Source organism: Apium graveolens, chromosome 3 (genome assembly GCF_009905375.1).
Source record: "Apium graveolens cultivar Ventura chromosome 3, ASM990537v1, whole genome shotgun sequence".
Taxonomy (NCBI): Eukaryota; Viridiplantae; Streptophyta; class Magnoliopsida; order Apiales; family Apiaceae; genus Apium; species Apium graveolens.
Window position 1 is genome coordinate 293,239,929 of NC_133649.1, and position 72,089 is coordinate 293,312,017.

The window sequence follows — 72,089 nt, forward strand, 5'->3', positions numbered from 1 at the left end:
GGTGGTTTCTCAACGATATCAAATATACACAACTCATTATCTATGTGGATTGGGGAGGGACAATAAGGAGGTGTTGAAATTGTTGATCGAAATTGGGAATGGGAATAAATTTGAATCCCATTGGTCTAGTAAGTTATGCATTCATTCCAATCAATCAAATTCTTTAACCAAACATCAATAGACATGAATGAGATTTCCTTTCCCCTGATCTGGATCCACTAACCTTGAGCCATATGCCCTCAATATATAATGTGCTCATTTTCTTTCACGGGATGGAATTTAGCTATAGGTATAAATTGATTAAGGTGTAGTAGGTTAATTTTTATACTATGAGAATTTACTATATGAATTCCGCCAGATGATGGGCCTGGATCACTTCGTGATGGATGCCGCAAAAAGGAACCTCTCTGGATCGTTTTCGAAGTTTCAGGCACGATTGAGCTCTCCTCTTACTTGAATGTATCATCGCATAAGACTATAGATGGTCGCGGCCAAAAGATTAAGCTTACTGGAAAAGGCTTGAGACTGAAGGAATGTGAACATGTAATCATATGCAACTTAGAGTTTGAAGGGGGTAGGGGACACGATGTGGATGGTATTCAAATCAAACCTAATTCAAAACATATATGGATTGACCGCTGTAGCCTTCGTGATTATGATGATGGTCTGATTGATATCACAAGAGGAAGCACAGATATTACTATTTCACGGTGAATTAATATACTCTGTTACAAAGTTGCTCTTTTCTTTCTTTTCCATAGTAATATATACTCATCGTCTATATTTTGTGTTCAGATGTCATTTCTCTCAGCATGACAAGACAATGCTCATTGGAGCAGACCCTTCTCACACTGGTGACAGATGTATTCGTATTACCATACACCACTGCTTTTTCGATGGGACCCGACAGCGGCATCCTCGTGTTAGATTTGGGAAAGTTCATCTGTACAATAACTACACTAGAAACTGGGGAATATATGCTATCTGTGCTAGTGTAGAATCGCAGGTTCTCTATTTTTCAATATCTAAATTGTCTTTTTTGGAACTTTTTAAAAAATAATTATGTCTACCCAGTTTCACTTGAAAAACATACATTTCTTCAGATATACTCGCAATGCAATATTTACGAAGCTGGACAAAAGAAGGTAGCATTCAAATATCTTACTGAGAAGGTATACAATGTGTTCTTACTTCTTTAGCATTCAGTTTTGCTTCATGTGATCATTTTTTTTATTGTAAAGGTTACTAATATAGTAATAGTAAACACAATTTTGTTTAAGATGTTTCTGCAGTCTGGCTTCAATACCTTATTTCCATTTTCATTATCATTTGCTTTCATGCTGAGAATTATCAAAATCTCGTGGTTACTTTTTGTAAATATTCTAACATAAAAGATGGTTTATTGATAGTTCCTTTTTGTTTTAAAAAATCAGTGTCAAACCGTTAGTCTTACCATCTAATGACTTCAAAAGATCAATGATTATTTATTTGTCCCTTGCTCGGTTAAGCGTGATTAAATTATGTCTTTGGTTCAGTTTGTACAACTTTTTCAGTTTTGTTAATTGACTTCAACATATATAATATCAATTTTACGTTTATAATATTTTTTTTAGATTTAGCATCCTACACCTAAGTCCTCCTATTTGCATATTCGTAGAATTTATGTATCCCTGCATTACACACCTTGTAATCTTGCTTCTTAGATTTATATGGTCATTCATCAGAAGATCCTTTAGCTAAGCAGTGTCCTACCTCTATGTTAATTCCTTCCAAAATTGCCAATTTACTGCATGTGAAATTTATAAATGAATGCTTGTATTTTAAGGATGGACCCTGTCTCTCACTCTTATTGTTGGTTGCTTTCTAGGCTGGTGACAAGGAAGAACCAAGTTCTGGCTGCATCATATCGGAAGGAGACTTGTTTGTAACAGGAACCCAAGCAGGCCTACAGAACGCGGCAGCCCAACAGACCACGTTTCATCCTTCAGAATTCTACCCTACCTGGACAACTGAACCTCCAACAGATTCTCTAAAGCAAGTTCTTCAGCACTGTACCGGATGGCAATCTGTACAGCGACCAGCTGATCAGTCAGCGGCTGCTAAGCAACAATAAACGCACAACGATTGACCCTTCAAACTCAGTTGCCTAAAAGTTGTAAAAGCAACTTAAGAATTCAGTTTACAGAATAAAACCCTGTCAAGTTCTATCATTAGTAGTGAAAGAATTACGAGTCAGAAACTTTCTACGTAAATGTTTGTAACTTCAATTTTACGAAGATCTGCATTTATATAAACCCTGTTAAATATCGATGAATTGTATAGTTGATAGTGGTTATGCCAGACTCTGTCCACACAATAAAACGCTTTATTGTGATTACATGTTCTATAATGACTTGAACCTACTACATTTCTAGTTAAATGAGACTGATTTTCACTGTTCTTGAACTGAACTCCATTATGTATTGCACTGTTACATTCCATTTATGAGATTGCAGCTACAGGTTACTCACAAAAAGGAAAATTAAAATTACACTTGCTATATTTTCTGTATGCATAAGAAGTCAAATAGTTTTCAAAAACATTTGCAATTTTCCATCAATCTTTAGAGAGTATACCTGCGATTATAAACATATGTTCTCGCAAAGTACAAGTACACAACAGCTGATATTGTACTGAGGGCCGCAAGTGACCAATAAAAGTAATCCAGATGTCCTCGATTCAAGTTGTCCGAGAACCAACTGTCTTGACCATTAGAACCAGTTGTTTTCTCAATAATGGTAATGAAAAAACTGCTAAGAAAGCTCCCAATACCGAATACACTGAGGTAAAGAGCAAGACCTATACTTTTTAGTTCACCTGGAACTTGATCGTAGAAAAATTCTTGCATACCAACCATTGCGAACACATCTGCAATTCCAAATAACACATACTGTGGAACCAGCCACCAGATGTCCATTGGGATTATAGCATCTGGTTTATCAACCAGTCCATTGTCCCTGGCAATTTGGAGTCGTTTCATTTCGACCAGAGCTGCAACAACCATAGAAATGATGGAGATGACTATACCAACCCCAATCCTTTGAAGCATTGTTATGCCAGAGGGTTTCCCGGTTATAGCTCTTGCACAAGGAACAAGGACACCATCATAGAAGGGAATACTGATGATGATTGAAAGGCCGATAAAAGATTGCAAACCAGCTGGTGGGATCTCAAAGCTCGACCCAACAGATCTGTTCAGAGTCAGTCCTTGCTTGGTGAAGAAAGTTGGTGACTGTGCATACACAATGGCATATACTAAACATGAAGCCCATATAGGAACTAGCCTCAGAACTGCTTTTGCCTCTTCAACATCGTTCATGGTACAGATATTTGTTTCTTCCTTTGAACCAGTGGGTAAGATCAAAGCTTTGTTAAGAAAACTGGAGGGAAAGAAACAGTTGATTAGAATAATTTTCCAACTCGGGGAAAAGAATATATGTTAACTTACTTGAATTGTTGAAAATTCTGATGAGGTAAAGTTCTCCGAGCTTCCTCGACAATGGATAGTCCAGTTGGGTCAATTTTCCAGTTTCTAGTTGCTTTGATAAATACCTGACCAATTCTGATGAAAGGGCCTTTCTCGTTCTCATTAGCAGTAAACCGATAGGTCATTGTCCCGAGCATGTACATGATTAGAGCAATTCCCATGACAATACAAGGAATTCCAAATCCGAGTACCCAGCTAAGGTTGTCCTGTACATAAGACAAGACTATGATAGCCACAACAGTACCAGAACATAAGCCAAAGTACCACCAATTGAAGAATGAGCTTTTAGCTTTGCACTCCTCTGGATTAGAAACATCAAACTGGTCAGCACCAAAAGCCTGAACACAAGGTTTGTGCCCTCCTTGTGCTATTGCTACTAAATATAGAGAAAAAAAGAAGAATATAATCTGGATCCGTGGAGGAGAACATGTTGTCGTATCAGTGATATTGATACAGCCCGTCGAACTCGAAGGAGGAAACACAGCTGAAAGTGTTAACAATCCAAGCCCCTGCAATTCAATCCAATTTTAAGGGAATCAAAGTCAGCAATTTTCTGACAAAAGTATCTGAATTATCAATTAACAGCATGATGCGAAATATTACAGAAAAAACCTTTAATTGATTAGAAGTAACCTTATGGCTTGTCCAATGTTTTTGGTCTTTCATAGGTCTTCTAACAAAAAGATAACTGCTCGAGATTGGGGATTACTAAAAGCGAACTTATAACCACACATGTAGTCATTAAAATTTGTGCAATCCTAAATAGATTAGGTCAATATGTGTTGCACCACTAGAAGTTACTAGTTACAACATTCAGTGAGTGAAGAAGATAGAATACCCATAGTTAATCCGATATGTAATGAAAGGAAAAAAAACTAGAACAGCTACTTCGTTCCTGTGCAATATAAACAAATTAGTCAGTGGAAAAATTTTCCAACTTCCTTTTAGATGAAACCGAAAATGCACAAGGTCTAGATATCCCTGCCATCTGAAAGGCACAAGGTCTGTTCTGCTTTAAAAGAAGTGGTCTACTAAGAAGTCCCTGCACAGGCTGAGGACAGCATGGAACTTTTTGCAGGAACACACTATGCAGGTTGAAACTTAAATTATGGGATCCAAATATCATATACAGGTTCCTGATAATGCTAAACACAGATTTCTTTTTCTTGCTGCTGCAAAGAAGGTCCGTACATGGTATTTAAGTAAAGTCATCCATTTGAAGTATATTAACCTAATTCAGAATCCTTTAAATTGTGTCTGGGGACATGAATTTCATTTCAAATGACATAAATCGAGTTGTCATTTCAAATCCCCAAATTCAATTTTTTTTGGATACCCAAACATGTCATTTACTCATTTGTACCAAATCCAAAATTTCAAATAAATTCTAACTTCCCAAACAAGCCATGAAACAATATGAACCTGCATTACTTGTGTATTTACATTTTTATGGCAATAAATACCACCAATCCACGTACACTTGTAAGAAACTTGCATTTTTGACCTGTGTATCGTGACTCTCAAGTATTTCAGAATCAATGACAGGGCTGTTCGGATTACATTATAGCTCTCTCTTTGATATTCTCATGGAAGACACTTCATGCTCAAACTCTCTGTAACAAGCAAAACATAATATTCGACATAGCGGGGATGTCTAATGCGACCTCAAGTTTGTTACGATTGTTCTCAAATCTTCAAACAGGGGTGTGTCCTGATGAGGTCACTTCAGAATATGAGACTATTAAATCTGGAGAAATTGAACGGAAACTAGTACAACTTAAGAGTTAAATTTGCATTTCGAAATTAGTTACTAGTTACTACCTTCTCCAACCCCTTTCTCTAATAACAGTTTTTGTTTGTTTTGTTTTCTAAACTAGTAACATGTAAGACTGGCACTTCCGTGGACATTTCAACTAATGGTAGTATCTGACTTGTAGATATAGGGCCATGCTCAAGCTAAAACTCGCATAGAAGAAATTCTAGGACAACTAATGGTGTGTAGAACTGAGACCAATGAGTTAGATGCAAATCAGTAATCATGATTTGAATATGATATACGAATCATCACTCGCAAACTAGAGGCACATATTATGTTACAGTCATTGATATTACTGTTAAGTAACTAGTCGCTCTACAACTTTAAGGTATCAGAGGAGGGCCCTACTAATATCTGATACTAATTCAACAATTACTAGTGATTCGCATCTAAATCACCAAAACCAGCTATATATGTTTAAGTTGGTTGTCATTAGAGAAGTGAAGCACGTACCAGAATGTAAATGAAAGAAGAAATGACAATAGTACGGTATCGTCCTAGAGAGGAATCAGCAACCAAAGCACCTAAGAGCGGCAGAAGCGATGCTGTTCCGTACCAAGCATTGACATTAGCTGCGGCACTGGCCGTGGATTGAGCCAATGGACCAGTAAGAAATGTAATTAGATTCGTACTAATTCCGTAATAAGCAAATCTCTCAGCAACTTCAACTCCTGCATATATTAAGTTCATAGATTGTTTTAACATATTTAAGGTGTTGTAAAGTTTTGTTTGTTTAATTTAGTGGTAAAAAAAGGTTTAGGTACCTATGATGAATGATGCTGATCTCCAGCCACCGGATTTGGATCGGTGAGCTGGACGGTTTCTGTGGTCAACAACACCATTGACGATTTCGTCATCGTTAAGGAGCGGAGTGTCTATGGCTGCAGCAGTGATTCCGGTAATAGCAGCCATGTGAAACTTAAATATTTTAAGACTTCAAGTCTTTAACTCTTGATGCTGTGTGTTATCTTGAACCTCCGGATAGGTCCGATGATATTCGGTTTTGGTTTCGATTTTATCCTAAAACCGCAGTACCGCACTGACCATGATCTCTCCTACTTGCGACTGTTTCTCATTTGAGGTGGGTGCGATTGTTTTTTTTCATATGTTCCTAAAAATGCATTCTTTTATTTGCAAAGCACAGCACATAATTATATCCTTGTATGATAACGAAAATAGTGTGTCAATTTGGAACTCTAGAGGAAGGGCACAACAAATTTGGTTGAGAAATCCAACCTTTACCAACTAAATGAAGATTATGATTACAGAAGAAGATCAGTTCTCCAGTATGTAAATGTAGCAAGTAATTACCAAGAAAATGCACCAGAATAAGTAAATACTCGGGAGTTCACTGGATCATATATAGTAGGATCTGATACTGATTTGAATTAAAACCTTATCATTAATGTGAAAGCATATGAATAGAAGACAAACTTTCCTGTCAAAAAAAGAGAATAGAAAATTAGGTTTTATCAATACTGGAACATTAATTATTCAGCTCTGCTCGACTCGTTTGCACCACTAGCTACATAGTAGAGAACACCCTTATGTGATTTCCTAATGAGATGATTATTTACTGTGGCTTTTTTACAATGTGTTAGTATTATCTTTCTTTACATATACATCCACCAACTAAATTACAAATGTTTTGGGAAATGGGAACTGACACAAAAACGACTCTAACAAATGTGACTCCGGAAATTGACACAAAAATGACTAACAAATGTGACTCCGGAAATTGACACAAAAATGACTAACAAATGTGACTCCGGAAATTGACACAAAAACGACTCTCTAACAAATGTGACTCTGTGGCTGTACATGTGATGTGCTGATCTCATATGATCCGGTATTAGTTGGTAAATAGTTATAAATTCAATTCAATTTTCAAATTTAATGTTCATATTTTATTTACTTATACACCTACCAAATACTCCTATCTAATTGTAACATACTAATCAGCAAGACATCAACCCCGATGATTTTAGATTACTACTATTAGCATCAACTAAATTCATCGTGATTATCAACATTCTTCGTATTATAATGCATCAAGCAATTACTATGACATTCTTCCAAACTCGCCTGTTAATGTCTCTGTATTCCATTTTCATATCATTTTCTACAACTAATAATTTTTATTGTAACCAAATTATAACCAAATTAAAAAATTAAATGTATAAACTGAGAATTAGAATATCGGACAGTTCAAACTTGAAATGAAGCTTTAAAATTGAGTTGATTAACATGTATAATAAAGAAATAGATAAATAATCTCGGCCTGAAAGTTTACCTGAAGGTGGATCGAATTTGAGATGTTGAGTTCGGTGGTGTATGCAAGAGCCGTGCAGGAGTCTCGAGCAGACGAGCAGTGGAGTAGGGAAGTGTGCAATTCAACTGGAGAGTGCGTGGTGAGAAGTGTTTTAGGAATTTAGGATGAGTGATCGTAGCTGAGGGGTTCTAAAATACCGAAATTCACGGTAATTAATCGGATTGATTAATTGAAATAATATAAATTTAATATAGGATATTATATAATTTTTTTAAAATTATACTAAGATTTCATAATATTTATAAAAATATAGTGCATAGTGTTAATTAATAATTGATATGGGGTGAAAAACCAAAATATCAATCATTTGGGGATAAATGTCCAAAATTCTGGTAGCCGGGATATTTCATCCAAAATACTGTGCATCTGGAAAATGTGTTAACAAAGCATACGTATTCTGGGAATACGCATTTTCCATTTTTCGAATGCGTATTTCTTTAGAAAAAAAATAAAGGGATACGCATTCTCAGAATGCGTGTTCTTTGTTTTTTGTAAAGAGTTTAATACGTATGTGTCGAATGCGTATTCAGTGTGCACGTTGTGCGGAACGTATGTTCAATCAGCATTTTGGACAATTGGAGTTGAAAAATAGTATATTTTGGGCATTTTTTCATTGATATTTAAAAGATTTATAAATAATATTTTTGGGAGGTGATATATGCACAACGTGTATTTATGTGTGCACATCCTATATTACTAATCTGGCCAAAATGTCCTCATTACAAAATTACAAAATTACAGAATTCCTTGTTATGCTCCCTTCAAAAAAATTCTTGTTGTGCCCTCGTATTTGGGAGGTGATTTACATTTGATATGCTGTTTTTTTATAAATGTGTCATGTATTTAATAAAAATAAATATTTTCAAGTATTTAATGAGCATTAAAATTAGTTGCACGTTATCTATAAGATTATATTAGATTTATAAAAAAAAATTGACAAAAAGTTGGATTTCAATATCATATCAATTTTTTTCTTAATACAATTTCTCAACTCAATAGGAACAGACCTCCAATCAAAACTCGATCCCGGTATTTATAAGCCGCCCTAGCAAAACTATGAGCAATCTTATTTGCAGACTGTCTTATAAAATACAAACTAATGTTGTTTTGTTGTTTGATGGACTGACGACACCCATTGACAATTACCCCAAACTGTGACCTTATTTGCATGCGACTTCTCACCCCTGAACCACTGCCATGCTGTGTGTCTCAATGACCACCTGATGTCACTGTTTGTGCTGGATCCAGCTTAATGTCTCTTTAACTGCCATTACTTCTACTATCTCCGGATCTACATGTCCAATATGTAGGCATGTTTTAGCTTCTATCAACTCGCTGTTAGAATCTCTGGCAACCAAACCAAAACCATACTCCATTCTGTCTCTGAATATTGCCGCGTCGATTGTTACCTTAATTGATTCAGTATGTGGTTTTACCCAAGTATAAGCTCCGTCGCCTTCCATTATTAGTTGGGACTGAGCATTGTAGGTCCCATCTTGAGCGTATCTCTATTGTGTAAGGTACTTTTTTACTATAACAACTATACGATTGACTGGGGTGTTTTTCTGGTTCCAAAATTTCTCGTTCTGAGCCTTCCACACTGACCAACATAGTGTTACTACTTCTGCCAATTTGACATTGCTGCAACTATCCACCATCTGCCTAAATTATTCCCCGAAATTACTTGAGGCTCCTACTCTGTTCTCCGACATTATGATTTTCCAACACTAAGCTGCTACATTACAATTAACTAGAGCATATAAAATTATTTCTTCACCACCCGAGCTTACTGGGCAAGTCGATGAAATAGATACATGTTTTTGCTGAAGTTGCGACAACGTTGGTAAACACTGAGATAAAGCACGCCATAGATGATTCAAGACTTTCGGTGAAGCTTTAATTTTCCATAACTTAAACCACATCTCTCCTTATTGAGTGGATCTCCATTGACCTTTTTGCTCATGTAACATATTATAAGCACTCTTGAATGTGTAATTTCCCGTAATCTCCCTGCTCTAGTATAAGATATCTTCGTCACATATGTCATTCAGTTGTACATTAAGAATGCAATCCTGATCCCTCTCGTTAAAAATATCCCTTATGATATCAATTTTCCATTCTTTTAAAGTCAGTACACATGAGGGCTTTCACTTGCATGTTATCGATTTCTTTGGATTCAATTGTGATATATGAATTATTCTTATCCATCAACCAAGATTGGTCAATAATTTTCACCATTTCTCGCGAACCAATTCTTCATCTGCTACCAGCCAAAACAACTTGCTTTGCCTCCCAAATACTCCGCCATATGAAACTCAGATCGTTCCTCATTTCAGCCTCCAAAAAGCTACTCCCTTCAAAATATCTAGCTTTGTATATTCTCGATGATAAACTTTCTGGTCTGGTAACTAACCTCCACCCTAGTTTTCTAAGCATAGCCAAGTTGAAGTCCCGAAAATTTCAAAAACTCATTCCTCCCACAACCTTACTGTTTGCCAGCCTTTCCTATGATATTAGTGAATAGCCTTATCTCTATTCTGGGTATGTTAGATATTGAATGTACAGAAAAGTAACACGAAGGGGGGAGAATATGTTTCTTGAATTTTTCTTTATTTTTAAGCTATTTGGATTATGGTGAACAAAGCAGATAATATTTGTAGAGATATTATGTTTCACAAAAATCACAAAGAACACACAATATCAAAAACTCATTTAATTGTATTTGTGACGCCCTCCAAACCCGGGGTCTAGATTTGGGGGTCACTATACGATAAACAAAACTAAAATAGGCACAGCGGAATATTGTAATAAATATGACTCCTTGCATGCATCTGGATCGATCACATATTATAATATGAAACAAATACTAATACAAACCAAATGTTATTACAACCCATAAGTCTAATTAGTTTTACAATTTATTTAAATTTTATTACAAACCTCTAGACTAGTCAAGCATCCCAAAACAGTCTACCTGAAAACACACCAAACTATCTACAAGCACTCGACTTCTGATCAAACCTGGAACTCAAGCCTGCTCTGGCTTAGCTGAAAGATTAGAATAATAGACAAGTATGAGCGAAGAAATGCTCAGCAAGCAGTATAAAGTGTGCTTGAAATGATAAACCATATTTTGATAATAATTGAATAACATGATAAAATCAGTGATATTTGATCAATTAATAAAAGCTTCACAAGCTATCAACAATAAACGATAATTTTTAGATTGGAATCTATCTCCGACGGACGTACTATCATATGCTGATCAGCCCGTGTGATAGCACTGGATCATGCTTCGTAGAAACATGTCCCAAAATATGAGTACTCAGATAAAAAGGCAATATATCTGCATGTGGCATAAGTTATATCATAATATTTCATATGATGTATAGCCCTCCACTGGACCGTCCGTCCTGGTCACTTACGCATTCATCCAATCCATAAAATATTTTGATCAGAGGAGCCGAATCAAACGACATCCTTAATAATATAACTCCCCATTTCTCATGGTCCGAAGTTATCTCAAGAACTGATGGCGAAATAACTAGAACAATTAGTTATTCGCTAATCTCAATTCAACGTTCCACTGTATAGAGTAATTTGTAGCAAAATATAAAACGTTTAATTATTCTGAACTTAAAATAGTATAGAAACTTGTATAATAGAGTTCAGAGTAATTATCACTTGAACAATAAGTGAATGTATAGGTATTTGCAATTATACCACAAGAAAACTGAGGAATATTTGCACAATATGATTCATGATAATATCACTTGAACGATAAGCGAAGGTAAGGATACTTGCCTGGTATGCTCAATAAGTTCTTATTATAACTCTGCCTTATAGCTGCTGGCTACTAACTTCATCTAACACTTGAGCGCACTCTTTGCTACTTGATTCTATAAACAAAATGACTATTTTAATTGACAGAACCAAACTCAATTGACGTAACTATACATCTTGACATCTACCCGATCGTTTATAACTAACCATAGCATTCTAAAACTGTAAACAAATAGCATGCATATCACCTAGCATATAATCATGGTATTCATATAACACGTAATCATATATTTTACGTAACACATAAATCAGATAGCCAAAAGATAAATCTCAGTACGTTCAGAACTGAAATCAGGTCAATGATAGTGTTTACCGATCAGATACCGACCCAGAAGGACTAATAAATCAAATGACATTGCAATATAAAAGAAATTGGGTCTCAAAAGTATTTCTATTGAAAGCATAGTATTTTTCTGAGTCTGTACGTGTTCGTTTCGTATTAAACGGACGAACGATTTATTTATTACGAATAAAATATGAATTAAATTGAATTAAATCAATTAATAATAATATTATTTGATTTTAAAATACCAAAATATAATTTTAAAAGCTTAAAAATAATTTTTAAGAATTATTTGAATTAATTATAAATAATTTACATTTATTTTACTATTTATAAATAAAATTAATTGATTAAATAAATTAATCAATTAATTAAATTCATAATAATTAACTAAAACAATTTTAAATAATCAAATCAAATTGGATTTTTGAAAATAAAAAAAAATAGAAATTTAAAATAATTAAGTAAATAAATTTTAGTATTTAAAATAATTATTAAATGATTTTTTGAAATAACTAAATTGATTTTTGAAAATAGGAAAAAGGATTTTTAATTAAAAGTAAAAAGAATTGCCAAAAACATTTTTCAGAATGGGGAAATGGACTGGGAAGGATCAAACCCGGATTTTTTTACTTAAACCCACGGGTCAGACATCCGGGTCAGACCAAGAACAGGTCCGCCGGAATCTGGGAAACCCAGAAACCGGTGGTCGTTCCGGTCACCAGACAAAACTCCAGTGGAGCTCTGATTAGCCCCAAAACGGTGCAGAATCGACTGGTTTTCAATCCCAATCAATCCCGTATCATCCCACACCTCTGTTCATCCATCCACGCTGGTAAACGATCCAGAAATCACAGATTCTGGCCAAAACTCAAACATAAGCTGGCGACTTCACCGGAAAAACCCAAATTATACAATCCTAAACGAAATCTAATGTTCTATATACAAAAATAATGCGGATAACACGTACAATATACTCCTATTAACCTGTATATCAGATAATCAACAACAAGAACAAAACTTCGATTTCAAAAAACGGGGCTTTTTTTATTTTTTTTCCAAAAACACAACCAAACTCTACAAATCACCCATCAACTTGATGCTCGAGACGAATACAATCCAAAAAAATCATCTAAACTTACAAACAATCAATCGTTAATTCAGAAATCCAAAAATTAAGAATGAAGAACTATTATTTCGATTTTACAAAATACTCGATCTCAAATCAAGATAATTATACTGTAAGATCGGCCGTGAATCAAGCTTCAAATCGACTATTTGAGCGTCCGATTTGGTTCCCCAAATCGATCAAAAACAGTGATCAAATTTTTTTCAGAGATTTTCACCCCAAAAGTTGTTCTTGGACTTTTTGATTTATTTTCTGAATTTTTGATAAAATGAAATTAATAAAGAAATTAGTTTTCAACTATTTATAATTACAGAAAATTATACCCCAAAAATTAATTAAGGGTATTTTTATCTTTTAACTAAAATAATTAAGCCCCCAAAATAATAATTACGGGGAATAATTTTAAAAGTGATAAAATATAAAATTTGTATCAAAATTCCCCAAAAATTGCGAATAATGCAAAATACCGGGTATTTGAAATACGAATGATTTTATAAAAATAAAAACACGAATTTTGTTGTCTTTGACGTCCCGGTGAAGCCCGGTCCGTTTGTTTTCGAAAAACAAAAACGATACTTAAATTAATAGAAAAACCCGAACACGCATAAAATACATTCAAATGCACATAAACGAGATAAAACGAATACATCTATAAAGACGCAATGTAAGTCATATGTCATAGCCTATTTGTATATTCGAGGATTCAACTCAACTCAAATAAGAATGTAATAAGTAAATAGTGGATCGACCGTCAGAGAGATCTCGCAAAGTAATATCTGTCAAAGGATTCAGAAATAAGGTTCATCTACAGACTTGAGGAGTTAATTCACTGGAAGAAGTTCAAGAAGTTGATCATGCCTCAGTGATATAAATCAAGATCGTGGATTTAATCAAGTGACAGAGATCTCGTCAGGGTATCAATTAATTACAAGGATTTAATCTGAAGAAAATCAAAGCGTCAAAGTCAAGACATGAAGAAACGTCACGGAAGTTAGTCAATCATGAACCAGACAGTACATCGAGTGTCAACATTGAAGTGGTGGAATTGATTCATAATTTCAATGATTTTCAGAAGATATTCAGAAGATTGGTTGTTGCTCAGGATTAGTATTAATTCTCTATTAATTAATTAAGTCATATAATTTAATTAAGAAAATAAATTATATCTGCAAAGATTAATTTATTGATTAATTAAATTAATTGATTAATTAATTCTGAATTAATATTTAGAATTTTCAGAATTTTTAATTGGTTAAAATATGTTTTAATTCCAAAAAGACAACTGATTGTATTAGTATGACAATCGGTATGACAATCAATAGTCATACCGAAAGTCATGCTAATTCAGTTGATTGTCTTACCAGAATTATTATTAGATTAAAATCACTTATTAATTCAGCAAAAACAATCTGCTTGAACTACTATGACAATCGGTATGACAATTGATTGTCATACCGAAAGTCTTGCTAGTTCATTTTGATTGTCTTGCTAGTTCTAAGGATAGTCCTACCGATTGTCTTGCTGAGCTCAGGATTGTCTTGCCAGGTCAATTCTATTCTGTTGATTAAAAAGAAGCAGACAAGCAGCAGTTAAAAAAAACAACTCAATAATCTCAATCATACAGAACACATTCAAGAACAAAGAAAAGAAAGCAGCCGCCTTGAAACATTTTATTTTCTTCTCTGCTTACATCAAGATCAAAATTCTAGTTTGTTAATGTTAAATCCAAACCACTAGAATTATTTATCTTGTTCTTGTGTAACAATCTAGCGGATCAAAATCCCTAGAACTTAATCTCAAATCGCGTTTAGCATTTGATTCTAATTATTGCAAAAATAGAAAAAGTTCATGTCGAATTTATTCTAGATTTGTGATAATTGATTTGAGATTAATACCTTGTAATCGATACAGTTGTTGTAACACCTTTCAAGTTTAATAATATTTTTATTTAACTTGAATTTTGTTTCACATTTTTTATTCCGCATTTATTCGATTATTTGGTACTGTTTGTATTCAACCCCCCCTTCTACAAACACATTGGGACCTAACAATTGGTATCAGAGCCTTCTGATTAACGAACAAATCAAGATCCTAGACTTTTGTGATTTTTCAACTCCTTGAATTTTTATTTATTCAAAAATTCATAATGACTTCACATAAAGTTGGAACCGTTAAAATTCCACAATTTGATAAAGAGAATTATATCATGTGGAAGAAGAAGATGCTATTATTTTTACAAGTTGCAAATCCCAAATATTCAAACTTGTTAAAGAAGGGTATAAAAACTCCGATGATTATTGAACCGGAGGTAATAATAGATGGTGTGGTGACTACTGAAGCTAGAACCTATCCAAAAGAGCCTGAAGATTTTACTCCTGCTGAGAAGGAAGAAGCCTCCTTGGATGCCAGCCTTCAATTAATATTAATTGATTCCCTTGATCCCTTGATGAACAGACATGTGATGAACTGTAAAAATTCTAAACACATGTGGGAAACTATTGAGGTAATTAATGAAGGCACAGAGGAAGTTAGGGAGAACAAGTTGGAAATCCTAACATCTGAATATGAACATTTCAAATCAAATCTAGGAGAAGGAATTACTGAAGTGTTTGAGAGGTACAATGCGTTGATCAACAACCTGAACATCAATGGAAAGTATTATTCAATCAGGGAGGTCAACAAAAAGTTCCTTTTAACACTGCCAGCTCATCTTGAACATAGAATCACTGCCATTAGAGAAGCTAGAGATCTGAGTGAGATTTCTTTGGACAGGCTCTATGGAGTGTTAAAAACTTATGAGTTGGAGCAGATTCAACAGAAGGAAGTCTACGGGAAGGATAGAATGGTCAGCACATCTAATGCACTTATAGCTAAAGGTCAACAACAACAACAATCTCAACAGTTAGAAAGAATGGTACAGTTTTCCAAGGGTGAGGAAAATGAGTTAGTAGCAGAATATGATCCTCCGACTACAAATCAATCAAGTGATGATTTTTATTCCTTGGAAGAGCTGGAGCAATTGGAAGATGAACCAATGGCCCAAATTGTCAAGAGATTCTCCCATGTCAGATTCAGGAGGAATCCCAAGCTTAAGTACAAGTCCAACTACAACAAATTCCAGAAAGGTGGATCTTCATCCTCTAACACCAGCAGTGGTGGGTACAAAACAGGGATGGTTGATCGAAGCACCATTAGATGCTATAACTGCAATGAGTTGGGACACTTTGCCACAGAATGTAGGAAGCCAAAGCAAGTAAGAAAGAACTCTGAAAGGGCTTATCTGGCAAAGGGAAGAAGCTGGGATGATACTGACAGTGAAGATGAAGATGAAGGAAATCTTGCTCTTATGGCTATTGATGGAAAAGCTTCATCGTCAAGAATAGAGGTAAAACTTTCTGATGCTGAAATGGTTTATCAACTAAGAGGTAACTTAGATTGTGCACGTCGTGATAATGAACTGTTAAGTTTACAGATCACAGACCTTGAGAAAGAGGTCAATGAATTAAGACTTGTGCACATTAATCAAGACAAATTAAAAGAACAGGTATCTTTTCTAGAGAATAGAGTTGATTGTTATAGAAAACTCGAAACTATTCTCAAAGACAAGATCACCGGTCTTGAGACTAAGGTTAGAGCCTACTTCAATTCTTGTTCGAAGGCTAAAGAGTTCTACAGTAAGCAAGCTGTTAATCAAACATCTGGAATAGGTTATGATTACAATGCTGCTATTGGAGAATTAGGCATAAACTCCCCTCCTCATGTCTGTGCTAAAGGGAGGGAAGTACCACATGTGCTTAAGGGTGTTGATGAACCCCTCTATAAAGCATCAATTGCTGAACCATTTGATGCGACCTCTTCTGTTATTCAAGAAGAAATACGTGCTGAGGATCATGCTTATGAGAAGATTGTTTCCAAGTCAAGTGAGTCGAAAGTTCCAGTCAAAGTTGTGAAAGCAACTGAGACTAACTCAGACACACATGAGTTGGATAACAATAATGCCATGTCTACAATGCATAAATTACCTGCTGTTAATCACTCTCATAAAGCATGTGGTGTTGCTAATTGTATGTCTTGTGCTTTTAATATGATGTATGCTTATTTTAATGGTAAGCATGTTTCTAATGATAAGACTATTCCTCGTCAGCATGTGAATAACAAGAAGCATGATAGGTCTAAGACTGCTAGTCCTTCTAAGGCTAGAAAGGAGACATTTGTGCCTAAGCTTAAACAGAAATTTGTTAAGGCTGTTTACAAGGTCAAATATTCAGTCATTGAGGATGTTGAGATCGTTAAAATTAAAAATGTTGTTTTGCCTGACAAAAGACAATTCTACAAGTATGCCGGGCCCAACCAAGTTTGGGTTCCGAAGAAGGTCTAATCCATTTGAAGTGCAGGGCAGTATACAGGTGTAACCGGTAGTGTGGATTCTTGACAGTGGATCATCAAGACATATGACCGGAGATAGAGCCCTGCTATCAAATGTGGATTGAGAAAGCTGGCCCCCTGGTTACCTTTGGAGATAGCAGCAAAGGTTTATCTGAGGGATATGGCTGTTTGCAAGCTGGGAATGTTATCATTGTAATTTTGTATATTGTGCTAGGTTATTATCAGGAAGCAGTATCTAACATATAGCACCAGTGATGAGACTTGAGAATATTACGACATATCAGGCACCTGCTGCACATTACACTTGGAATTGTACTCTAGTAAGATGTGTACAAGTGTACTCCTGATTGGTGAGTTAAAAGAAGAAGTCAGTGCACCACAGTTCATGGACTTTGCAGCTGTAGATCTATTGGACTATGCAATCTCTTCTTCACAATCTCACTTCAGGTTGGTATGAACTAGTATACTGCTCAAGCAATCGTCAAGGACATGGTATGGCACTCTAACTGCAGTTACAGTTTTATATGAATAAGTAGAGTCGTCATATTTATAACTATCTTATCACTAAGCACAATCATATTGTTTTATATGTGCAGTGGTATATTGATTATGCAACATAACAATTAGTATCTAAAGTACTTGACAAGTATCGGTCAATGATATGTTGTTAACATTATGTTGCAGATATTTGTAAGCTTTTGACATGAATGAGAATTACTTAGACTTTACCCTAAGTGAACAATGTTTTATCAAAAACTCATTCATTTTGAAAAACAAAAATTAAACTTCTTTATACATTAGTGATTTCTTATTTCATGTAAAATCTTTTGAAATCACTATTGTAAATCATTTTCTCTCTATTACCATATGTTCTATGATACAGGTTCAGTCTCCAATGACTTTCTTTCATTGACAGTCATGAGGTTGAAAACCCACAACGTCTATCCCAGACTGTAAAGACAAACACAAAAATAGAACCAACCAACACTCTTTTACCACTAAAAGTAGTATGAATGAGCGTGAGGGAGATAGTGCCTAGTGCACCACATAAGGAAGGTTCTGTAGTCAACCCAGTAGCTCTGTCTCCTACATAGATGAGTAGTATTTAAACCGAGACAACTGCTAGCCCCCATACATCTTCTCAAAAAGATGTAATGGCTGAAAAGGCACAAAAACAGTTACTAGATTCATTCTCTCAACAGGGTGAGTCTATTGAATTTTGCCTGTCGGCCAAGGTATCCGATGTAGTGTCACCACTTCAAACATAAACAATTCTTGATGCACAAGGAGAGGTTACACACACACAAAGGATGAGTTGACGGAAACAAGAGTTTCGACCATTTTAAGGTCAGATTCGATTGTTCAAGGTTCGTTAGTGGACCAATTGCCTTTACAGGTGTTAGGAGAGGATACTGATCCAAAAGCCATATGTCAGTGGTCAGTGTCTACCTCCCCAGGCTTAAATCCCCTGGATGCATCTGCGGATAGTGGATCTGACATAGGTGCAGATCGGCAACTTGTTGACAATGATTCAGATATTACCTGATGAGTCACAAGGAAGTGTCTTCACAGACATTAGAAGGGAACTTTGATCTTTATGCTAAAGTCGTTGGATCATTGTTTACCTTCCCAGAATTCAAATCTGGAACCCTAAAAGGGAAACTAGCAACTTGTAGATTATGACTCAGATTTATCTGACAAGTTTAACAAGGATGGGGATTTGTGAACTCCCATTGCACCACCTGTGACCTCCTTAAGGATGGCTAAGGTGATTTTCCTTGCAGGTACAGCTGGATTATGGAGCTATGAGAGAAGAGTGATACACTTGTGAGAATGAGTGTAAACACGAGTGGAGAGAAGAGTGAAACTCATGTGAGGTACACTAAACACAATCACACACTCACAGTGAGGAAGAAAGAGAAACTACTTGTTATTTCTTTTCCAACCAAGTGAAATATGAGAACTCCTTCAGACGACGGCATACATTCCTTCTTTAAGGGGGAGATAAAAGCTTAAGTAATAGTTTGGAGGATTCCTCAACTAAGGGGGAGAAATAGCAGGGAAGAAGAAAAAGATCCTAAAAATGTACATTATACCACACCATTGTTGTTTGTAACTACGGATCCTATTGTACGGGAGAGGTGGTAAACACAAGGTGATTTCCTAGTAAGGGAAGAAGCTGTTAGGGGAGTACCATTGGTTTTTATCTGCGGATCCTATTGTACGGGAGAGGTGGTAAAACGAAGGTGATCTTCTTTAATCAGTTGATTCTCATAGGGGGAGAAGCAAGAGATATGGGCTTCTCAACAGGAAATGTGGTTGTACAAATGAAGATGGAACTACTTGAAGATATGTTCAGTCTAGAGGAACATCTACTTTGAATCTGGAAAATGTTAAATCTCATCCAGAACTTTTCTGCTATTTACTTTGCATGTATGTTTATATCTTTTTCTTATTTGTTAGTTGAGTTATCCTCTAGGTATTTGTGTGTTATTGTCTAACAAACAAATAGGGGGAGATTGTAAGTCATATGTCATAGCCTATTTGTATATTCGAGGATTCAACTCAACTCAAATAAGAATGTAATAAGTAAATAGTGGATCGACCGTCAGAGAGATCTCGCAAAGTAATATCTGTCAAAGGATTCAGAAACAAGGTTCATCTACAGACTTGAGGAGTTAATTCACTGGAAGAAGTTCAAGAAGTTGATCATGCCTCAGTGATATAAATCAAGATCGTGGATTTAATCAAGTGACAGAGATCTCGTCAGGGTATCAATTAATTACAAGGATTTAATCTGAAGAAAATCAAAGCGTCAAAGTCAAGACATGAAGAAACGTCACGGAAGTTAGTCACTCATGAACCAGACAGTACATCGAGTGTCAACATTGAAGTGGTGGAATTGATTCATAATTTCAATGATTTTCAGAAGATATTCAGAAGATTGGTTGCTGCTCAGGATTAGTATTAATTCTCTATTAATTAATTAAGTCATATAATTTAATTAAGAAAATAAATTATATCTGCAAAGATTAATTTATTGATTAATTAAATTAATTGATTAATTAATTCTGAATTAATATTTAGAATTTTCAGAATTTTTAATTGGTTAAAATATGTTTTAATTCCAAAAAGACAACTGATTGTATTAGTATGACAATCGGTATGACAATCAATAGTCATACCGAAAGTCATGCTAATTCAGTTGATTGTCTTACCAGAATTATTATTAGATTAAAATCACTTATTAATTCAGCAAAAACAATCTGCTTGAACTACTATGACAATCGGTATGACAATTGATTGTCATACCGAAAGTCTTGCTAGTTCATTTTGATTGTCTTGCTAGTTCTAAGGATAGTCCTACCGATTGTCTTGCTGAGCTCAGGATTGTCTTGCCAGGTCAATTCTATTCTGTTGATTAAAAAGAAGCAGACAAGCAGCAGTTAAAAAAAACAACTCAATAATCTCAATCATACATAACACATTCAAGAACAAAGAAAAGAAAGCAGCCGCCTTGAAACATTTTATTTTCTTCTCTGCTTACATCAAGATCAAAATTCTAGTTTGTTAATGTTAAATCCAAACCACTAGAATTATTTATCTTGTTCTTGTGTAACAATCTAGCGGATCAAAATCCCTAGAACTTAATCTCAAATCGCGTTTAGCATTTGATTCTAATTATTGCAAAAATAGAAAAAGTTCATGTCGAATTTATTCTAGATTTGTGATAATTGATTTGAGATTAATACCTTGTAATCGATACAGTTGTTGTAACACCTTTCAAGTTTAATAATATTTTTATTTAACTTGAATTTTGTTTCACATTTTTTATTCCGCATTTATTCGATTATTTGGTACTGTTTGTATTCAACCCCCCCTTCTACAAACACATTGGGACCTAACACGCAAGTAAATACAAGTCCAGATTGCAGATCGATTCATATAATTACAGTTTAAACACCTATTAATGACTCGAAAAATTTTCTGATCCGCACGGAAATATAAATAGCATTTAAAACACGTAATATCATGACAATGAATATTTAAACTTATATAAACACATAATATTTAGTTATTTAACATAAAATATTCACATAATTTTCCCGGATATTACAATAGTAATTAAGTTTGTCTTGCTACAAATATGTGTTCTTAAGAAAATAAAAACTCAGCTTCTATCTTGAGAGAATACAAGAAAATCTAGATCTCTTTGTTACTTCTAAGCTAAGGACCCGTGCATGTTTTATAGATTAACAACACGGTTTTACAGAACTTGCACTAAAATATACTAAACCAATTTCTAAAGCAACCTTGTCTATTTCCTTTTCTAGTGTTAGTAAATTTGTGCAGAATCTTGCAGGTCTGTGATGCAGGTATGTGATCATCCTTTGTTCAGTGAATTTTGGCCCTTGATCTTGTATTAGTCAAGCTGCTTTTGTAGACTTTCCAATTCAGTGAATAAATTGGTTGTTGACTGGTAATCTTTAATCTTGGATTTGACTGTATTTTGAATTTGAGATAGTATGTCGAGATGTCTTTTTGGTTATGTAGAGAAGTGATATCTCGATAAATAAAATGACTTATCGATATGTCTGAGTTCCCAACATATGTAAATGACTTATCGATATGTATGAGTTCTCGATATATGTAAATGACTTATCAGTGTCTCTAGTTCTCGACATGTAGAATGACTTGTCGACATTTTCAGTTCTCGATATAAGCTTTTGACTTGTCGATATCTCGAGTGTAATATCCCATATTTTTAAAAATTATTTTTATAATTATTTGGAATTATTTATGTGAATTTTAGTGAATTATATGATAAGTAGAATTGATGTTTGGATGTTTATATGGGACATTATTTGAATATTTGAATTTTTATATGTCCAGAATAAAATATAGATAATTATGATATTTTTCTGGTAATTTTTGGACTGTTATATGATTTTATAATGATTTATGTATTATTAATTATTTTCTGAATAATTACCAAAATTATTTTATAAAGCCGGGAATCATCCGACTTCAACCGTTTTTGCGTTTTTACAACCCGAAACTCTTTTGAAAACTCCTTCCTAAACTAATCTGGTAATTCCGGACATTTTCCGTGTTTTGACTTTTTCGATCCGGATTACGGTTTGACCCGTGCGTGGCCCGCCGCAATATTTTCGATACGATAGTTATTTCGGTAATCAATAAAACCCGTAATCTCGATAGACGGGATATTTTTACGTTATTTTCGTATATGGTGTTTTATAAAAAGCCCGGTTTTGATAATTATCCAATTCTGGTATTGAATTGTATCGTTATTGTAGTTACTTAACGACTAAGCAACTAATTTAACGATCCAAAATGATCCAGAACGATCCAATATTCCGTAAATATAAATAGCTGTATTATTTTTATTTTATTCATTAAATTCATAAAAAAAAAATCAGAAAACAAAAAGAATATTCAAGAATATTTGTGGGGGTAAAATTTTTTCAAGAACAAAGATTTGATGATTCTGGGAGTTCTAGGAAACCAAATCAAACGTTCTGCATACCATATTGATCCTTGTTTCAAGGCCGTTCTATTGGTACCAAAATCACGATATGAGAGTAAGTATTGTGAAAAATCAATTTTGTGTTCTTGAACTTGGAATTCGTTTTTGATTCTTGGGTATTTGTTTGTTGTTTTTGATGATTGATAAATGTACCTGGTCTCATAAGGAATGATTTAGCACTTTATTTTGTTGATTTTGATCAAGGATTGATTAAGTTCGAGTTTAACATTTTAACAGTTTTTTTAAATCGAATTTGTGAATTTTTCTTGTGTTTTTGATGTTTCTAGATCATATGAACAGATTATAAATAATCTAAGCTTTAATTTGGTAGTTAAATCATTGAATTTGGTGTTGAAATGATCAAAAACGGGGTATGGCCGAATTTTGACTTGAGCTCGCCGGGAAAGATGGTGTTTTGGCCGGAGATCACAACTCCGGTAGTGTTTGCGGTTTCTGGGTTGATGGAAATGCTACAGGTGAATCATGGGATTGTTACAGGCTTTAAAACTCATCGAACCGAGCTGTTTCGATCCAGAAAAGGGGGTGGCCGGAATCGGGACAACCCGCCGGAATTCTGGGTTCTTCCCCAGTTTCCGGTGAGTTCTTCACCGACCCGGTTAGTTTGTTGATGACCCGTTTGGGGTCCAAGATTCAACCCGGGTTTGATCCTATTCTTCCCTAAAACAAAACCTGTAACATGTTTTTGGGTTTTACTTTTTATTAATAATTCAAAAATCCATTATTTAATCTCTAAATTCATTTTTAATTCCTAAAATTATTATTTTAATTCCAAAATTCATTTTTAATTCAAAAATAAATCTGATTTATTTTATTAATTAATTTTAGTTAGTTTTTAATTATTTTAATTAATCAATTAATTTAATATTAATTGATTAATTAACTTAATTAATTATTAATTCATTTTAAATTGATTTAATAAATAGATTTAATTATTTATTCTTGATTTAAAAATTCCGAAAAATAGTTTCGAGCTTTAAATTATTTTCCAGGCTCGATAATTTTTATAAAATTATTTTCGGGTGTTCGAGCCCTATTATTTGATTATTAAATGATTCGGAAGCCCGTTTTAATTTCGAAAAATATTTAAAAATTCATATTAAATAAACCCTACGTCCGTTTAATACGAAACGAACGCCTCCAGACTCAGAAAAATATTCTGCTTTCATTAAAAATACTTTCGAGACCCAAATCCTTTTGTTTCGAAAGGTCGTTTGTTTTACGAATCATTCCAAGTCGATTATTGATCGATAAATCATATTTTTGACCCGATTTCAGTTTTAAACGTATCGAGTCGAACCTTTTGACGAACTGAGTCATATGTGATATGAATTATGTGATACGTGGATTATGTGCTTACGTGCTATGTGAATTATGTGCATATGTGGGTCAAGATTCCTGTGTTTGGCTGATATAATTATGTGTGGGCTATCGTATGGGTAGACGATAGGATTTTGACGCGCAGTTCGTCGAGTGATTATCGATTAGACGATTAAAGTTATATCTTTTAATTATAGATGCGGTTCTTTCAAGACGATCAGAACCAGAGGGCATGGATGAGGACTAGAGTTGAACAGTGTGGAATATTAGGTTGCAGCACTGCATGAGCAGCAGACCAAAGAATTAGTAGAAGAAAGACGGTGATGCTTTGAGACAGAATGTCAGAATAGATGCGTGTTTGCGAGTGTGACTAACTGCTAAATCTCAAAGGCAAGTATCCCTGACTTCACTTATCGTTCAAGTGACGTTTATTTCAAATCATATTATGCAAGTATCCCTATCATCACTTATTGTTCAAGTGATATTTATTTTAAATCTTTTGATGCAAGTATTGTTTTCCCTATTCTCAGTTTATAATCGATAAATGTTTTACATATCGCTGAATTAAATAATTCTGTTATGCAAATACTCGTCTGCTGTTCTACGTTAAGAATAGTCAAGTGATTTTACTTATCCAATTATCGGATTTATAAATGTTTTGGATTTTGAGAAAAGTGATTTGGTTGCGAATATTCCTACCCAAGAATTGGAGGAATAAAATTATTTCGGGTGTCAATTATTATGACCCCATTTCAATAAAAGGTTTTAAGATTGGATCATAATTACGTAAGTGACCGGGACGGACGGTCCAGCGGAGGGCTATTTCTAAGTGCCATATGAAATATTATGACACCATTTTGCCACAGGCTAGTTATGCCTTTTTATTTGAGTACTCGTGTTTTTGGGGTCACGTTTCTAAGAATCACGACCTTGTGCTATCACACGGGCTGATCAGCATGTGATAGTACGTCCGTCGGAGAATGATCCTAATCTAAATTATCATATCATTTCTGATATTCATAAAATAATGATTTATCAACGGATTCTGTTTTGGATTAAAAGTATTGATTCTGTTTTGGATTAAAAGTATTGATTCTGTTTTGGATTAAAAGTATTGATTCTGTTTTGGATTAAAAGTATTGATTCTGTTTTGGATTAAAAGTGAATTGTGGCTTTGATTCAGTTTCTGATTTTGAGAATACTTAGTTTGTTGTTAAATATCAAAGGTGGTATTAGTATAGATGACTGATGTTGACTTTAGTATGGGTGTTGTGAGCATCAGAGTTCGTATTTATATCTAATTTGATATGATAGCAAAGTAAGTATTAATTTGAAGAGTTCGGTTTTGACTGGGTTTATGATCCACTCTATAATCATTGTTTCATGTTAGCATTGTTTACGATATTTCCGTAACCACTGTTTTACGATTTTGATTCTTATCAAGATTCAAAGTATTGCTGAAGCCTTTCGCTTGAAAATATTAAGAAGAGTTTTCTGGTTCAACAATTATGATTTTAAATGTTCTGCTCTAATGCAGATGTCGGTTTTATATCAAACGACCCTATATTTACTATAATGAACTTGCTGAGCATTTCTTCCGCTCATACTTGCCTGTTTTTAAATTTAACCTCCAGTGAGGATTAGCTTGCGCTGTTTAGCTGCGTAATTCGAGGAAGCAAAGAAGAAGCTTTTGGAAGGTGGTTGGTCCAGGGTTTGCGGGCTAGTGTAAGTTCTATTGTATAAAGTTGTTTATATTATATTATATTATAGTTGTGTATTTTATTTGGGCCTAGTATACTTCATTTCGAAGTTATACTAGTGGGTTTAATTGTGCGTTGGAATTTATTGAAAAGAGTGTCAAAAGAAAGTGAAAAAAATTATTTGTGGAATTTGGAATTCTTGTTTCTAGAACTGTAACCTTAAAAGATCTTGGATTAGTTGGGGTCATTTATGTTAAATATCTTCCGCTGGCATTTATTTATTGATTAAACAGGTTGATTTGGATTGAAATTTTATAGTGACGACTAAATCCTCTGACCCCGGATTTGGGGGTGTTACAGGTTGGTATCAGAGCTGAGGTTATAGTAAACTAGAAACGAGTGTGTGTAGGAGTGTGTATAGCTATGTGAGGACGTTTGAGCTCATATCGAGTTTCTGTTGGACTATTGGATATAGTACCAACGAATAAGTTAAGATAGGCGCATTTGTTTGAGATGGTTGTGCTGAGCTGGATGGAACTCCTGGCAGTTGCAAAACATCTATTGTGGAATCTTTCGAGACTACGATTCGACGACGATGAAGATTATCGATATCCCTGGAATATGAAGAAATGTCTAGAATCAGAGGGCGAGTCAACTGAAGAGTTTAAATTGAAGATAAATATTAAGACTTTGGCAATACCTTCTATTTTTTTATAATTTCTTTTATCATCTTTCAAAAAGAAATAATTGTTAGAGGATATTCCCTAACACCCGTTTATTCATTTTGTGCCAGAATTTTGTTCTCTGGATTTCATTTCCTTTAGAAATATCAGCTTTGAAATCTTTTCAGCTTTATTCATTTGATTTTCAATTTCTTTCATATTCTTTTATTCTGACTGATATGAACAACCCTAACTATAGGGGACACAAGGTATCCCTGTCTGTGTGATAGGAGTTGGATGGGACGCCATCACTTGTGTGTATTGTGAATACATGAAGGTTAACAACCTTTAGTAGTGTCTTAATTTGGACACGCAATACAAAGTTCGTTTGGTCATATTGATCTCTCAGTTATTCTTTTATTTCAATAATATCTTTCTCAAATTCAGATTTTGGTTCCGTTATGGTATCAAATTCTTTTCTTTTAAAATTCCATGATTTTATCATTCCAAATAATCGAAGGTATGCCAATTAAGTTAAGCTGAGTATCCTGGCCAAGTCAAAGTAAGGAGATCTGATGGAATTATGAAGGACGATAGTGGAGTGCAATGCGATTAAACTATCACTGGCATATAGCGAAGTCAATCTGTTCTTTTATTTCTCCCTATCTTTCTTTCTTTTCTTCTCTCTATCTTTCTCTCTATTCTTCTTTCTCGCGATCAGTAAAAGTGATTCTATTGAGGAATTGGTCAAAGAATGTAGACGTAACAGTGGTACACAGTAAAGCTCCTGTAAAAGTTTTATTATACAAGGAATACAAGATTTATTTGAGATTATGGAAAATTGAGGTTATTTGGAAATGGAAAATTTGTGATAAGATCCTTAGTGCTCTCTTCTGCTGATTCCGAGGACGGAATCCTTATAAGGAGGGTAGATTGTAATATCCCATATTTTTAGAAATTATTTTTATAATTATTTGGAATTATTTATGTGATTTTATGTGAATTTTAGTGAATTATATGATAAGTAGAATTGATGTTTGGATGTTTATATGTGACATTATTTGAATATTTGAATTTTTATATGTCCAGAATAAAATATAGATAATTATGATATTTTTCTGGTAATTTTTGGACTGTTATATGATTTTATAATGATTTATGTATTATTAATTATTTTCTGAATAATTACCAAAATTATTTTATAAAGTCGGGAATCATCCGACTTCAACCGTTTTTGCGTTTTTACAACCCGAAACTCTTCTGAAAACTCCTTCCTAACCTAATCTGGTAATTCCGGACATTTTCCGTGTTTTGACTTTTTCGATCCGGATTACGGTTTGACCCGTGCGTGGCCCGGCGCAATATTTTCGATACGATAGTTATTTCGGTAATCAATAAAACCCGTAATCTCGAAAGACGGGATATTTTTACGTTATTTTCGTATATGGTGTTTTATAAAAAGCCCGGTTTTGATAATTATCCAATTCTGGTATTGAATTGTATCGTTATTGTAGTTACTTAGCGGCTAAGCAACTAATTTAACGATCCAAAATGATCTAGAACGATCCAATATTCCGTAAATATAAATAGTTGTATTATTTTTATTTTATTCATTAAATTCATAAAAGAAAAATCAGAAAACAAAAAGAATATTCAAGAATATTTGTGGGGGTAAAATTTCTTCAAGAACAAAGATTTGATGATTCTGGGAGTTCTAGGAAACCAAATCAAACGTTCTGCATACCATATTGATCCTTGTTTCAAGGCCGTTCTATTGGTACCAAAATCACGATATGAGAGTAAGTATTGTGAAAAATCAATTTTGTGTTCTTGAACTTGGAATTCGTTTTTGATTCTTGGGTACTTGTTTTTTGTTTTTGATGATTGATAAATGTACCTGGTCTCATAAGGAATGATTTAGCACTTTATTTTGTTGATTTTGATCAAGGATTGATTAAGTTCGAGTTTAACATTTTAACAGTTTTTTTAAATCGAATTTGTGAATTTTTCTTGTGTTTTTGATGTTTCTAGATCATATGAACAGATTATAAATAATCTAAGCTTTAATTTGGTAGTTAAATCATTGAATTTGGTGTTGAAATGATCAAAAACGGGGTATGGCCGGATTTTGACTTGAGCTCGCCGGGAAAGATGGTGTTTTGGCCGGAGATCACAACTCCGGTAGTGTTTGCGGTTTCTGGGTTGATGGAAATGCTACAGGTGAATCATGGGATTGTTACAGGCTTTAAAACTCATCGAACCGAGCTGTTTCGATCCAGAAAAGGGGGTGGCCGGAATCGGGACAACCCACCGGAATTCTGGGTTCTTCCCCAGTTTCCGGTGAGTTCTTCACCGACCCGGTTAGTTTCTTGATGACCCGTTTGGGGTCCAAGATTCAACCCGGGTTTGATCCTATTCTTCCCTAAAACAAAACCTGTAACATGTTTTTGGGTTTTACTTTTTATTAATAATTCAAAAATCCATTATTTAATCTCTAAATTCATTTTTAATTCCTAAAATTATTATTTTAATTCCAAAATTCATTTTTAATTCAAAAATAAATCTGATTTATTTTATTAATTAATTTTAGTTAGTTTTTAATTATTTTAATTAATCAATTAATTTAATATTAATTGATTAATTAACTTAATTAATTATTAATTGATTTTAAATTGATTTAATAAATAGATTTAATTATTTATTCTTGATTTAAAAATTCCGAAAAATAGTTTCGAGCTTTAAATTATTTTCCAGGCTCGATAATTTTTATAAAATTATTTTCGGGTGTTCGAGCCCTATTATTTGATTATTAAATGATTCGGAAGCCCGTTTTAATTTCAAAAAATATTCAAAAATTCATATTAAATAAACCGTACGTCCGTTTAATACGAAACGAACGCCTCCAGACTCAGAAAAATATTCTGCTTTCATTAAAAATACTTTCGAGACCCAAATCCTTTTGTTTCGAAAGGTCGTTTGTTTTACGAATCATTCCAAGTCGATTATTGATCGATAAATCATATTTTTGACCCGATTTCAGTTTTAAACGTATTGAGTCGAACCTTTTGACGAACTGAGTCATATGTGATATGAATTATGTGATACGTGGATTATGTGCTTACGTGCTATGTGAATTATGTGCATATGTGGGTCAAGATTCCTGTGTTTGGCTGATATAATTATGTGTGGGCTATCGTATGGGTAGACGATAGGATTTTGATGCGCAGTTCGTCGAGTGATTATCGATTAGACGATTAAAGTTATATCTTTTAATTATAGATGCGGGTCTTTCAAGACGATCAGAACCAGAGGGCATGGATGAGGACTAGAGTTAAACAGTGTGGAATATTAGGTTGCAGTACTGCATGAGCAGCAGACCAAAGAATTAGTAGAAGAAAGACGGTGATGCTTTGAGACAGAATGTCAGAATAGATGCGTGTTTGCGAGTGTGACTAACTGCTAAATCTCAAAGGCATGTATCCCTGACTTCACTTATCGTTCAAGTGACGTTTATTTCAAATCATATTATGCAAGTATCCCTATCATCACTTATTGTTCAAGTGATATTTATTTTAAATCTTTTGATGCAAGTATTGTTTTCCCTATTCTCAGTTTAGAATCGATAAATGTTTTACATATCGCTGAATTAAATAATTCTGTTATGCAAATACTCGTCTGCTGTTCTATGTTAAGAATAGTCAAGTAATTTTACTTATCCAATTATCGGATTTATAAATATTTTGGATTTTGAGAAAAGTGATTTGGTTGCGAATATTCCTACCCAATAATTGGAGGAATAAAATTATTTCGGGTGTCAATTATTATGACCCCATTTCAATAAAAGGTTTTAAGATTGGATCATAATTGCGTAAGTGACCGGGACGGACGGTCCAGCGGAGGGCTATTTCTAAGTGCCATATGAAATATTATGACACCATTTTGCCACAGGCTAGTTATGCCTCTTTATTTGAGTACTCGTGTTTTTTGGGTCACGTTTCTAAGAATCATGACCTTGTGCTATCACACGGGCTGATCAACATGTGATAGTACGTCCGTCGGAGAATGATCCTAATCTAAATTATCATATCATTTCTGATATTCATAAAATAATGATTTATCAACGGATTCTGTTTTGGATTAAAAGTATTGATTCTGTTTTGGATTAAAAGTATTGATTCTGTTTTGGATTAAAAGTATTGATTCTGTTTTGGATTAAAAGTGAATTGTGGCTTTGATTCAGTTTCTGATTTTGAGAATACTTAGTTTGTTGTTAAATATCAAAGGTGGTATTAGTATAGATGACTGATGTTGACTTTAGTATGGGTGTTGTGAGCATCAGAGTTCATATTGATATCTAATTTAATATGATAGCAAAGTAAGTATTAATTTGAAGAGTTCGATTTTGACTGGGTTTATGATCCACTCTATAATCATTGTTTCATGTTAGCATTGTTTACGATATTTCCGTAACCACTGTTTTACGATTTTGATTCTTATCAAGATTCAAAGTATTGCTGAAGCCATTCGCTTGAAAATATTAAGAAGAGTTTTCTGGTTCAGCAATTATGATTTTAAATGTTCTGCTCTAATGCAGATGTCGGTTTTATATCAAACGACCCTATATTTACTATAATGAACTTGCTGAGCATTTTTTCCGCTCATACTTGCCTGTTTTTAAATTTAACCTCCAGTGAGGATTAGCTTGCGCTGTTTAGCTGCGTAATTCGAGGAAGCAAAGAAGAAGCTTTTGGAAGGTGGTTGGTCCAGGGTTTGCGGGCTAGTGTAAGTTCTATTGTATAAAGTTGTTTATATTATATTATATTATAGTTGTGTATTTTATTTGGGCCTAGTATACTTCATTTTGAAGTTATACTAGTGGGTTTAATTGTGCGTTGGAATTTATTGAAAAGAGTGTCAAAAGAAAGTGAAAAAAAATATTTGTGGAATTTGGAATTCTTGTTTCTAGAACTGTAACCTTAAAAGATCTTGGATTAGTTGGGGTCATTTATGTTAAATATCTTCCGCTGGCATTTATTTATTGATTAAACAGGTTGATTTGGATTGAAATTTTATAGTGACGACCAAATCCTCTGACCCCGGATTTGGGGGCGTTACATCGAGTTCTCTACATGAAGAATTTGACTTGTCGATATCTCTAAGATCTGTAAAATTGACTTGTCGATATCTCCTATTCTCTACATCTTTATATGACTTGTCGATATCGCTGAGATCTCTACATGCAGAATTAACTTGTCGATATCTCAAGTTCTCTACATCTTCATTTGACTTGGCAATATCTCTGAGACTTCTCTATAAGACATTTTGGACTTCTCTACAAGTCATTTTAGACTTCTCGAATGACTTTTCGATATACCTTGATATGTGACTTGTCGATATCTGGACTGAGAACATTTTTAAAAGAACAACATATTTCAACTCCAAGCTTCTACATCTTTTCTCTGAGACATGATCATGACTTGATTTTCTTCCAGAGTTTATTCCTTAGTTTGAAATTGTTCACAGAAAAATCCCTCAGTCTAATCTACTAAATATTTTTACAAACTCAAGGAATATAATTATAGAATACAAATATTGATTATCATACAACTTAATCTTAGGGATGTCGATATGACTTAGTCTTGTTACTATACAGGCATATCTTGTAAAACAATCTCCCCCAATTTGTGAGAAGATTGCTTATCACAAATTCATGCCTGATAACAAGACTAATCCTAAGCTAAAATCAAATAAAATAAATTGACAAATTAAACAAGACTTACACTGCTTATACATTGATCAATTACATCAGTTTAAAATCACAAGCATCGGGTGAATTTCTCATAACCATGTTCTTTTCTAATGAGGTCCTTAAGATTTACTAGCACTTGGAGTTCTTCAATAATTTATGTCCCGCTTCCACCAGTTTGAGCCATTTTTCCAATGAGTAATTGTTGAGATAATTAACCCTGAACCTTGACAATAGGCCAACTTTAATGTTCAAAAAATGTCCATCTTTTAAAATTCTCCTCAACACTCTTGCCTTGAGTTCATTAGATCTTTGTTCAAACATCTCAATCTCCTTGGCATATTGCCTTCTCTTTCTTCCCTCTCAGCCTTTATCATAGCATGTCTTTCATCCCTTTCTCTCAACCTTTCAGACATCACAGCCTTCCACATTTTTTGCACTAGTATCATTATCCTTCATCAAACTTATTTTTAGAAGTTTAGTACATCTTATTTCATGTTGTGTAAACCCATGTATACTAATCTATAAAGTAAATACTGGTCCTTTATTTTTAGAATTACAAACAGATCTAAATTTTCTTGTATTTCTCTCAAGGAAGAAGTTGATTTCTTATATTTTTTAGAACGCAGAATTTGTAGCAAGACAAACTTAATTAATACAAATTAAGTTAGTTTTGAAATATTGTGCTTGTTGTTTTATTTAAGTTTAACACAATATATCTGCAAATTAGAAACTGCTTTGTTCACCTATTATCCAAATTGTTTAAAAGGCTAAAAATCCAGAAAACACATTCACCCCCTTCAGTGTTGCACTCAATAGCTTACAATTATGGTTTGCAAAGTCTTTTGACAGTCGTAACTCATTTACACTGAGGAGTCACCCAACCTTTATGCCGAGATTGTAAAATCTGATGGCGGTCGTAACTCACTTACACTGAGGAACCACCCAACCGTAGACCGAGCATATTAAAAAAATCATATATAATTATATAGTAGTATTGTATCAGTAAAGAAGATATAAAAATTCTTTGTTAACCTTGAATGATGACTAGTGCTAAGTAATGAAGTGTTTAAAATCTATTCTAGTACTCAACTTGGGGGCTACTCAGTCGCATGACTTTGCATGTTGAAACTTGTATGTCTTTGTTCTTGGTTCAGTAGAGAGCATTTTTTAAGTTAAGCACACACACACACACGTGTACTTGTGTTAGCTATGTGATGATCATATGGTGTGAACTTGGTGAGTCCAAACTTGTTACATAGTTTGAAGGTTATATCTGACTTGGCATACACTATTATGTTTGAGATCTTTTGTAATTGTCAATCATTTAGGTGCATTCATGTAGTTGCATAATATAGGTGTGAGATGGATTTTGTGGGTACATTCACTATAGGCCCCACGAGACATTTCTCGTTCACTAGGGCTACCTTGAGGTTTAAATGGCTTGTTGCATATGTCAAATGCAACCGTAATCACCTTATGAGAGTGGTATTAGATAGTATTATGTAGTAGTCATATTACTCGAGGACGAGCAAAGGTTAAGTTGGGGGGTATTTGATGCATGACTAATTTGTAGCTATTTTATATCATGTTATGCTTCTTTTAACCTTATTTTTGTGATACTTTAGTCCTTAATAATTAGTACTAGTTGTTATTTAACTTAAATGGATGCTAAGTCTTAATTTTCTATATTTACAGGAATTTATAAAATAACAAGGTGCAAGAGAGAAGAGTACATGATAAAAGGAGAATTTAAGGGAGTTCAGAACCTGAGCTTGGAGGCTCGGGGCCCGTAGAAAGCTCAGGCTCTAAGAAAAACAGATTCTAACAAAATAAGAAGCTCAGGACCTGAGCTCTTGTGAAGAGGCCCCGAGGACATCATTCAGGATCTGATGCTGAGGTTCAGGACTTGAACCCGACGAAAATTGCAATTCAGATAGATTTCTCCTTTGTTTTAAAATCTTTTTTAGTTATCTTGTATGATTGATGAAAGTACCATTCGAGTATATAAACAATTAGTTATGATTTTATAGAGATGAGATTGTATTGAGAGAGGCTAGAGAGAACTTGAGCAATGATTGAAGGGATTCACCCCAAGTTTGAGAGATTTTATCAAGCTGTATCCTATATTTTTTTATTTAATTAAATAATTAAATTTGTATTATTTTTCAATTTTATACGAAAACACGACACGAAATGAAAGTACACAAACACCACTTTACACGAATCCTAAACGAGTCGGTTTTGAGTTTGGCATCCAAATACACGAAATACGAAAATACATTACACGAAAGTACATACACAAGTTATTTGCTAGGTCTAACTTTACGTGAGGGAAGTGACAAAAATATTAAGAAAAAGTATAATTTAGTGATAAAAATAAGAAAAGTAAGTAAAATGATAAAAACAGTTAATATTTTATATATAAAATGAATGTATTGAAAAAAGGAGGGGACCTACCACATCATTTCAAGTTAAATGAGACCGCAGATTTTCAGTGTTCCTAAACTGAACTCCATTACGTATTGTACTGTTTTACACGAGCATTGCTCATTGCAGGAGTCACTAGTCCTAGGCTAAAATCTTAAATACTGATCAGTATGATCCAGCAGGGAGAGGTATTTTGGTTTACAAGGAATAGCTGTCATTAATAAATGCCAATAGGCTTAATAATGCGAAGTTATATCGGTACAGTTGTATATTCTTTGTTTAGGAAACAATATAGATCATTCAATCAAACGGTAGGTGCCGATACCAAATGTATGGAGAGAGACAAGTGGATACATGTTGACCATTAGAATCTTATACGCTGAAGTTGCCATCTGGGAGGAGAATCAGTGTCTTTCAGCAATTGTTGCTCCACCAGGCAAAAAATTGATAGATATGTTTCATCTGCACCCTCCCAATCCCACTCTCCCAACTTGGATCTTGCTCAGCATCTCAAGGCCCTAGGAATAAATTCCTCCGTTTTTCGTAAATCTCGGAAAGATTTACTTATATTCGTCATTTAAATTTTCTACACGTAACTTAAAGTATTGTTGATATTAAGTAACCAATCCGTGTAAAGTCTTAAGGTGATTTAACACTCCCCTCAATTTCTGTTATAGAAATTGGCCGATTTTTCAAAAATTGCCGATAAATCGTTCAAAAATCGGTCAAAAATATTTGTCCGATCTGACCGATTTCCGATAAATCGCCGATAAATCATCCGATTTTTAAATAATCGTCCGATAAATCGCAAATTGGTACATCAACCGAATAATTCCGATTTCCGAAATCTGTAACACTGCGGCCTCAACGGAAGGACTGCGGCCTCAACGGAAGGACTCGCACCCGAGTTCCTCCCTAAACACCTAAACCAAGCTCTGATATCATGTTAAGTAACCAGTCCGCCTAAAACCTTAATACGTTAGAAAAAGACCCGAACACAATTTTATACTCTTTCACAGTTACATACATTTTTTACATCTAGAACGTAAAATTAGTGTTTGTGGGTTAAACTCTTATCTCATCTAATGGAGTTCAGAATCTTCGTGATTGTTCTCATTAAAAATAGAGTAAAAATTGAAAACACGATTCTCCCCCAGTTGAGCCCTGAGCCCCCTGCTAATTTGATTCGAGTATACTGCACATGGGAATGCGACATAGAAAATGCCAAGTAGGGTTGCTTCTTTTTTTATCCGATACAAATTTGTAATCATGTGTCAAAGTTCAACTAATTTATAATTTATAAATGAAGGGGAACCAAATTTTCAAACCTAAAGTCACTTTCTTCCTTGATTTTACTAATAATAATTGGCATTGATAAAAGTTTCTCACTTGCACATCTACAAATACTCAATTATTTTTTCACGTTAATATATTTGGGGTACTATGGTTATTATGTGTATCTGAATGTGACGTTTTCTTATTAATTTTGAGAAAAGAACATGATGTGTTGTGGTAGTGTTTCCTTTATTAAGTGTATGTGAATGTCATGTCTTTATTTTTGAATGCCCAATATTAGGGGTGAACGCGGGTCGGGTTGGGCGGTTTAGAAGTAATAAATCGAACCAACCCAATTAATTCGGTTTTTAAAAAATGAACCCGTTAACCGAAAAAATTATTTTCAACCCAACCCTACCCTTTATATATTGGGTCGGGTTGGTTTGGGTTAAAACTCGAATAAAACTATTTAAATATTTTTAAGAGTCAAAATTACAAATATTTTTAATCAAAAGTTGAAGTGTACCCCATAATTTAACAGAAAATAAAAATTATTGGATATTATATGTACCGAGTACTCTTCTAGTTTAAAATCAATAACTTACGGCGTGTTACCCGTAAAATAATTATTTTATTTCAAATATATTATTTATTACAATAAATACATAAATTAAAATTTCTAATAATAATACTATAATAAAAAAATCGGGCTGGGTTGGGTTAATAAGGGTTTAAATTTTTTGAACCTTGACCCAACCCATTATATTCGGGTTGACAAAAAATTAAACCAATTAAAATTCGGGTTTTGGATAGTTCGGCTCCGTCGGCCGAAATAAGGGGCGGGTTGGGTCGGTTTTACGGTTTGATCGGTTTTTTGTTCACCCCTACCCAATATGATATCTTATCGTTGTTTGTTAATCGATAAATGAGAATAAAAATGATAAGGAATTGCAACCGATCACGAGGAAGTTATATACTCTGTTTTTTTTAATAGTCTTTTGACTTTTTTGTACTCATTTCTAAGTGGTTTGACTGAATAATTAAAATAATAATTTTTAAAATTTTATTTTTTTGAATAAAAATATATAACTTAAATTTTTATTTACAAAAAGAAAATTTTAAAAATGATAATTTTTACTATGCGGTCAATGTAACTTGAGATGTGTGTAAAAAAGTTAAACGACAGATAAAATGAAACAGAGGGAATACTAACTCAACTCAAACACGAAAATTTATATGGTTTCAACTTAAATAACGTTATTTACATTTTATGCTCTAATTCTTTTTTTCTAATAATTAATAAATAATTAAATATATCAGTTGAGCCATAGTCTTGGACCCCGTGAGTTCAACCCGGATGAAAAATTCAAAGATTCACCCGACCCATCATACCCACAAAAAAGATCCGACAAAAGACTATCCACGTCATCAGGGGCATATTTGACAATATGAGTATTACCCCTACTTTTCTCTGTTTCAATCGTCAACTTATGCGTGTCATACAACTTCCGATACACTTCCGAGATTTTTCCCGATATTGACCGCTGAATATCTTCACGGAGCTTATTATCACCTACGACGCACGTTGACTGCTTACGGTACGCCTGGTCAAACAACGTCGTAAACTTTCTAAAAAACTCCTTTACATCCTCACCTGAAACAATCCTGGCCGTTGAAATATGATGTATGACATGTTCCCATCCCAGCCGTTCATAACTTTCCGCAAACTCTTCGACTTTCGCCTCGTGATTAATGATCCACTCATCGCCGACGATGTACTTCAGATTCGAAGTTAGCACCTTTACGACGACGTTTTGAAGATTATTAGCTAGAAAAATGTAACACAACGATGCGTCTTTGAAATGCTTCGCTTTCGCGCCGATTTTGCATAACAACACGTGGATGATCCACGTGAACCGCCGGGAGATCGCCGGTGCCGGAGAATTGTCAAACGTCGAGATATTGAAATATGACGTCGTTTCAGAAGCTTTGTGTTGAATTGTGTAATCGAGTATATCGTTTAGAACATTGCTGTAATCAGCGAGAGTAGAGAGGTAAATCATGACATTAACAGTGAGACTGTGAATACCGAAAGTAAGAGCTTTCGATTTGTCTTTTTGTATAGTCGACTCGAACTCGGTTAACTCGACTCTGACTGTCTCACCTAGTTTAGATAAACTGATGAGAGCTTGAGATTTTACAGCTGAGCTCGAGTCAGCTGTGAAAATTGACTCAATTCCTTTCCAGTGAGTGGCGATTGCGGTGTACATGTCGAGTGATCTGAAAATTTTAGCTGGGGATTTTTTTCGATTTTTCGCGACGAGTTCGGGGAATCCGAATAGAAGCTGAGCGCCTTCTCTGGATATATCACTGAAACAGGCTTCTCTGATTGCTTCGGATGATGCGAATACCTGATCACATAAGTTTCGTTCTCCGATGAATAATGTTTCCATTACCACTTTCATTGCGTTAAGCCAGTTGTTCACCCTAATTTCCAACACATTCCATTCCATTTTTTGGATTTGATTGGAAATAGTTTTGTCGACTCCGAGCTTATAAATTGCTTCGTCGATGATTGATTTGCGTAGAGGCCTGTAAATGCTGATACATTCTTTTCCGTAGCCTGATGAAATCATACAATCAGCGATTAATTTCAGATCAGTGACTGCGTTCATTGAGACGTCTTCGACTTCTTCAATGACTTCGCCTGCTCTACGTAGCTCCTCATCGTCCTCAAAATCGGAAATGCTGGACAGTGTGGATGCACGGGAGGTGAGGGAAGACCTGGATGAGAAAGACTCAGGATCTAAATGAGCTCGGTTGGTGGAAAGAATTTGATAGAACTCTTTCTCGAGTCGTTTCATCGCGATTTCCATTAGCTTCTGGCCGCGAACAAGTTTATTATCCGAGTAGCTCGAGTGTTCGGACACGTATTTATGCATTGATTTTTGCACATTGTTAACCCATTTAATGAATTCGGTAGCTTCTTTACGATTCTCGTAAAAAAGAGATGTAACACTAGCAAAATCAGACGTATCCGCGTCCCATTTTTTGATGATCGGTTCAGCAATCTCGAGTGTCCGCTCTAAAACAGCGTCTGAGAAGCTCGGCCTGGAAGGAGATTCCAGGATCGACGAAGCTGATTTCTTCGAAGAGAACAGAAGACTTCCCATTCCTTTTCTCGGCATGGTTGCTGGTAGATTGTGTAACGCCTGCAGGTAATTTTCTCGTGTTTTTTTCGATCGACTCGTTTAACTGAACTCGAATGCGTGATGTTATTATGTGCTTGTAAATTTGTACAGAAAACAAATATGGAGAGTGAGGAATGGAGAAACAGAAAATATATAGAGGGGACTGGGGGAAATGGACGGTGTTTGTGGGAAAAGTAGCTTTTTTTTGGAGTCTAATTAGTTGGCTGTCTTAGCAACGCGTTAAGTTGAACCTCTGTGAGTGTTTAGTAAAACCAACCTAATAGTATAAATCACAGTTGGAGATTGTGTTTCGCCAGCTGGAGTGTAAAGTGGAGTATTTATGAGCTACTCGTAAATTTTATTGTTTCGATGTGCATGCAGCATAACACTGATCACCAGTTACATGAATTCTTAAATTTAATTATAAAGATTTTAATATAAAATGACACTATAAGAGCAAGTCCAACACTCTCTTAATAGATTCTTTATAAATATTATAAAATATTAACTCTTAGTTATTTAACACATAATTTTAAATTTCAATTCCAACAATTTTCCTTATCTAATAATAATAAATTTAAATGAGATATGAAAGGAAGAGAGAGAAAAGAACTAAAAAAATGAAAGAGAAATCAATTTTTTATTGATAAAAATGATATAAGGGATGACTTGTGCTTTCTTAAAAATAAGGTATGAGAGAAGTGTCTTAGTGATATAAGGAACCACTAAGACACTGTTGGAGTGCAATTTTATATCATCTTCCTTATATTTGGACTTAAGAGCATGGTTAAGGGAGTTGTTGGACTTGCTCTAATAGTATCTTAATGTTTTCTTAAATCATTAAAACACGGAAAATTCATTTCTCCCTTTTCTTTTTACTTCTATATGCCACTTTTGTCAATATCTTTTTTAATTTATTAATATAATAATAATAAGGAAGGAGTATAAAAACCATTGTTGGAATTAAAATATAAAATCATATCCTAAATTATTAAAAGTCAATATTTTTATATCATTTTTAAATAAATTACTAGCATACTGTCGAAATTGCTCTCAATATTCAACCACGCCATATATATATACTCTCCCTCCTCTCCTACAGATCTATTTTCAGAATAAATGGTCTTTTTTTATATTATTTTCAAAATAAATTATTTTCAGAATAGATCCTTTCAATTTTCCAGAATAAATTTAGAGATAAATTATTTGTATACTCTCTATTTACAAGACTTAGCTCTTTTAAAATTTAGTTGGATTAAAAAATTAATTAACAATTTTTAATTTACATAAAAGCACGCATTATATATATACAAATATAAATTTATATGTTTAGTATATATTTACTAGTCATTTAAATAATATTTTTCCGTAAAACAGGAATAAGATCCATTTGTATAGATTCTTTTTTTAACCGGATTTTTGGATCAAGTTATTCGCATCTTAAATTCTCGACTAGTGCTGGAGAGGCTAACATCTCAATTAATTTTTTTTTCTATATGCAATCTATATTTTTTCTATTTTTTCACATGATGCACGTGTAAATAAAGTATGAATATATTGTTTTTTTACTATTTTTTCAGGTCAGGAGAATTTCAAGTACCTTTCACTCAGTTTCCGCCAATGCGCGATGGAGCGAATGCAAAAGTAACGTCATGCGTGATTACATTAGATTATGCTTTGCTTAAACTAGTGTTAAAGTTCAATTTTTTATTTTGCCGAGTCTCACAACTTGCCCATCCACTAATTTCCAAAAGATAGTCTCATTTTCTGGAGGCTTTTGTAGACACTACAAATGTGAAACAGAAACCTTTACTGTAAGATTATATAAAAATATAATTAGATTGATTTAATTTGATCGGTATAATAATTTCGGATTAAAATAAATTATAAGATTAAAACGTGCTAAAAAAATTAAAAGATAACTAGCTATTATTTAAAAATTTAAAATAAACAAATTTTGTATCTTAGTTTTTTTATCAGATTAAATTTGGAAAAATAAATTAATATTAAAAATATATTGTTTAGTGCACCGGTTTGAAGTTAATATAAATTAAATTAAATTAAAAAAAAATAAAAATAAATGAGATGCGAATGAAAATAGAGAGAAGGGTGATGGCCAAAAATACATTTTTTTTAGAAGTTGTAACAAGAATACCACTTTTTGGAGTTTATGACCAAAAATGGGTCTAATACGCATTTTAGAAATGAGTAAATCTATTACGCATCTGAAAAATGGGTATTACATAAAAAAAAGAAAAAAAAAAGAGAGCAGAACATGTGATACGCATGTCACACATGCGTATCACCAGAATCAAATGGGTGATACGTATTTTGTGAATCGTATCTCATTTTTATTTATTTTTTATTTTTTTTCAATTTTTTTTAATATGAATTACCAATTTTTAAAATGCGTATTAGTAATATCCAACTGAAAAATGCGTATTAGACGGGTATTTTTGGCCAAAATTTTAAAAAGAGGTATTTTTGTCACAAACCGTAAAAAAAGAGGTATTTTTGTCATTTTTTCTAGAGAGAACGCAGGATTGAATACAAGGATTTCCAACATTAGAGCATCTCCAGTGGTGTTGATTATAATTGGTCGGCTAAACTGGACCGGTTAGACAATATGTAAAATTTGTTGAATTTGTAAGACATTATACTTCGATGGTATTGGCTATATTGGTTAACTATATTTTAAAAATAGTATGTTATTAAAATTTATATTGTTATAAATAAAATATATTAATTAAATATGGTAATAAATGATTAGAATTTTTTTTTTACAAATAGTGGTTCAACAAATATAGCCAACATTAAGAGGTTGACTATATTTATAGACAAGAGTAATGTACCATTGGAGATAGATTTTTTTTATATAATATCTATATTTTTTATTTATAGTATGTATTAATAACTAAGGGTTGTAAATGGAGATGCTCTTATTCATTTCACACACAAGTTGTTACAAGTTACAGAAATATGGAATTGTCAAACATGCAGGGTAAAAATGAAACAGGCTTAAAGAAAGAACGAGCCTGGAAAATGCGTGTCCAAACATGCACAAATACTCCTCTTATGAATCCATTTCCAAATAAATTGTCTTTTTTAACATGTTTATTTCAATTTTTCGTAATAAATTTAGAGATAAAAATTACTTTTAAAATTTATTCTATATTCTCAATTTACAAGATTTAATTCTTTTAAAATTTAGTTGAATTGAAAATGTTAACTAACAATTTCTTAATAAGGGATGCAGCGAATATATTTGCTACTCTTACGTTTCGCATTATATAAATACAAACATAAATTTATCGCATCTTGAATTCGTGATGGAGAGGCCAACGCCCCAGTAGACCTTCGTGTTTATGTGCATGTTGGAGCAGTGACGGAACCAGGATAAAAAATTTACCAGTAATTCTTTATATATATAATTTATATTTTTTTCTATTGTTTCACAGGTGCTGATGTGTAAATAAAAAATATATTCTTTTTTACTATTTTTCGAGGTTTAAGGTGATTTCAAGTATACTCTCCCCCTCTGATTCCGCCAATGTGATGGAGCGAATGCAAAAGTAACGTCATGCGTGATTGCATTACATTTCTACTTAAACTAGTGTTAAAGATTGATTTTTTTTTTATATATATATAAATTTTGCCGGAGTCTCACAACTTGTCCATCCACTATTTTCCAAAAATAGTCTCGTTTTCTGGAGGCTTTTGTAGGACTATATATGTGAATCAGAAACCTTTACTATTCACGAAAACCTGGTTAAGAGTTTTAGTATACTTCATTTGTAGAAGAAGCATATTGTCAGTGTACCACTACTTTATCTTGTATCAAACATTTAAATAAATATCTGTCTATGTAACTAGTGTTGTATCATGTCTGCAATATCAAGACATATACTAATCATGGAAACGGAAGAACATGATTGTATAAGTCACTACAAAAAATAAGGTTAAATATAACTGTGTAAATATAACCGGACCCAAATTCAACTATATTTAGTTATAATTAAGGGCGCAGCTAAATATAACTGTGTGCAGTTGTATTAAATAACGGTTCTATTAAAGCGGTCGAATTTAGCAATAAATATGACCTCACAAATACAACTGCGATTAAATACAACCGGAATCCATTAAATATAGTCGTCGTCCCTAAATACAACCGGAATCCGTTGAATTTAGCCCCGTAAAAAAATGGAGGGAAACATCCCGCTAATTGGATTGAAACCAGTTCAATATTTGACCAAAAACAGTTGAAATTGTATATCTACCGAAAATAATAGAAATTAAATTTTCACCAAAAATGTTTGAATTTAATAAATACGCACATGCAGTTGAATTAAGTATTTTAGGTGGGATTTTAAATTTCCATGAAAAATTAATTTTTTTGTGCAGGATTTTTAAAATTCAAATGAAAATTTGAAATTTCAAACCAAAATTTGGCAAATTTAAATTCGACCGGGCATAGTTATATTTAAGCAGCTGTGTTTGACCGGTCATATTTAATCGATTTTATTTAACCGGTCATATTTAGTCTAAATACAACCGATCTGCTAAATATTACTCGAGTATTTTTGACCGATTCAAAAATCGGTTGTATTTAGTTAAATACGTCCGTTTTCACCTGTATTTAACTAAATACAACCGATTTTCCTCAGGTTATATTTACCCTTCTTTTTCGTGAATCTTATGCACAATGTAATATCAAACATATATAATAATTATATGAATATTTCATCAGTGTGCAATATTATTCATAAAAGAACATGCGACATGTTAGGTACTTAGGTTGTTCTAATAAATAAAAAAATGAAATGCTTAGTCGAACTAAATGCTCGAGCTCAAGACTATCAAATATTTTTCGAGCAGAATCTCCCTCAAGTTAAATGCTCGGTCGAACTTATAAGGTCGAGCCCCAACATTTTAAGAGAGGTCATTTCTTTATCCAAATTTCATTAGGTCATATAAAAAATTAAAATACACAGGAAATTGGGAAAAAATCATATGTGAACTACGTATAAGTCAAAAGAAAATCAAAACCGAGAATATTTAACGACACCACCAAAAACATGAGAACAGCATTTTTTTTATACTGCGTGGTGCGTGCCGTCTGATCAAGCGTAACTAAATTTGCTTTCGCCAGGTGACTCTAATTTACTCCCTACAAGCCATCTGCTCATCTGCATGTATCTATATACAACAAGTCTATTCAACGCCATAAGAATGCGACCTAAACTGGGGTTTATACTACAATCTTACATGGCTGTCCTTGACTTTAATCAAGTTTTGGACTCAAGTTGATTATAATATATGAATAAATGCTAGACTCTTGTCGTCCTAGTTCCTACCATCTTTTTTGTAAGGTCGCAGATAAAAACAACCCCATAGACTTTATATTTGATCCTGACAAGAGAATATGAAATGAGGGTTATCAATAGGCGTTTGTGTACTGCCAATCTACTCCTTGTTAAGAGATCTACAACTTTTAATGTGAACCTAGCTTCAAATGAATCTCGAATGTCGTCACCAATTCTTCTTTGGTTTTTATTTTTTAAAAATGTCAGTGTTGCAGAACGTGTTTTAAAAAGAAATTGAATTTAAACTGTGTTTGGTTCAAAACATCTAATTATCAGTATAGATATGAAAATTTGAAATAACAACTCACTTATGCCATTTAAAATCTATAATTTAAAATAAAGTATTTGAAAAGTAAAGCTCTGAATCGTATTATTTAAAATCTATAATTCAAAATTATGTTCTCAGATGTAATCTTATACTACTCGGAAGGGGCGGGAGGGGGCACCACTGCACTAGACCCCGAAAATATAGGTTCCCAAATTTTGAAAATCTTATATCTATATTTACAAAGAACAATATTAGATTAAAGGCTAAATGGACCTTCTTAGATGGCAGACAAAAGTGAGCTCATGAATGAAGTAGATCTCAAAAGTATTTTAGAGAATTTTGTTTAAAAAAATTCGAGAAAACTTCTCTTAGTTTATGAGCTTTTTTGACTGAATTGTCGAAATATATTTTTTGTTTACATGTTTGATAATTCATGTTATTTGTCAAAATGTATCTCATTCAAATTTCACTTAAAGTAAAAATTAGGAGTCCAAAGTTTATAATTTCGTACAAGGCCCCTGAATTTTTTGCATGTTCTCAAAATTGATTTTCTTAACGAGTGAGAGTATTAAATTATTTTTGTTTGTATCCATTTTTCTTATGGAAGTTCCTAACCATTTTCAAATGTCTAAGTGCATGTTTGGCATCAAGCATTTTCAACTTATTTGCCCAAAATCTCATTCTGTATCTTATGCAAGTGTTTGGTATATTTCATTTGTTATGAAAATTTTGCACTTATATGATCATAAATTGAAAGTAAAGAAGGGTTCACTTTCAACTTTCCATGTTACTATTAGTGTCATTTCCTCCCTTTATTTGTTCCTTTGTTTGTTTCTTCACCTGTACTAATTTAAATCTTTTTCTTTATTTTAACATTTACGATAGAGTACAAACTTCTTTTTATTTAAATTGAAATAAGCTTTGATATTATTCTAATTACTAGCCTATAAACCCAAAGATTAGATCACCTCACATTAAACCCAAAAATTAGATCACCCAACCCATAATATCCCGTAATGTCCAAAGAAGCTTCGTATTAGTTTCTAATCCTATAACTTAGTCATTAATTAATCAATAATAGATTCGGACTTAGAGTTGAAATATAACAAAAAGTTTTCAATAATAAAATGTGTGAGAAATCTATCTTTTCAGAAAAATAATAAGAGCAAACAGCTGTAGATCCGTTAAATGATTAAAATACGTAAATGCATGAACGAAAACGACAGCCGTCCAAACTCTCTAAACTCGAACTCGTGGTCGTGGGCGTGGGGGTGTTGAACATTAATAGCCCCCACGATTTCTTGTCACCTTTGTCATTCTTATAAGTTATATCCCCGAGGTTCAAATGTTTCCCTTGACCACATTCAATTTTAAGTTTTTTTTAAAAAAGAAATTTATGTGGTCGTGCATTGCATTCGATGGGTTTAAAGATTAAATTTTTCATTTTTGATAGAAATACAAAGATAAATTCGATCGGTTTGAATATTATTATGTCTCGGAACATCTTTTGCTCTGATTCTTCATCTTGTCTTTCGATACTATAATATTTGGATAGTTATTTTGAGTAAAAAATTGCATAAAGTTATCTAATCCAATAATTATACACATATTCTTATGATCAAGTCCTGGCGACAATCGTCAAAACTTAAATTTTATCATATCACCACATTTGTGATCAAGTTCAAGTAAAGCTCGCGAGAACTTGAATTTTATCGAATCATCAAAAACTGAACTCAAGATGTTTAGATATTAAAACTTGGGAATTTTCTATGGTGTGTCCAAGACTCCCATAAGGCACACAATAGTCACTAATTTCCATATAAATAAGCTCTTTTTATTGGTGGTTGAATAATAAATGTTAATGGTCTGCATTCACATCAATTCCACCAATAAAAACCAATAAAAATAGATCATTTTTATTGGAATTAGTGAGAAAGACCGTAAAACTTGATATGAACTAAGAGCATTTCCAAGTTGTTTACTATAAGACGTGGATCTAATGTATCATTAAATTTAGTAAAAAAGAAGAAGAAATTTCCGAGTTTCTCAAGGTTCATTAGATGCTTGGTCCCCAAGAACAAGGCCAGATGAAGTTAGTTGTGGGAGATGGATTGGGTGGGCCAAATGAGGTTAGCATTACTGCTGATTTGCTGATGAATATGGGGTCCAAGGTGCTGCATCTATTAGGTACGTAATATTCGAGGACAGGCTAGAAGAAGATGATACAGGAGTTGAAGCAGCTGGGCATGGTGAGAACTGAGATGTAAGAGGAAGTTATGGTCCTGTTGTAGTCCCAGTTATGGTTAGGGTATGGAGGGTATCTATAATATTGTGGCTGTTTTGTTCATGTTTTGTTTTGTTCAGATGGATGTTCTTTTTTTGTCTCGGTCAGTTGCTTAGATTTGTTCCCTGATTTTTTTTTATAAAGAGAATGCTGCATACCCAAAAAGTTTTGCAAAAATATTTTTAAAATAACACGTGTCATTATTTAATTCGTGCAATTCATATTAATATACGAGGGACCCATTTTATTTATGAGTGAACATCCAATAACATGTTAACAACTCATCATTTAAGTACGGTTTTGGGAACTGTTTTTGGGACTTTAGCATTTCTCTTAATAAAATGTTAACTGGAATACTCATCTTAAGAATAAATGATCGTAAGGCGCCGTTCGCAGAGTAGGAACAGGTAATCAAATCATTATCGATAAAGATCCTTGGCTTCCAGATAAAAATAATCCTTATGTGCAGACAGTTCATGATGCTATAAAGGGTCAACCAGTGTCTTCTTTAATGATTACAGATCAAAAGGAATGGGATGTTGAGTTGCTCAATGATATTTTTGAAGACAGAGATGTTAATCTAATTTTATCAATCCCTATAGGACGAGTTGAGTTTGATTCATGGTATTGGAATAAAGAGAAGTTAGGAACTTACACAGTGAAGAGTGCATATGCAGTGCTACAGGGTCTGGAGGTAAATCAAAACTTGAGTAATAATTCTGGTTTATGGCGTAGCATTTGGAACTTGAAAATTCCACAGAAAGTTAAAATTTTTATTTGGAGAGCTATATCAGATTGCCTGCCCACGAAAGAACAATTACAGTATAGAAGGGTGAATGTTAACTCTTTTTGCCCAGTGTGTAATGTCGAGCAAGAAACAGTTATGCACATTCTGGTATCATGCCCATTTGCAAGTGTATGCTGGGTTGCTTCAGGTAAGTTATCAGGAGCTTTCTCACACACTGTGTTTAGTCAGTGCATGTCTAATATAACCCAACAGTATAAAAGGGAGGAAGTCGAGAGGATAGTCATGATCATGTGGTCCTTGTGGAAAAATAGGAACAACATTGTATGGAATCAAAAGAGTATGGAAGCCTCAGAAGTGATATCATCAGCAAATATATGTCTTAATCAATGGAAGAACGCTCAAGATAAGTCATTTGACAATTTTCTGGGGTTCATGACCCAAGCGGATGGCAAAGAGCGTTGGGAACCACCACAGTTAGGAGAGGTTAAGATCAACACTGATGTTGATGCTGCTCTCTTTGAGGAGACTAATTCTTATAGTTTCTCGATGATTGTTCGTGATCATTTAGGAGATCTGATTGAGGCGTATTCAAAATGTAAGGAAGGAAGATTAGATCCTGTTATGGCAGAAGCTATAGGTGCCGAGATGCCTTGAGTTGGGTGAAGGAAAAAGAGTATTCCGAGGTGGTTATAGAAACAGATTATCTTGCATTGATACAAGCGGTCAGATGCTCTTCTACTAATTTGTCGTACCTGGGCAGAGTAGTAAGTAGAGCTGGCCAAACGAGCGGTTTGGCTCGGCCCGTTCGCAATTCGGCTCGTCAAAATTCGCCTAATTCGGCGCGTTAACGAACGGTTAATTATTCGGCACTAATCGTCAAGTTTAACGAACCGAATACGAACACTATTTTATAAAACCGGAACCGGCCCGGAATCGGACCGGCCCGAACCGGCTAATTCGTTGACGAACAGACAGAAAATTGAGGGGGTTATTCGCGGTTAACCGGCCCGCGAATAATTCGTAAATCGCGATTAAAGTTCACGCGCCAAGAACAAATTATTTCTTATATTGGAAGTCATACCAAGAACGGTTCCATGGGCGCCTCTGTAAGGTGGGTAAGGCTGTGGGGGATTGGCATAAGGATCAGGTGGGTATGTAGTGTAAGTAATTGATGATGAGATTAGTTGTGATGGTGGGTATTGATTGTTTTGGTTTCTTCTTCTGTTGGGGTTGTTATTGCTACTCCAAGATGTACCCATTTCAAAACTTGTTGTTTGTTGCTGAGAGAGAGAGAGAGGAAGAGAGAGACTGAGAGAGAGGCAGGGAGGGAGAGAGAGAAAGAGGCAGAGAGAGAGAGTTGGGGGTATAGTTTTTGGAGTTGAATTTGATGAAGGCGGTGAACCGCCTACCTATCAAATTATTCGTTTGTTCTAGTTTAATCGAGCGGTTAACCGCCTACCTATCAGTTTTCTTTATTCTAGTTTAATCAAATTATTCGTTTGTTAACCGCACAAACCGCCTATTCGCCAGAACCGTGTTATTCGCTTTATTCACGTGCCGTTCACGAGTCCTCCAACTCTGTAATCGGCCCGGCTCGGCCCGAACCGTATATCCTCGCGTGCCGTTCACGGTTTCAGATGTCAACTAACCGGCCCGTCCAAAAATCGGCCCGGCACGCTCGGCCCGTTCGTTTGGCCGGCTCTAGTAGTAAGTGAATGCAAGGATCTTCTCTCATTTCTAAAACAACGTAATGTAACGTTAAATTTTGTTAAGCGTTCTGCGAACAAGTTCGCTCACTTTATAGCGAGAAACTCGAGTTCAATAGCTGAGCGTATCTGGAATAGAGCTGATGTTCATCCAGAATTTCTTCATGTATTGTTAGAAGACTTGAAATTTTAATGCATTTTATTTCTGGCAAAAAAAAAGAATAAATGATCGTTATAACCTCGGATACCCATTTGGTAGTATCTCATTTTATATAAAATACTTATTTTGGACGGACGGGAATACCCATTTCTCAATAGCTATCCCAATTATAAAATTTAGCCGTTTTTTAAAAAAGTTGTGATTTTAGTTAATTTTCACAAAAAAGGTGTTATTTTTATTATTATTTCAAACTACATTTCCCCTCCGAGAGTTCTCATAGGTTCTGGTGTACTCCATACTCATTAGCCCAAACCATTAGAAGCCCAACACAACCAAACTCTCTAGCATTTGGCCCAACTGAAAAATGGGCTTTAAAAATCCTAAATAAAACTATTACAACCTTTTTTGAACTACAAAACTGTCCTTTTACCCGGTTGGTTAAAAATCAGTTAACTGTGTTTTTTTAAGACACACATGATCATCAAGTGAAAAAAACAGTGGAAACTATGTTGTTTCTACTAAACAACATCTGATCTTGTTGTCCAAAATCAAGAAACACAAGTTTCAAGAAATGCAGACAATGAAACAATTACACAAACAATCATCACCAGTGTCTCATTTAAGAGACATTGAAATGAACCAACATCATACATATTCTCCAAAAGCCCATAAACATTCCAGATCTCTCTTACAAAGATCCATTCATTACATCATTAAAGAACAAAGGCTGTTGTTTATTCTTGTTGGCATTCTCATTGCTTCTGCTTTCTTTATAATGCAGCCTACTCTGTCTCGTTTATCGCATTCTGATCCTCGCTTGTTATCTTCTGTTAGTGTGTTGGATCATGAGGGTGTGAGTAGTTATGGAGATACTGGCATGATGACAGCTGCTATACGAAGAGTTCCGGTGGGAATAAGGCGAAAGAGATTGCGCATTGTGGTTACTGGTGGTGCTGGATTTGTGGGGAGTCATTTGGTTGATAAGTTGATTGGTAGAGGTGATGAGGTGATTGTGATTGATAATTTTTTTACAGGAAGGAAAGAAAATGTTATGCATCATTTCGGGGATTCGAGGTTTGAGTTAATTAGGCATGATGTTGTTGAGCCTATTTTGTTGGAAGTTCTATCATTTAGCTTGTCCTGCTTCTCCTGTTCATTACAAGTATAATCCTGTCAAGACTATTATATCCTTTTTTTCTATGTATTTATGTTAGTTATTCATGGATTCTTCATTTGTTATTAGTCTGTTTTTAGCTGTTTTTGTTCCAGGATACAATAATTGAGTATGCTGGTTTGGATTTTATGTGTATTAGTATGAGTAGGGTGATTGAGCTGTATGTAATTTGATTGAATTGCTTGATATCCTTAACTGTGATTACAAGACAAATGTGATGGGTACTTTAAACATGTTGGGTCTTGCCAAGAGGATTGGGGCTAGGTTTTTGCTTACGAGTACTAGTGAAGTTTATGGTGACCCGCTTGAGCACCCACAAAAGGAGACTTATTGGGGAAATGTGAATCCGATAGGTGAATTATTGCAAATTTTATGTTGTCTAGATTGCTTGTTTCTGTTTGTTTCAAGATGCTCATATCATTAAAAGCTTAGGTGTGAGGAGTTGCTATGATGAAGGGAAGCGGACAGCGGAGACCTTGACTATGGATTATCATAGAGGGGCAGATGTTGAGGTAAAATATTAAACTTTGTTTCTGTGTAATCCCTTTTGTACTCTTTTATAATTAGTAAGTAAAAGTTCTGTACAGAAAAGCCTACTGGACTGTAAAGGATTAGTACCATACTACCATTTAATGGTGTTTTTACAGTCGATTATGTTTCTGCCCTCATTATCACAGGCAATAGTCTTCAGATACACATCAATTTGCCTTGTGTATCAGTGTATGCATACAGCTTGATCAAATATAGTGCTCATTATTGGATTGCAAATGCCATATTGTATTATGTCGTGGAGCACATATTAGAACTGCAGCAACTAAACTATGCTATCTACAATGTCCAAATTGATGCAGATGTGGTTCTGATCTAGGAAGTTTATTTATAAGAAATATCTCCACTTAAACGTTTCCAAGATTAGATGTTTGTTTGTTTTTATCCTAATTTTTCTAGATTTGATTATTAGATCTTGCCGTTCATGATGCATACAGTAGCTAAGAAAAATCTTTGATTCTTTATTAATAAAAACTTATTGCAGTTAAAGTTCTTCATGATGCATGTACTAACTAGCGGTATTACTTGTGGCGCAGATGCAGCCTCTGGGGGGGGGGGGGGTTGCTATAATAATTTTAATTTTTATAAATTAAAAATCTATCTTTTAAGTTCTAAGAGTAAATGGGGTATTTCTTTTCTAAATGTAGTTTAGTTTCAATAAGACTCAAGGTTGTGTATAATTAGCATATACCTTTACATTATTGGTATGGATAAATTTATCTTTAATTTTATACGTATTTCAAATTATTCAGGTTTTGGGACAAATTATGATTATGTTTAGTTATAATCTACAATCACATCGTCAATTGTATAAATTAGAGAACTTAGGGAATTCTTGGACGGTGTTCTATATATATGATGACATTGTGTCAGTAAAATACCTCAGATAGTTTTGTTATATTAGCAGTTCCAACCCGAGAAGAGAATTCAGTCTGCAACACCTCTACAATCTTAGATAAGACAACAGGACCTGTAAAATATCTATAACAATATTACTTGTAAAGGCTCTGCCAATGTTTATAAACAAAGGGTTGCTGTATGTTCCATCTCAGATTAATGAGCGACCACATCTTACCCTCTCAGCTGATTATTTTAGTGAAAGGCTTACTTAAAATGACATTGTTACAGGCAAAATTTTCAATTTGCCTGCTAGAATTACCTATTGTGTCGATTTTATTTCATGAGGGAAAGAATCATTGATTTTGGCAGGGAAAAGTTCCTCCTAATCCATTTTTGAAAGTTTGATTTACTATGACTTGTTACTGTATTTCCAAATATCAAGGTTGTAATATCGTACAGAAGCTTCATGATATAGTTATTACCTGAAGAAATAGTTATTTTAGCAGGTAAAGTGAATGTAGTCAATAGTTTGAGAATCCAAAGAGGAAATCAGAATGAAGGTGGACTATTTTGTGTAGCTAATTGGAGTGTTTCGGATTGACACAGTTCTGAGGTGGTATTTTTTGATAATTGATAATTTAGCCAAAAAATTTATTGACAAGTGCTGAAACTTTTAGTAACAATGGTTACTTGGTCTGGTTCCTTACATGAATATCACAGTTTTGAATTCAATATCTAATCTTAAAGGTAAAATAAGATATTGTCTTGATCTTTTGCCATATCGTATTGTAGAAAATTCAGTTCTTGCACTGTGTAGAAGCTGTCAGGTGTAAACCTTGCACATTGGTTGTGCTTTTTGCAGGTGCGTATTGCAAGGATATTCAATACATATGGTCCTCGCATGTGCCTAGATGATGGTCGTGTTGTCAGCAATTTTGTTGCACAGGTATTCTTTGTTTTTGTAATAATTTGATGCACCTGTCCACAAACTTATCAGCACATAAGAATTCTTCCGCTGTGCCTATCTTCTGCAGGCCATCCGCAAGCAACCGTTGACAGTGTATGGAGATGGAAAGCAAACCAGGAGCTTCCAATATGTAGCAGATTTGGTACATTTTACTCTTGAATTATTTTTAATGTTGCGAAAACCATCTTTAGTGGTAGCCTAGTGTAAATCTAGGCATATAAGTTCATATTTTGCCTAGAGCACTAGAAGAGACCAAACTGCGGATTCTGGTGTTAAAAGCTTCTATATTATGTGCAAAGCTTACACAGAACACAATTCTGAACTTATATATGTGAAAAATGGAAGTTGAAACTTTTTTGAAGAATGTTATGAAGAGTTATATTGACAGTTTAGGCACTCTTTGATTATTAAAAGAGTGATGTTGAAGTAGACTTGTTAAATTTTCCTATCAGGTAAATGGATTGATGGCTCTGATGGAAGGTGAACACATAGGGCCTTTTAACCTGGGCAATCCTGGCGAGTTCACCATGTTAGAGCTTGCTCAGGTTTGTGTTTATAACGATTTTTCTTTCTAATTCATATTTAGTTACTAAAGCCTTGTTTTTGTCGCTATACTGGAAGTTGCTTCTTTGTTGATTACAGGTTGTGAAAGAAACAATTGATCCCAGTGCAGTCATAGAATTTAGAGAGAACACTGCAGATGATCCTCACAAGCGAAAACCAGATATTAGCAAAGCGAAAGATCTTCTAAACTGGGAGCCGAAGGTCCCCTTATGGGAAGGTCTACCACTTATGGTCTCTGATTTCCAAAATCGCATCTTGAATGAAGAGGAAGGGAAAGGGCAGAAATGAAAATGACTTGAATCCGTCGTGTCGTGTACAGTGAATGCCAAATTTGTTTGTTGTTCTTGTTCAATTCTTAATATATACTGGTTGATTATGTAAGTAGAAAATGTCTATATTCATTTAAGGGGCACTAATAGCCCATTTTTCATACACTTTTTCCTTCAAAATACAAATCCAGAGTTTGTATTTTGAATTACATTAACAAGCCGTACAGAATAATAGTAATCACTTTCATTCTACCAAAGGGAGTGCAACTAACAAACTATAATCTCCTCTATAAAATTGCAAAAACAAACCTGCTCAAATAATAATATCTTGTTTCCTCTATATTTCTGAAATTAACAAGTTTAAGAAAGAGTACATATAACATAAACTCTCCAGGATGTGTCTATAAGATTAGGTTCTTCAATCCAGCTTCACAGACGAAAACAGATAATGGACAAACCAGAATGAAGAAAGAAACCCAACTGTGCCAGTTGCAAGCATGATTGCTAAAACCATGAAGAGAGAATATCCCAAGTAAAGAGTTGCCGAGACGGGTCCATTCAAACTCTTAAGGTCAAAAACAAGATAGTTGATGGAGTACAAGAAGATGTATATTGCAACAGAACCGGAAGCAAAGAAAGACTTCCACCACCATTTATAGTCCTCCACACAAAGGTGCATGTAGGTCAGAACCAGTGACACTTCGGCGCAAACCACCACAAGAAGGATCAGAACAACAAAAAGGAATCCAAAAACGTAATACACTCTGCCCATCCAAATACTGGACATGATGAAGAAAAGCTCAATGAAAAGTGTGCCAAATGGGAGGGTGCCAGCTCCAAGAACTAACAACCAGGATGGATAATTTTGAGCAGGAATTTCTCGGGGAATCTGGTTTGTACGAACTGGGTATTCAATATGAGGTGCCTTTGCTCCAAAATAACCACCAATTAAAGTAAGGGGAACAGAGATGCAAAACCAGAGCAAAATGAGAACTACGAAGAGAGAAAAGGGAATGGCTCCCGTGCTATGACTACCCCATAGTAGGAAATTCAGTGTGGTCAGAATAAAAAAGGCAATACCAGGGAAGAAGCATGCAACCCGCCAAGAAACAGAGACCCACCCTTTTTGATTTCCACAAAAGATTGTCCTCCACAGGCGGACAGCAACATAACCAGCTGCAATTCCAAGAAACATGTAGAAAAATAGCATGCCTGTGAGCAATGTTCCTCGAGAAGCTGGGGACATAAATCCAAGGGCTGCAAACAAAATTGTCACGACTGCCATTCCAAGAATCTGGACTCCATCCCCTACCATAACACACAACAACGTAGGATTGCTTGGAGCGCGGAAAACATCAGCCACAACAAGCTTCCATCCTGACAGCTCTTCATTCATTTGGGCTTGAGCCTCCTTGTCAAGCTCCTCATAACGTGTCAGATCCCTTCTGACAGTCCTTAAGAAAATCACAAGGACAATACCAGCCAAGAATGTGATCACCATAAGAGAGTTAAGAATGGAAAACCAGTGGACTTTTGCTCCTTCCATCTTTAAATAAGCATCCCATCTAGATGGCCACTTGATATCACTCTCGACAAACGAGACCTCATAGCTGAAGGCTACTGGCTCATTCTCATTAATAGCCATTGCCACAGTAGTAGGTTCACACTTAATTCCAGAAGGGTATTTACCATAAGTTTTCAACTTCTTCATCGACCCAGCATTATGCTTGAAACTGCACGGGACCACTTCGAATCTGACAACCATGTAACCTGGAATCCCTGGTCCAGAGTTTCCCACAGTAGGGATCATTTCAGCAGCATCACCAGTACCCATAACACCAGCAACATTGGTCTCCTCGTATTTATGCACAAGAACAGTAAACTTCAAATGATTAAAAACATAATATTTTTCTTGAACCTTGATCCCAACCGGATATCCAGTCCACCTCAAGTTAAAATTATCTTTCTTCATATACCGAATAGCAGGCAAGTTATCAAGAATCACAATAACTTGATACATTTCATCAATCCTCTTTTTCATGAGCTTAAACTCCTCACTCGACAAAGGCTTGGTCTGACATAAAAAAATCTCCGACTCATTCATATTCATCTTAAACCTATACGGAGAATTCTCAATCCTATCACCAACCAACAGCTCGCCTAAATTCTCCGCACTGTCCTTAACACCTTCCTCGGGCTTACAGAAAGGCAGACTATAATAACCAAATGGAATCTCAGTCTCGACTGAAGTAATCGAATTAACCTTAACCGATAACGGATCACCAACAACATACTTATGAGGGTAACTCCCCGGAAGATAAAAGCCATGACCCAATTGAGATACCAAACAGATAAACAATACCCAGATCTTAATTTCTTCATAAAATGCCATCTTGAACTAGTACTGATTAAATTCTTATCAGATCTGAAACACCCAGATTAAAAAATTAGGCAACAACTAGTTAGTCTAAATGTGAGCTATTAAAACAAAATTTAAATGAGTCATATATCAACTAGGACATGCTAAAACACAAGATACAAGATAATAAAACAGATTAAAAATAAACAAACGAGATAAATAAATTAAAGATTTAAAAAGATCGTACCTTAAAGAAGAGACTGAAACATATGAAAGTGAGCACTGCAGAGCTGAGACTGTGCAGAGACTTGCAGAGCATTAGTAGCAGCAAAATGTGTAGACTTTGACAGCTGATTCGATGCTTTGGAAAGTGATTGTTAATTTGCCAAACAGGGCCTACCGTTAATGCCGTTTTGAATGAATTTACGTTTTAAAAACACCATTAAAAACCCTATTACAACGGCCGCGCCCCGCTCACACTATTTTTTGTGCTTTACAATTTAATTACACAAGCTTTCCATAAAATTTAAAAAATAATATCGCATATCATTAGTTCATATTTAATATTTAACTAACTCTATATCCCGTGCAATACACATGCATGCTCTAAATTGGGTGAATCGATATTATTTTAGTTATACTTGTTGATAATATTTCATGTTGTCCCCCCTCCTAATGATGATGGATTTATTTGTATATATGAGTAGATTTTTATTGTGATGACATTAGTACAATAGTGTTTATCTAAAATTGACGTAGAGACTTGTAGTGGCATTTCTTATTTTTTACCGTTTAGGATGATCCATGGAAGTTTTTTAGAAATTTTAGTAATTTTACATAATATAGGTGTTTGTTTACATAAGATTTTGTTTTATAATTGTTATTTGAATTTTAGTTTTTTTCAATTTTAATTTCCGACCTCAGTAACTCTTTCTCCTCTCTAAAAAAAAATATTAATAAATTCACATCTCTCGGCATACTAGGCGCTTTCTGGTTGTATTTCATATGTAAACTTTACCAAGATTATTTAATTTAGTTAAATTATCTGTTCATGTCACAATGACGCAGTAAAATACCAATATAAACCAACATTATCATATATTTTATGAATTATGAAGACCATAAGTTAAATGTTTTTTTTACATAAATTCACACATACATATACATATATACATATGTGTATATATATTATATATACATATTGTGTGTGTATATATATATGTATGTGTGTGTGTGTGTATATATATATATATATATATATATATATATATATATATAAAAGCCCTTAATTTATTGATTTTTGTGTAAATACAAAAATATAATACTTAAAGTATGACATGGTTAGATATAAATATATAATCAGTTAGAGGTATAAATGATTGTGATGCACATAATCATATTTAATATATAAGTTTATCTAGTTCATTTGTTTGTAATATTTAATTCGCAAATGTTTATAGTAGATCTAAATATTAGTGTTAATGTGATAAATATGGTATATGCCAGTCAACTGTGTTATTAAAGGTCAGTGGTAGACTGTGATAATATCATTAAAATTAATGACGAACAATAATATTTTATAAAAATAAAATATATTATAATTTAAATGTACTACCACTTTTTATAAATAACATGATTTTGTACTCAAGTTTCTCATGTATTAATATTGTTTATTTTGTTATAATAATAATAATAATATTATACTTATTATTACTATAATATAAATAATAATAATTATTATTATTAGAATTTTTAATATATATGTTTTATAGACCTACTATTAAAATGAAATATTTTTTCTTTTTAATGAAATTTAAAATTATTACTATTAATATTAATATTTATTTTTACTTTATATTTAAAATTCACTTATTTATATTATTAATTTGATAATTAATAATGTATGTATTATCGTTTTTTTGAATTTAACTTACGTTAAAAATAAGGACAATTTTTGTAGACAAAAAAAATTGAATCATTAACTAAAAGGGAAATTTAAGGGAAATTTAAGAGAAATTTCATTTGAAGATTAGGTTTTTAATTTTTGGAGCAAATAAAAAGGATAAGACAAAACTACGCCATGCCAAATAGAAAAATAAACTGAGGGTAATATAATAATTTTATTGTCTTGCTCTGATAATTAAGAACCTACACTGAAAATATAACATCTCTAACTAAATTATTATATATATAAATATATACGTACATATGTTTGGATGTATGTATGTATGTATACATGCGTGCATGTATTTCTATAATAATTAGTTATAAATGAATATATATATATATATTAAGTATGCAATTATTAATCTATATTAGTAAGTCAATTATGGGATAACTTATGTATTATATGATGTATGCATGTATCTCTAAAATAATTAGTTATAAATAAATATATATATTAAGTACGAAACAACTAATCGATATTAATAAGTTAATGATGTGATAACTTATTTATTTTATGAATTTTTATACAATGGTTATTATTTAAATTTTTTATACTAATTTTTTTTAATAGAGTATGTAAATTTTATGAAGAAATTATTTTTAATGACTTGCATATTAATGATGTTTTAATTGAGGTAATAAAAATATGAATCTGTATTAATTATATAATAATGAATGAGTATTAATGATTAAAATAAATAATGTATGGATATTAATTACCGTATTTATGATTAAATAATGAATGAGCATTAATGGTTAAAACAAATATTGTATGGATATTAATTATTGTATTTATGATTAAATTTGCTCATTAATTACTGTATTTATGATTAAATAATGAATGAACATTAATGGTTAAAACAAATATTGTATGTATATTAATTATTGTATTTATGATTAAATTTGCTCAGCGAACCCCCTGTTGCTGTATTAGATATATAATAGATTGGTTTATAACAATTATTTGATAATTGGTTTATACATAATAATTACTGCTCAATACTTAGTTATTATATATAAATTCGTGATCCGTTTAAATTAGTTACATATCAAATCAGCTAAACTGAATAGATTGTGAAGTAAATGAACCGATCAAGGAAATTTTCGGGAGATGAAAAAACTGACTCAATTATTAGAGAATTGGATAGCTGCAAGAGGATTTAAAAACATACGATAGTCAATATAAATCAATATATTATTATTAAATATTAACAATTATTTTGAATTTCAATTTTTGTATAAAAGTGTTTTTTAATTAATATTCACCCTTTAATCGAATGAGCCGATTTTTGACCGTTTAAAAAATGTATTTGACCTAATTTCTGATTAATCGAGACTGAGTCATCTCAAATTCCGATTAATCAATCGATTAATGGGGTAGTCGGCCAACTGTTAGAACACTAGTAAAAAGCTAAATTTTTTGGGGGTGGTAGCGGTACTGGTACTGTGGTAGCTGTAGGGAGTCAAAGTCAGTTAACCAGATTTCTCGTACGATCCGTGACCGGTCACTCTAAATATTTTAATACGATACGATATTGAGTGCTGAATCACTCTAAAACTTTGAAAGAGGAGATCCAATTATATCTTTATACTAGTTTACTAAGCCGCGCTTCGCAGCATCATTATAAATGTGCTTAAAGAATATAATAAATAAATAAAATTATTTGAATTTTCGATTTAGTATTGATCATTCTGAATAATAACTTTTGAAAAGAACTATCGGCTTTTTCTGAACTTTTCTACGATTTTCTTGCCATCGAAACTCTAGAGTTCAACCCAATGTCTAATAAACTGCGTTTCGCAACAGTCATATAAACTTCAGACTTTAACGTCCTACTCCTAGCATCCATCAATTTAATTGACCACATATTACTGACGTGTTTATGATCACATTAAATAATAAATATAAGAACAACCCTAAAAATATAACTATTATATTACTTTACTGAACAAAAATACCTTAAAGTAATTCATAAAACCATACCTGGACTTGCAAGCGAAACACAAATTATAAAACACAAACATCAGTACAGTCACAACTTTAATCACACAATACAATAAAAAATAATCATATAATTAAGAGTTCAATTCAGAAACAATACTTACACATACTTATACATACAAATACATATGAAAAGACGGAAGGAAGCGGCTCACCATTGTTGCAGGTGCTGTCGATATGTATAAACTCTTCTCCAATAAAAAATCATTTATTTTATAATTTTATTCTGATGTATTGATTTAAAAACATGATATTATTATTATTTTTTGACTTATTGTGCAAAATTAACTTTGTTTGACTTGAAAAGAAAATTTAGAAGAATATAAGACTTGTTGCGCAAGATTAACACTTGGAGAGAAAGTTTAGAAGAATATAAGGTAATTATAGCTTTTAATAAGTGTTGGCTATGGGCCCAATAAGGCCCACCGAACGAAGGCCCATCTGACAATTACGCTACTGGGCTGAAGGTCCACCAGGCCCATGAGCCGAAGACCCACGAAGTGCCACATGCTAAGACCCATCTCTCCTCGAACCGTTGGGATCATGCAATCCTAATGCCCCCTTTTCATTTCTCCCCATTAATGACGTGTAACGGAAGAATATTAATGTAAAATTGGGTATAAAACCCCTAGGAAAGTAAGAAATAAGAGGAACATTCTCATTCTCTCAAACACCTTACTTTTTTGTGTTTCTTTACCCACTTTACAACCAGATTCTTATCCTCACACCGGAGGTGAATCGGGGGAACAATCCCTCACATTCTCTTCTTTTTCAGGTCATAGCCGAAGGCAGTTTCACAGATGCCAAAACCTGTCCATCCATCCAAAAGAATCTGGGCATAACAATATGATTAACTCATTTTTTTTTTGCTTTGAAGAGAAAATTTAGAAAAATATAAGTTAATTGTAGTTTTTAATATTTAATAACTCAAAAAATGAGAAAATTCAAAAAATTGAATAAGACGATATAAGATGCGCCATATAAACGCACTCGTCTTCTTTTTTATATAAGTATAGTCTTTAAAACTATTTTTATTACTCACCCCATTTTTTAATGTTAGAGTTTGTTTAATTTTTTTTTAAAAACAGACAACAATCTACTAGTTAGATCTTTATATATTATTATTATTATTATTATTATTATTATTATCATTATCATCATCATTTTTAAATTTTAATTTTATTATACACCCTATTTTTTAATGTAAGAGATGGTTTAAAACTTTTCCAAAAAAAAAAACGGTCAATAGCGGTTCTTACACGTGAGTTCAAGAGATATCTTGAAAATGCTCTTATGTTACTAGTTATAATTAAAATATTAAAGGGGTGTAATAGATTTCTTTTTCAAAAAGAAAATCATAAAATATAATTTATTTCTATTTTCGCCTCTAATTCAAATATTTCTTGATTCTAACTTACCATATATATGACTTTCACTCAAAATTTCTTGCTCCTGATGTACTATAATTACATATACATATTTTTCTTTATAAAATTAATCATAAACACGAATACTAAAGTTATGATCATTTCACATCTTTCTATGAGTGAATGAAAAATGTGCATTAAATTTGGTTACTCAACAAAAGTTAAATTATGCAAACTTAAATTTTTTTAATCAACTTAAATAAGAAACTGACTAAATTAAATATTCAAATGACAACAATAGTTCAAATAATAAATTAAGATAATAAATATTTTAGTGCATGTAATTAGTATGTGCGTATATAAACAAAATAAATAGGTAATGTATATTGATTTTTCCGAAGTGTTGAGGTTGAGAGTCATATTTAAACCTGTCCAGTTGAAATGATTCGCTCATGATACTCTATATTAGTTTATGTAAGGAATTAGGATAGGTAGTCTAGACTATAACTGTAATATCCGGGATATCGCGTGTAATTATTTTATCAATAAATGATTATTATATGGTTATTATGTGATTTTTGGTGAATTATCTGTTGATTGATATTGATAAATAGATGTATATATGTGATTAAGTGTGAGTATGTTAATTGTAATATGTCCAGAATAAAATATAGATAATTGTGGTATTAATCTGGTAATTTTTGGAGCGTTATATGACTTTATACTAATTTACGAATTTATTAATTATTTTCTAAATAATTTAAAAATTATTTTATAAAGCCGGGAATCATCCAACCTCAACCATTTTTATGTTTTTACAACCCGAAATTCTTTTGAAAACTCCTTCATACCCTAATCTGGTAATTCCGGACATTTTCCGTGTTTTGACTTTTTCGATCCGGATTACGGTTTGACCCGTATGCGTCCCGGCGTACAATTTTCGATACAATAATTATTTCGATATATCAACAAAACCCTTATTCTCGAAAGACGGGATAATATTACATTATATTCGTATAAGGTGTTTTATAAAAAGCCCGGTTGGGATACTTATCCAATACGGGTATTAAATTGAGTCGTTTTTATAGTTACTTAGCGGCTAAGTAACTAATTTATCGATCCAAAACGATCCAAAATGAACCAATATTCCATAAATATATATAGCCCTTTTATTATTTTATTTTATTCGTAAAAATCATAATCAATCAGTAAACATATAAGAAATACAGAGAAAAACCCTAAAAATATTACATTTTTGAGAATCAAACGTAAGAACGAAGGCGTTATCGAAATCCGATAACATATAAGAAATACAAAGAAAAACCTTAAAAACGTTACGTTTTTGAGAATCAAACGTACGAACAAAGGCGTTACTTCTTCTTCTTCTTCTTCTTCTTCTAATTATATAGACTTTTAAAACACTCAACTTAGAGTGCGAGTCGAACGAACAACAAGCTGCGTCACGAGACCTTGTTGAATTGCAAAACTTAAGTGTTGAAATACATATTCCGTCGACTCTATTGTCATTAAATTATTGTTCATGATCTTTTGTACTTTTCTCAAAATTTTGGGGCCTACACAATCGACCTAAATATCATCCCTCTAGGTCGGACCTGATCAATTCACAAGTTTCATTTACTAAAATTTGACTTTATATTTCGTTGTCAACAAGAAGAACAATAAACTAGAAGTGTGTTAAAATTTTGTAACATTCATCAATGTACCAAATACTATAATAAAACTAGCATGAATACCTGTGCAAAGCACGTGCCATATTATAATTCATATAATTATTTTATTTATGTATCATTAAGAGTTAATTTTTGGTACGATCATATCTCTGTTCTTTCAGCCATACTAGGCCTAGTCCATGAACAACTCATGTTCGTGGACCTTGACGACCTCTGCTCGTGGGCCTCAATGACTTTGGCTGTAATAACCCCAATTTTTTTGGAAATTTTTGAAACCCGGATGAATAGTAACTTTTGCTGACAATGCTGATTAATAAAAATTATCAGACCACGATATATAGGAGTACTGTTATGGAAATTCTAAGATCGTATTAGTATTCCATAAAGAAAATAAGTGTATGTAAAAGCTGTCGGATTTCGAAAATGAGCACTTTTATTTTTCCCCGAGATTTCCAACAGACATTAAGGGATTTAAGGAATTAATATTAAGATGAAGGATTTTAAATTCAAGGATTATAAAGGAGAATTAACTTAGGTATTAAAAATACCAAGAAAATTTTATCAATAAAACTATTAAGGTATTTAACCAAACGATCAACGAGATTGAGTGATAACCGGATAAAGAAATGAATAATGACTCTTGTAAATACCTTTGCAAGTGGCAAGGCAAGTGGATGGTTGATCAAACAAGAAACCAAGTGATAGTTAGGAAGGAATGGCTAGTTACTTATCTAGTTAACTAGGGATGATCTCATCTCACCACAAATCACCAACACATGGCAAATGATGAGATCATCTTCCACTAACTCCTTTGTTTATTATTAACCTAGCAAATATCAAGACAACCCATCATTATCCACCACATTATTCCACCAACACAAGAAAGCAAAAGCATTTCCTCCCCCATTTCCATTGCTCTCGGCCAAAACAGAACCAGCACATTAAAACTACTGTATCTCCTTCATTTCTCACTCAAATGTTGTGTTCTATAGCTCGTTGGAAAGGTATTGAGATGGCCTACAACTCTTGTTCACAAGTCTAGTCCAAATAAGCATGGTAAGACCCTCATTTTTACAGTTCTTTCAATCGGACTTTTAGAAACTTCAAAGCCTAACTTTGTGTTCTTGATTTCTTTGGAAAGATCAAGCTTATAGGAGGCTCCCTAAGGCTTCCTAACAACTTAACACCTCCCAAGGAAGGTATAAACTTCAAACCCTAGCCTTTAATTTATTTATTAGTAAGTTTAATGGTTGGTTTTGTGAAATAAGAAGCATAGATTGTGATTATTAATAGTTTGGTTTGATTTGGAAGTGTTTTGGTAATTGGAGCTTGATTATAGTTCATAGGTCTTGATTGTGATTGTTTGAGTTGAAAAACTTGGAGTTTATGGACTGATGTGGTATGGTTTAGGTGAAGTTTTGTTGTATTGATGGTTATGAGTTGGTTGGTGATTGATTTGGAGTTGTACAAATTTGGTAATCGCGTAAACATAGCCGTCGTAATGCCCGATTTACCTTAGACTGCTTTTGTTCTTAACGTCAGGACCAGTGAATTCACTGTTAGTTTTTGACCATTGCCATGATTAGATAGTTCATGTTACGAGCTTCGTTTTGATATGTGGTTCGCTTGAATCCGATGTACGGTTTAGGAGAAACGACCGTTTTAAGTAACGGCGTTTCGCGAATGGACCATTACCCCTCGTCTTACTTTGAAACCTTGGTTAAGGCCCCTAAAAGACTAATTGGATTACAAAACAATTATTTAATGTGGATTAGGAAGTTGGTAAAGTACTCGTGAAAGAATCGCCTTAAAATTCGTAATGGTTAATTATTAAAAATGGTGGAGCCGAGGGTACTCGAGCGACTTAAGTGAATCGTTAAGCGCAGAAGCGAGCGTTAGAGTCTAGTTGGTTAAAATATAGATTCTTAAGCGACTTTGGTTTAATTCTAACTTATATGTTGTTTATAGGTTACCAGGCTCGTCCCAGGCCTTTTACCACCCCCAGTCGCTCAGGCAAGTTTTCTACCCGTTATACTGTTGTTGTGATGTAAATATATGTATATGCATTATCTTGTGATAAGTGCATGATTGTTATTAGCAAATCTTGCGATATATTGGAGCATGTGATATGGTATATATGCATGTCTATTTCGTAATCTTGATATCTAACTGTTGATTCAAATGCTTATAAGTTGCATAATACCTATGCTAGAGATAAGCAGTAATTGCGTATACCCTTAATATAGGGGACCCAAAGGCGAACATTTTCTAAAACCGGGATTCGATGTTCCCAAGTATATTATATATATATATGTATATATATAGATATAGTTTTCAAAACTATTAATCGAATAAGGTTTATTCGAAAACTTTATTTTAATTAATGAATATTATTTTGAATATTCATTCGAGGACTTATGACTCTGTTTATTTTATTTTATGAATATTCATTCGAGGACTTATGACTCCGCTTATTTTGTTAAATAATATTCTTTATTTTATTAAAGAATAATATTTCGATAATCAAACTTATTTTCGATTATTCAAATAAAGATCGTACTTTCGTATATGTATATCTTTGGTTATTTATTATTCATTTCAAGTATGAGTTTTAAAACTTCTACTTCAATTATTTTTATAGAGATTATCCTTTATGGGAATATTATTTAAATAATAATATTCAGATATTTTCTAATATATCGGGACTGATTTATTTCATTAAATCAGCATTACTCCAAACATTCTTAAAAATATTTCGAGTCTTCAAAATGATTTTTAAAAGTTAGAGCGGAACCCAAAACTCATTTTTATATTTAAGATCTTCCTTTCGAAGGGGATTTAAATACTCGCTCAAAACCTGAGGGATCCGACTCAGTGTTGTATTTTACATTCACAACGAGGTTGCTATTTTGAGAAAACATCTTGATTACTTGCCCATCGTTCGGGAAGTAAGTTCATCTATTTGAGTCGGCATAAGCAACACGGGCTCAGTGGGCGTCCATGAAAGTGTAAGTGGCTCAGTGGGAGTCCATCAATGCGTAAGTGGCTAAGTGGCAGTCCAGCATAGGTCCTAATGTGGCCAGGGTGATGACCAGTGGGGAATTCGTCCATCTACTAGTATAAAATGTTACTTATTGGTATCTTTTCCTGATCAGCAAGATATCAGGTTTATGCCAAGGTTTTCTCCTTTCCAAATTCATTGGATATTGCAACTCTGTTTATAATTTTCATAACAGAGGTTTTCGAGGAGTGTATGAAATGTATATATATATAGGTGTATATATATATATCGGGACTTAATGAAGTATCTCGTAACTTCATTTCTTTCAAATGATATTTCAAAGATTGAATCTATTCAAGTCTTATCTTGTAGTCTCATCAGTGTGATGAACTTTTAAAACTGATTATAACTTGAAAGGTGGTAGTTCAAGTAGTATCTGGAAAAGATATAAGTATATTGGAGTATCTTGTAACTTCATCTTTTAAACTTATATCTAGTAAATGATTATCTTATGCATGTCAAAAATTTTCAGAAAAACGTTGAGACAAGGTTAGATATATGAGATCACCTTGCAACGATATTTTTATACAATTATAAACTGGAACTCTGTGTATATTATACATGTTAGAGGATTTCAAAGATTGTGAAAAGTATATATGTATATATATACTGAATATTTTGCGACTTGGTCGCGTTAAGATAACAAACTTGGTTCATTTCTTTTTGACCAAGACTTTCATGAGTACTATGAAGATGCTCATATATTGTTAATTATTATACATATTATTTCGGTTGGCTTGTTGCTCACCCTTGCTTTCTTCTTTCATCACACAACAACAGATAGACAAGATGAACAGGATCAAGCTCCCAATTCGTGAGCGGTTAGGAAACGTTCCGCAGTTTCCTGTAGGCGTTGATGCCGTTGTAGCTGAGGTAAGAGCTACCAGTAGGCTAGGCTTTCAACTTTTGTTGTGCCAGACTTATATATATTTATGAATTGTAATAATGGCAAAGAATATGTAAATTATTCAAAAACCCTTTTTATGGTGAAATGGTTTATAAATGTGGAATAAAATGACTTGTGTTATTTTTGGTATTCATCTCTGAGACTATAACTTGTGGTATGTGTGTGTATATTGTGGGGTCACAGTACGCATTAGTTGGTTGACTGTTAAGATTAAGTATTGATAAGTGAAATGGAACTCGTGACAACCTGAATCCCCGACCCCGGATTTGGGGGTGTTACAGAAATGGTATCAGAGCTAAGCGTTATAAACCTCAGAGATGATATGACGTTAAAATAATAAGTTCACTAAGATAATAAGAACTCTTGCCAAGTTCATAGTCGGACTACCTAACGTAGTATTGCCAGTTAGAACCCTTATGGGAACCCTTATAAATATCGTGATAGAAGCGTAGTTCGTTATCGTATATGGTAGCGGGACTCCGAACCCTGAGGTTGAGGAGCAACAACGCGATGATGTTTTATTACTTATTGGAGATCAGATTATGGATCCGATAGAGCGTCCTAACGCGGGATCGAATGATGTTCATATTGAGGATGTAGCGGTTGAGGATGTTGTCCTAGAAGGGATTGTTGCTGAGAAGAATCCCGTGGAGGATCCTGACAAGAATAAATAAAGGACCACTGAGGAATTGATGAATATGGTTAGGGCGACTACCAGAGGTAGGATTGGCCGATTACTACCGGAGGTTCGTTCAAGTTTGTAAAGATAGTAACCCCTTTAACGCGGCTTACTCGTATGACTGAGAAGTTTGAATGGACAGAGAAATGCGAGAAAAGCTTTTAAGAACTAAAGCAAAGGTTGGTGGCGGCCCCTATGTTGGCGTTGCCGGATGAAAAAGGAGATTTTGTGAATTATAGTGACGCTTCGCATAAGGAATTAGGGTGCTTCTTATACAGCACAACAAGGTAATCGCGTACGCGTCAAGACAATTAAGGAAATATAAAATTCGATATCCCCACCCATGAGCTTGGGCTCATGGTAATAGTTTTGCCCTAAAGATTTGAGGCACTACTTGTATGGAGAGAAGTGCGAGATTTACATAAGCCATAAGTGCTCTAGTACATTTTCACGTAGAAAGAGCTCAACATGCGCCAGAGAATGTGGTTAGAGCTAATCAAGGATTACGATTATGAGATTCTTTATCATCCAGGGAAAGCCAAAATGGTGGCTAATGCCCTTAGTATAAAAGAGAGACTCAAGATGAAATGTCTTTGGAAGAGTTGATAAGAGATTTTGAGAAAATGGAAATAGAAGTGAAGGTAACCAGAGCCGGTACCGAAAAGCTGTTTGAGATTGCAATACAGCCTGAATTATTGGAGAAGATCATATTGTGCCAAGAAAAAGTGATGAATAGAGGCAGAGAACCAATGATCGGAGAAGAGATTAATACCTAGAAAGATGATGAGGGAATAATGAGGTATCCCTACAGAATTTGGGTTCCAAATGTTCAAGAGCTTAAGGACTGGATCTTAGATGAAAGTCATAGTTCGAGGAATAAGAGTTAGGGCAAACCCTGAATGTGATAGTCAGGGAGGACGCCATTAAGAAAGAAGGAGCCCATAATATAATGAAGTGGAAAACAAGGATTTTAACGTATAAGTTAACCCTGATTGTGGGAGAAGGATGAAACATTTCATACTAAGGAACAGAAAGTCGAGTAAGGAAAGGAGACCCGAGACGGTACTCCTATGAGGCAATTCATGGACCTGCCTAAACATAACTAATACTTTTACCCCCAAACACCACCCTGAGGAAATAATGTGGTGTTAAATTCTTTCAGGACCTTTAAGTCGCTAAGCTCTCAGAGTTCCAAGGAACAAGCTGACCCAGTCGAGGCAAAATCCTGGCTAAAGGAAATAGAGGAATTATTTGAGATTCTAAATGATTGACGAAGCACAAAAGACTATTTTTTTGCCACTTACCTTCCTAAGAGAGAGGCCACCCGCTGGTGAAAGGCCAAGGAAGGCACGGAGCCAGAGGTTATGATAAAGTGATTAAAGTCCAGTCAATTGTTTTCGAGAAAGTAATTCCCAAGGTTATGGAGATAGTGTAAAAGCTTTAGAGCCAGAACAAAAGCGGACGAGTATGATGAATTATGAATCTAAGTTGTAAAAGTTATCAAGATTCATTCTGAGAACAAGAATCCCAGAACGACGTGATGTTTGAAATCAATATTTATGCTGTGTTGGTTCATGAAATGATTATAAGAGAAAGGAAAATAAAGGGAGACTAAAGTGGAAAGAAATAAAAAGGCAATACAGTTTGAGGAATGATAAGGGAGTAGGGTACGAGGAAACCCTAAAGACTCGTAGCAATAGAAATAGAAAAGTATATAATCGTCAGGATGAAGGTGATTCACAATGAGTTAAAGTTGATGGTTGAAAGCATAAATGATACATATATTTATCCCCCATAGGTTGGGAGGATGCGAGGAAACCTTGAGATAGTTCGAAGGATTAATAATGAGACGCGGATAAACCGAGGAGACAAGAAGGTAAGAAATTAGGAAAATTGGATGAAGGAAGTGACCTTCAAGAATGTGAAGTGTAAGACCGGTGGCATGATACCCAGAAAGGGAGATGCCAGGTATAAAAGATATCCCATTAAGATGACTGTTGAGATAAATAAAGAGGTAAATGACTAGTTAGAACTAAAAAGTTCACGTTGAACACAACCAATATCTTCTAGAACATCCCTGTTATCATTACTAAATCAGGAAAGAAAAGCGGATAATCGTTGTTATCTTTTGGAGGCCATATTGATTGACGTCATTTTGAATAAGGATGCTATTGTGAAATTTGGTATAGACTATCGAGATGGGAATGATTAATAAGATAATCTATCAAGGATATATGACTTGATTTATCCATGGAAGGATGCATGTACCTTTTTAAAGGTGGAATTAAGGATAGTTACTCGGTAACTTAAAATGAATCCTAGGGGAATGCATAAAGGTTGACATTTCACCCTTAATAGGGGTAGTATGAGTCTTGACAGTATGAATCGGAAAGGATTAAGGTAACAACAACCTTTAAGGATCAGTGGAGAAATTTTTCAGAAGTATATAGACAATGATTCTGGTATTAGTAAATGGTATCTTGATATGCCCTGTACCTAGGGTGTAGCTGATGAAGGATTCAAGGATAACCTTAGAGGTTTTACAAGGAAAAATGTAATATTCAAAGTTCTCAAGAATAGAAAATTTTGATAAAGGAAATGTGACGTAATTATAATAATGCCAGTTGGGGCACGTGTTGAACCATAAGAAAGTATAGATCGACCCAATAAGGGTCGAGATTGGTGAAAACAAGAAGGAACCAAGATAAGAGACGTCCTAAGTATGATCGAGAGTCATCCTTGACAATGTTCACATCTAAAGACTAAGGCAATGACTTATGGAAAATGGTGGTCTTTTTTTCTTTTCTCACCAGGGCTTAAGAAAAGCATTTTCACATAAGCAGTGATTGAAATGAGGTAGAAAATTTAGTTGGAGGTGGTTAAAATGACATTGATTGTAAGGAAATTTTACTATCAGGAAAGGGCAAAGAGATGGCCAACACTTTAAAGTGTAAGAGGACAATTATAGGCGCTCTTGCCAGAGGAATACAGTGATGATGGTTAAAGCTGTGAAGGTTGTATTATGGTTTGGAAGATTGACATTCCTTCTGATGACTGTGCAATACCCAACCGTAATAGTAGTTGGTAAAGGTTTAATTCGTGTAATCGCCATGAGTGGGCTATCTATCTTAGAAGGTACTATCTTGAGATAAGCCAGGACCATGTTTCAAGAAGTACTAAACGAAACTTTGAGTTAAGTCTTCTATTGAAGGCATATGGTTAATAATGGTATTAACCTGCTATCATTGCTTGATTGAAACTCTTCTGTAATTTTATCTGCTTCATGTCATGAATGTACGTCAAGATCTGGAGTGTTCTTCATGAATCATGAATGGTGATTATGTTAACTCCTTAAAAGATTTTGATACAACAAATATGGACTCCGTATGATTAAATATTAAGGTTCCGAGGAAAGCGAATGACTACGGTAGGAGCGATGGACCATAGTAATGCATCAATGATTCTGCGAGTAATGAGTCGATTACAACCATAAGAGATGTATTAGAATGGATGTTGAGATTGAGTACCACTAATCGGGTTGTGGTGATGTATAAGTTATCGTTGATAGACTAATTAAGTCGATTATCTACCTATTGAATATTTATTCCTTCTTATGAATAGAGAGCCATATTACTATACGAGGAAGGTTGCAGTGCAAGCATAGAATTTTAGTAACGATGATGTCTAGAATGAAATCCCAGATTCGATTTTCGCTGTCGAGGGAGTTTCAACGGTGATTGTTTATAAGCTCGAGCGAGAGCATGGGTCCATAGGACGATGGACGGAATAGTAAATATTTAGGCACATGAATTATGCTGTTATAATACTTGATGTTGATATATATACATATATGTTTTGTTCTCCTATGACAAACTTCTATAGTTCAGAGGTAGATTCCAAGCCAGATATTTTGTGGCAGTATATTTTTACATATATACAATTCTCTTCAATTCGTTCTTTTCTCTCCTTTTCATTTCAT

General features: G+C 33.8%; 5 protein-coding genes and 1 pseudogene across 8 annotated transcripts in view; 3 read left to right on the forward strand and 3 right to left on the reverse strand.

The window, feature by feature from the left end:
• Positions 1 to 2,308, forward strand: part of LOC141713611 (putative pectate lyase 4) — a 3,166-nt gene extending 858 nt beyond the window's left edge. The window contains exons 2-5 of the mRNA XM_074517110.1: positions 359 to 710; positions 796 to 1,006; positions 1,104 to 1,172; positions 1,868 to 2,308. Coding sequence (XP_074373211.1) covers positions 359 to 710; positions 796 to 1,006; positions 1,104 to 1,172; positions 1,868 to 2,113 — 878 coding nt within the window. The 3' untranslated portion in view covers positions 2,114 to 2,308. The remainder of the gene's footprint in view (positions 1 to 358; positions 711 to 795; positions 1,007 to 1,103; positions 1,173 to 1,867) is intronic.
• A 207-nt stretch (positions 2,309 to 2,515) lies between these two features.
• LOC141713609 (protein NRT1/ PTR FAMILY 5.10-like) lies at positions 2,516 to 7,784 on the reverse strand. Of its 4 annotated transcripts, XM_074517107.1 has the most exons (6): positions 7,636 to 7,784; positions 6,654 to 6,780; positions 6,107 to 6,453; positions 5,796 to 6,013; positions 3,488 to 4,035; positions 2,516 to 3,419 (listed from the first exon to the last, which is right to left on the reverse strand). In XM_074517107.1, the coding sequence occupies exons 3-6, from the start codon at positions 6,252 to 6,254 to the stop codon at positions 2,603 to 2,605; spliced, it is 1,731 nt and encodes a 576-aa protein (XP_074373208.1). In that variant the 5' UTR covers positions 6,255 to 6,453; positions 6,654 to 6,780; positions 7,636 to 7,784; the 3' UTR covers positions 2,516 to 2,602. The 4 variants fall into 4 exon arrangements, with proteins under 4 accessions (XP_074373208.1, XP_074373207.1, XP_074373210.1 ...); XM_074517106.1 differs by having other exon boundaries at positions 6,107 to 6,780; XM_074517109.1 differs by lacking the exon at positions 6,654 to 6,780 and having other exon boundaries at positions 7,636 to 7,783.
• Positions 7,785 to 37,330: 29,546 nt separating this feature from the next.
• Positions 37,331 to 39,202, reverse strand: LOC141715192 (exocyst complex component EXO70H1-like). Its single transcript, XM_074518669.1, has one exon. It carries the CDS (start codon positions 39,200 to 39,202, stop codon positions 37,331 to 37,333), a length of 1,872 nt encoding a protein of 623 aa, XP_074374770.1.
• A 123-nt stretch (positions 39,203 to 39,325) lies between these two features.
• LOC141715193 (uncharacterized) lies at positions 39,326 to 48,522 on the forward strand. Its single transcript, XM_074518670.1, has 5 exons — positions 39,326 to 39,399; positions 40,786 to 40,849; positions 47,590 to 47,814; positions 47,978 to 48,055; positions 48,121 to 48,522. Exons 1-5 carry the CDS (start codon positions 39,326 to 39,328, stop codon positions 48,520 to 48,522), a joined length of 843 nt encoding a protein of 280 aa, XP_074374771.1.
• Positions 48,523 to 50,195: 1,673 nt separating this feature from the next.
• On the forward strand, positions 50,196 to 54,260 carry LOC141713613 (UDP-glucuronic acid decarboxylase 1-like; annotated as a pseudogene).
• A 147-nt stretch (positions 54,261 to 54,407) lies between these two features.
• LOC141713612 (transmembrane 9 superfamily member 11-like) lies at positions 54,408 to 56,861 on the reverse strand. Its single transcript, XM_074517111.1, has 2 exons — positions 56,704 to 56,861; positions 54,408 to 56,522 (listed from the first exon to the last, which is right to left on the reverse strand). The coding sequence occupies exon 2, from the start codon at positions 56,487 to 56,489 to the stop codon at positions 54,516 to 54,518; it is 1,974 nt and encodes a 657-aa protein (XP_074373212.1). The 5' UTR covers positions 56,490 to 56,522; positions 56,704 to 56,861; the 3' UTR covers positions 54,408 to 54,515.
• Positions 56,862 to 72,089: the final 15,228 nt, after the last annotated feature.

Excerpts from the sequence above, each read along its gene's own strand:
- LOC141713612 (XM_074517111.1), bottom strand. The coding sequence starts at position 56,489 with ATGGCATTTTATGAAGAAATTAAGATCTGGGTATTGTTTATCTGTTTG.
- LOC141715192 (XM_074518669.1), bottom strand. The coding sequence starts at position 39,202 with ATGCCGAGAAAAGGAATGGGAAGTCTTCTGTTCTCTTCGAAGAAATCA.
- LOC141715193 (XM_074518670.1), top strand. The coding sequence starts at position 39,326 with ATGGAGAGTGAGGAATGGAGAAACAGAAAATATATAGAGGGGACTGGG. Across the intron at positions 40,850-47,589 it reads GCGATGGAGCGAATGCAAAA|ACAGTTCATGATGCTATAAA; the intron begins GTAACGTCATGC and ends CCTTATGTGCAG. Across the intron at positions 48,056-48,120 it reads TGTATGCTGGGTTGCTTCAG|TATAAAAGGGAGGAAGTCGA; the intron begins GTAAGTTATCAG and ends ATAACCCAACAG.
- LOC141713609 (XM_074517107.1), bottom strand. The coding sequence starts at position 6,254 with ATGGCTGCTATTACCGGAATCACTGCTGCAGCCATAGACACTCCGCTC. Across the intron at positions 6,014-6,106 it reads ATCAGCATCATTCATCATAG|GAGTTGAAGTTGCTGAGAGA; the intron begins GTACCTAAACCT and ends TAATATATGCAG. Across the intron at positions 3,420-3,487 it reads CAGAATTTTCAACAATTCAA|TTTTCTTAACAAAGCTTTGA; the intron begins GTAAGTTAACAT and ends CTTTCCCTCCAG.